Source organism: Pseudophryne corroboree, chromosome 7 (genome assembly GCF_028390025.1).
Source record: "Pseudophryne corroboree isolate aPseCor3 chromosome 7, aPseCor3.hap2, whole genome shotgun sequence".
In the NCBI taxonomy this organism is placed as follows: Eukaryota; Metazoa; Chordata; class Amphibia; order Anura; family Myobatrachidae; genus Pseudophryne; species Pseudophryne corroboree.
This window is the reverse complement of record NC_086450.1, coordinates 465,034,680-465,106,768: the sequence shown is the minus strand read 5'-3', so window position 1 is coordinate 465,106,768 and position 72,089 is coordinate 465,034,680. Positions and strand designations below refer to the sequence as shown.

The 72,089-nt window shown below is 42.4% G+C and overlaps 8 pseudogenes; 4 read left to right on the top strand and 4 right to left on the bottom strand.

The window, feature by feature from the left end:
- Nucleotides 1-16,134: 16,134 nt before the first annotated feature.
- LOC134947181 (5S ribosomal RNA) lies at nucleotides 16,135-16,252 on the bottom strand (annotated as a pseudogene).
- A 151-nt stretch (nucleotides 16,253-16,403) lies between these two features.
- Nucleotides 16,404-16,521, bottom strand: LOC134946342 (5S ribosomal RNA; annotated as a pseudogene).
- Nucleotides 16,522-49,118: 32,597 nt separating this feature from the next.
- On the bottom strand, nucleotides 49,119-49,236 carry LOC134947180 (5S ribosomal RNA; annotated as a pseudogene).
- A 151-nt stretch (nucleotides 49,237-49,387) lies between these two features.
- LOC134946341 (5S ribosomal RNA) lies at nucleotides 49,388-49,505 on the bottom strand (annotated as a pseudogene).
- A 5,522-nt stretch (nucleotides 49,506-55,027) lies between these two features.
- On the top strand, nucleotides 55,028-55,145 carry LOC134946339 (5S ribosomal RNA; annotated as a pseudogene).
- Nucleotides 55,146-55,296: 151 nt separating this feature from the next.
- LOC134947179 (5S ribosomal RNA) lies at nucleotides 55,297-55,414 on the top strand (annotated as a pseudogene).
- A 10,153-nt stretch (nucleotides 55,415-65,567) lies between these two features.
- On the top strand, nucleotides 65,568-65,685 carry LOC134946338 (5S ribosomal RNA; annotated as a pseudogene).
- A 151-nt stretch (nucleotides 65,686-65,836) lies between these two features.
- LOC134947178 (5S ribosomal RNA) lies at nucleotides 65,837-65,954 on the top strand (annotated as a pseudogene).
- Nucleotides 65,955-72,089: the final 6,135 nt, after the last annotated feature.

Below are 72,089 nucleotides of genomic sequence, written 5' to 3'. Positions count from 1 at the left end.
CACGCCTTCACCAGGCTTTGTGGCTAAGCGGTGATGCGCCCCATGCTTATGGTCCCGGGTTCGATTCCCGGAAAGAGCAAATTCCTTTTTCTATTTCTTCTTGACACTTTAATATATTTTATTTACATTCATACATTTAAGAACCTTACTTTCAATAGAATTATGCACACAGGAAAAGATCAGTTTTCATAACGAACTGTCCGAGCATCTGCCACGCAAAATCCGTAGTACACTACTTTATATGAGCACTTACTGTTTAATGTACATATACTCATGACCTCTCTAGTCCCTTCCCCCAACCAAAGCTATTGTAGTATCAGCCCTTCATTTACATACTGTGTTGTCACTTAATGGACTGTAAACTGGCCTCCCTGTCTGTCTGTGAAATGAGCGGTCTCCCAGTGGAGTGGGAGACCTATTAGCAGCACTATGTTTTAGAAGCAAAATGATGCAAATAGGACACACAAGCAGCTCTTGCTGTTTAAAATTATATACATCATGCCTATACAGTATGCGGTTTGTAATAGCAACTGTATTTGCATACAAAATGTCATGCTGCAATGTATTCCAGCCATATTGTATACTGTAACATAATTAGGTACAGTTGCAATTACACATTGAAGATAGCCATGCCACATATCATTTAAATCAACATAAAATGCTTGTGCTTCCTGGAGGACTGGGGATTATTTAGGGTGTGTGCTGCTTTAACCATGGAACTTTTGGGAGACAATAAGTGACTTTCTCTGATACTCTGGTCCTCCTATACTAAAAGACACATTTCATTTGGTCCACAAATATAAGTCACTTTTCAAGCACATTTGTAACAAATAAACACTTTTCAATACAAAAAAATGGTCAGAAATACACCTGTTTGAAAATGCGCTTCCCAAGCAGCAGGGGAATGGAAATCCAAAAAAGGGGGTGTTACCCTCACCCCTATCAAGTTATCCAAGTACCAAAGAAGATTTGGATCTCCTATCCACTGCGCTCCCCCGATATATAAATATGCAAAGAAAAGGGAATGAACCTCTACTTATCTTAGGAGGTCGGTATTTTTTTCACACGTCCCACCTTCTTCTCGTTAGATTTTATTACGAGTATTATTTGGATGATATTATTCCAATGGTCCAACAATAACCCATGTAAGAGAAAATAAAACACAATCTAGTGTAATACTGTCATGCAAATCCCTTCACTGGATATAACATAGATCCATAAATTCGAATCTATAATAAGTGTGATCCACAAATATGTAAAAAATAAAAAAAATTTAATACTAAAAAGTTCTAATCATAAAATGTGCTTCAGTCACATGAATACATGACACATGTCCGCTTTTACATCCAATAATTTGTGAGGGTGGCTTCCTACCAGATTTGGGAATTTTAAAGCGCTTATAAAAAAGCTGTGCAGATGTTTCAGCAATCCCAGGAAAATTCAGCTTCAATGGTCAGCACCCCGTCCTCTCCTCATCTGGTATGTCCGTCACAATTCCTCACCGTCATCCAATGCGTTTCGATCAAATTCGCTGATCTTTATCAAGGCATACTCTGATGGCCTCCTCTTCCAGCTCTTTATACCCTTATGAATTAGTATTCCTAATTGCTGGGAGGAGCCACTCTCACTCACAATTAACAACGTTTTTACATATATTCAATCATCAAATCCTAATCTAACATCCAAAAACTACTCCATAAGATGGTACAGTGTCCCTATATTTCATAACAAATAATATTGACCGACTAAAAATCAATAAAAACATAAAATAACGATGACCGGAAGTGTCCTGTGTAAGCAGGATCAACTTCCGTCTATATTCCTCCAAAGGTTCCACATGACAGGAAGAGAAAGTCCGATCCGTCAAGCTTGACGTCACATCCTGTCACGTGACCGTTCCGTCACGTGTTCACGGCCGTCCGCGTTAGTATAGACTGTGTTACTTCCGAAAACACGTCCGATCACGTGATTCTCCACGGCCGGAAGTTCCTCGGCGGCCATTTTTAAAACTCCAAAAGGAATTTAACAGCACATCGCCTTATTACTAGAATGATATCAGCATGAAAAGGCGGAAATATGTGTATCGCCATATTGTTTCCTGGAAAAAGAAATTTCCTTTATTTTCATAGCAAATAGTTACATATAATGAGAAATCATTCTTATTCAAAAAAAATTCCTATATTCACAATTCATGTTCCCCCAGTTAGTATAAGAAAATGGGCTAAAAAGGAATCATATAATGTTTTAACACAATCCAATTCACTCAGGTTCAAATCTAATCAAGGAACCATTTGACCTCAAAATCCTTGTTCAGGCCACCCGGGATTAGAGTTTTTAATGAATATATATATTGCATTTCAGTTTTTTCTAAAGTTGCAGCTATATTATTACATCTCCAACTCCCCTTTATTTGTTTTAATGCTCCGAATACCTTTAACTGTTTAATATCCTGACCATGAATTTTCTTGAAATGGGATGAGAGTGTATGTGTCTCAATACCATTCCTTATATTACGTAGATGTTCTGCAAATCTTGTTTTTAAATTTCTACTGGTCCTGCCAATATAAAATAAGTCACAGCTACATCCCAAGTAGTAGATCACATTTCTTGAGGTGCAAGTTATGAACTCATTAATTTTATTATTTTGACAAAATAATAAAATTAATGAGTTCATAACTTGCACCTCAAGAAATGTGATCTACTACTTGGGATGTAGCTGTGACTTATTTTATATTGGCAGAACCAGTAGAAATAAAAAAAAAAAGATTTGCAGAACATCTACGTAATATAAGGAATGGTGTTGAGACACATGCACTCTCATCCCATTTCAAGAAAATTCATGGTCAGGATATTAAACAGTTAAAGGTATTCGGAGCATTAAAACAAATAAAGTGGAGTTGGAGATGTAATAATATAGCTGCAACTTTAGCAAAAACTGAAATGCAATATATATATTCATTAAAAACTCTAATCCCGGGTGGCCTGAACAAGGATTTTGAGGTCAAATGGTTCCTTGATTAGATTTGAACCTGAGTGAATTGGATTGTGTTAAAACATCATATGATTCTTTTTTAGCCCATTTTCTTATACTAACTGGGGAACATGAATTGTGAATATAGGAATTTTTTTTGAATAAGAATGATTTCTCATTATATGTAACTATTTGCTATGAAAATAAAGGAAATTTCTTTTTCTAGGAAACAATATGGCGATACACATACTTCCGCCTTTTCATACTGATATCATTCTAGTAATAAGGCGATGTGCTGTTAAATTCCTTTTGGAGTTTTAAAAATGGCCGCCGAGGAACTTCCGGCCGTGGAGAATCACGTGATCGGACGTGTTTTCGGAAGTAACACAGTCTATACTAACGCGGACGGCCGTGAACACATGACGGAACGGTCACGTGACAGGATGTGACGTCAAGCTTGACGGATCGGACTTTCTCTTCCTGTCATGTGGAACCTTTGGAGGAATATAGACGAAAGTTGATCCTGCTTACACAGGACACTTCCGGTCATCGTTATTTTATGTTTTTATTGATTTTTAGTCGGTCAATATTATTTGTTATGAAATATAGGGACACTGTACCATCTTATGGAGTAGTTTTTGGATGTTAGATTAGGATTTGATGATTGAATATATGTAAAAACTTTGTTAATTGCGAGTGAGAGTGGCTCCTCCCAGCAATTAGGAATACTAATTCATAAGGGTATAAAGAGCTGGAAGTGGAGGCCATCAGAGTATGCCTTGATAAAGATCAGCGAATTTGATCGAAACGCGTTGGCTGATGGTGAGGAATTGTGACGGACATACCAGATGAGGAGAGGACGGGGTGCTGACCATTGAAGCTGAATTTTCCTGGGATTGCTAAAACATCTGCACAGCTTTTTTATAAGCGCTTCAAAATGCCCAAATCTGGTAGGAAGCCACCCTCACAAATTATTGGATGTAAAAGCGGACATGTGTCATGTATTCATGTGACTGAAGCACATTTTATGATTAGAACTTTTTAGTATTAAAAAAATTGTATTTTTTACATATTTGTGGATCACACTTATTATAGATTCGAATTTATGGATCTATGTTATATCCAGTGAAGGGATTTGCATGACAGTATTACACTAGATTGTGTTTTATTTTCTCTTACATGGGTTTTTGTTGGACCATTGGAATAATATCATCCAAATAATACTCGTAATAAAATCTAACGAGAAGAAGGTGGGACATGTGAAAAAAATACCGACCTCCTAAGATAAGTAGAGGTTCATTCCCTTTTCTTTGCATATTTATATATCGGGGGAGCGCAGTGGATAGGAGATCCAAATCTTCTTTGGTACTTGGATAACTTTTCAATACATTTTGATATTTAAAGAACAAACAAAAAAACTTTTGTTTGGTAAAAATGATCCACGTACTGTATATGCTCATATACATGCATAACCTATGCCGTCGCTTGCTCCATAGATGTGGGCTTCCATGAGGCCCTGGTTCGCGGTTGGCAGCCATTTTGTTAACCCCCTTGGTGCTCGAGTCTTGCATGCTATGTTGGCCATAACTCGCTTTGCCACATAGCCCCTGTGGGTTTTAAATATTATAATTGGACGCACGAACAGCAGTGCCCATATACAGTACATGCATAACCTATGCCATCGCATTTTCGGAGAAAAATGTCTATTTAGCATACAGTACTGTACAGTAAAGCAGTTCTTGCGCTATATTGTATTTCAATGGAGACCTCATGCATTCGCAATGGTGATTTTCAAAAGTGAGATCTGGTGGATACGACACAGTGAGCTTTATGGCCACCCTACAACTAAACATGCTGCCTTGCGACCAGACACACCGCGACTCTGTGATCAGAACAAACACCATAGATGGTATAGATGAGCAAAGCTCCATCTGTATGCTTAGGGATCAAATATATGTGCAGTGTATTACACCAAAGAACATGGTCAGTGTAAATGAAATAAATGTCTGATAATAAAACAAAAAAAGCAATACAATTAAAACATTCTCTGGTAGTAGAGATTCACATTATTAATCAACAGAGATGTGCGCTGACCCCCGTGTTTTGCTATTCATTCTAATTGGAAATCTGGTTTTGGTTTTGCCAAAATAAGCCTTCCTTGACTTTGGCTTTGGATGTATATTTTTTCACTGATTGCTAAAAACAGATAAAATCACATAATTTGGGCCTTTTTTCATTCCTGTAGTATTACTAACCTCAATAACATTAATTTCCAGTCATATCCACTCAAAATTGACCATCTCACAGCTCATAATATTGTTTTCATCCAGTTTAGGCTTAAATGTTGCACTGAGCTAACTGGCTTACTAAGATAAGCAACAGCAGTGGGTGGCACAAACATGTGGCAGTTCAACTTTAAACCTGGCAAATCTAGGAAAGAGTGGCACTGCAGTGGGAGACAGGATGGCAGTTCATAAAATGTACAACTCCATAGAAAGTAACCAAGAATGTTTTAATTAATCAAGAACTAGCTCAGATACCAAAGAGCAGTACAGGGAAATGGAGGTGGAGTATATAGTGAAGGCAGGTAAAAGGATAATTGATAGATTGATTATTAAAAAATATTAAAATTGAGATGTGGACTATGGACCTAATGCAGACCTGATCACTGTTGTGCAAATTAACAAGGCGGATGATTATCGATCATCTGCGCACGTGCAAGACCAAATTGCAAAATAATCCAGCGATTTTTCAGATCACTAGGCGTATGCAAGTTGATTGACAGGAAGCAGATGTTTGGGGGTGGTAACTGCCCATTTTCTGGGAGTGTCCGGAAAAACACAGACGTTCCCAAGCGTTTTTAGGGAGGGTGTGAGACGTCAGCTTCGGCCCCGAACAGCCTGTTTCTACAGTACTGTAGGAGTAGGTCCTGGGCTATGTACAGACTGCAAAAAACATTTGATGTGAGTGAGTTGCGAATGGATTTGCAGCTGACCGGTGTTCACAGAGAATTTTGCAAGGCATATGCAGACTTGCACGGGGCGGGTTTTCACTAGACATGTGCGGCGGACACTTTTCAGGTTTTGTGTTTTGGTTTTGGATCTGGATCCACGCTCGTGTTTTGGATCTGGATTGGTTTTGCCAAAACCACCCTTTCGGGTTTTGGTTTTGGATCTGGATGATTTTTGAAAAAAACATAAACACAACTAAAATCACAGATTTTAGGGGTAATTTTGATCCTACGGTATTATTAACCTCAACAGCATTCATTTCTACTAATTTCCAGTCTATTCTGAACACCTCACAAAATTGTTTTTAGGCCAAAAGGTTGCAACGAGGTAGCTGGATGACTAAGCTAAGTGACACAAGTTGGCACACAAACACCTGACCCACCTAGGAGTGGCACTGTAGTGGCAGACAGGATGACAGTATTAAAAATAGGCCTAAAAGAGCACATAATGCAAAGAAAAAAAAGAGGTGCAACGAGGTAGCTGGATGACTAAGCTAAGCGACACAAGTGGGCGGCACAAACACCTGGACCATCTAGGAGTGGCACTGCAGTGGCAGACAAGATGGCAGTTTTAAAAAATAGGCCCTAAAGAGCACATAATGCAAAGAAAAAAAAGAGGTACAATGAGGTAGCTGGATAACTAAGCTGAGCGACACAAGTGGGCGGCACAAACACCTGGCCGATCTAGGAGTGGCACTGCAGTGGCAGACAGGATAGCAGTTTTAAAAAATAGGCCCTAAAGAGCACATAATGCAAAGAAAAAAAGAGATGCAAGATGGAAATGTCTTGGGCCCTCCCACCCACCCACCCTTATGTTTAAACAGGACATGAATAGTGTAATAAACCCATCATTTCAGCGACAGGTGGTCCCCCTGGTAAAAGCTCTGCAAGTTCTCAGAATCATAGCTAGCTACAAATATACCACCTCCATATTTGATGACTTTTCACATTATGAGAAGAGGCAAGAGGACAGTGTCAAGAAGGTGATTAAAAATTAGAGAGGCACATGCAGTCAGGAACAACACACAGGCTTTCACCTTCACTCTTATATTGGTGTGGAACAGAAAGGTGTTATGCACACCAGTGCCTGCAGGAAAGTACTGGTGTCAGAACTGTTATGCACTCCAGTGTCTGCAGGAATGTACTGGTGTTTGAACTGTTATGCAAAACAAATGGACTCACAGACAAACTGGGGAATATGACATAATGTACACAGAAGGTGATAGGGTAACAAAATACACACAAAGTGAACAGAGAAGCCCAGAGGCTAAGGAACTGGGTATCTCCCTTGTATTAGAACTGCTCAGATGTAAAAAGCAAGATGTTGTGTTTTAATACGTAGAGAACCTGAAATGCTGTTGCTAAGGGCAGCAGCAAAACCCTAAAGGGTTACCAACGGGTGTGGCAGTAAACTCCTTGGTCAGAGATGGAATGATAGACACAAGGAGAGTCTCCACAATCCTATTTCTCACTTGCAGTGCACAGGTTTTAGCTTACTGCCACTAAACTGACCCCTGACACCTAGCACAGTGAGACAGGATTAGACAGGCAAGTCTTAGAATACAGCCGCAAACTTGCTAGGTTCACAGAGTAGTAACAGAACCCCAGCAAGCTAAACGACTGACTCCAGTCTTACTGCTAGGTCTGGATTGGCAGAGTGTAATACCAAATCCCCAGGCCTATTTGCAGTAAGCAACAAACAAATACAAAGCTACACAGTACTGGCTAACTTTCATGAACTGACTAACCAACAAAGATTCAGCAGCATCTGCTTACCCTGAAAAGAGGCCTTATAAAGCAGGTGCTGTCCACGCCCCACTCAGACCTCACAGACTGTGAGCACAAAAACCAGCACCGGATCCCCTGCCGTGCACAGAGCCTATAACCACTGCACAGCAAAAGACCCGAACCGGAGTATCAGCTGCGCTCAGGTTACTCCACTAGCACTTGTCTCCCGGTTGCCATGACGACGTGGCAGCACAGGGCAGGAGACCCTAACAGTACCCCCCCTCTGACGAGGGGTCAAAGAACCCCTACCACCGGGTTTATCGGGGAACTGCGAGAAGAAAGAGCGTATCAGTCTGGGGGCATGAAGATCACAACTGCGCACCCACGACCGCTCCTCCGGGCCATACCCCTTCCAGTGCACCAAAAATGACAACCGACCCCGAACCACCTTGGAGTCAAGAATCCTTTCAACAACAAACTCCCTCTGGCCACGTATCAGAAGAGGGGAAGGTCTTCCACTGGAAGAAGGATTACTAATCGCCCGTTTTAAAAGGGAACAATGAAATGTTTTATTGATACCCAAAGAACGGGGCAGATCTAACTGAAATGCCACCGGATTGATAACCCTGGTGATCTTATAAGGGCCGATGAACCGGGGCCCTAACTTATGAGATGGCTGTCTCAACTTCAAATTCTTGGTAGACAACCAGACGAAGTCTTCTAATTTGAAGCTGCAGGGTCTTTTCCGCTTATCAAAAACCATTTTGGTCACTAATGACACAGACACAGACACAAGGGCTTTCTTCACTTTCCGCCAAATACCTCTAAGGACCGAAACCACAGAGGAACCACCAGGCGTGGAGTCCAGGGGGTCAAAAGAATTGGCCTTAGGATGATGCCCAAACACACAAAGGAAGGGAGAGATCCCTGTAGCAGAGTGAGCCGCGTTGTTATAGGCAAACTCCGCCATGGACAGATGAGCAACCCAGTCAGTCTGACACTTGGAGACATAACACCTGAGGAACTGCTCCAAGGACTGGTTCACCCTTTCAGTCTGCCCATTAGACTGCGGATGGTAGCCTGACGACAAGCTGACAGAAATCTGGAGATCGGAACAAAATGCCCTCCAGAATTTGGCCACAAACTGGGATCCGCGGTCAGAGACCACATCAAGTGGCAACCCGTGGAGACGCACAACATGCAGCATAAATAATTCAGACAGGCGTCTGGCTGATGGCAGCCCAACCAGTGGAACGAAGTGCGCCATCTTCGAAAACCTGTCAACGACAACCCAGATGGCTGTCATCCCCGAGGATTTGGGCAAGTCCACCACAAAATCCATTGAAATGTGGGTCCATGGCTTAGATGGGATAGAGAGTGGATGTAATGGGCCAACAGGAACCCCTCTAGGAGTCTTATTTCGGGCACAGATGTCACATGCCCGAACCCACTGATCCACATCCTTAGCCACCGAGGGCCACCACACCGCCCTAGATAGCAACTCCCGAGTTCTGGCAATACCCGGGTGACCTGCCGACTTCTTGGCATGGAATTCCAGGAACACTCGCTGTCTTAACCTAGGAGGCACAAACAAAAGACCTACCGGAAGGTCTGGAGGAGCCTGCTCCTGTGCTCTAAGGACTAATGATAAGAGGTCCTGGGTAATGCCCACTTTAATACATGATGGGGAAACAATGGGCAACGGCTCCTCGGTGGTCTCCTGGATTGGAGCAAAACTCCGCGAGAGCGCATCAGCCTTGATGTTTTTTGACCCAGGGCGATATGTTATCAAAAAATTAAAGCGAGCAAAAAACAAAGCCCATCGTGCCTGCCTGGCATTGAGACGCTTCGCTGACTCTAAATATGCCAGATTCTTATGGTCAGTGAGAATTGAGACCACAAACTTAGCCCCCTCAAGCCAGTGTCTCCACTCCTCCAGTGCATCCTTAATAGCCAACAATTCCCGGTTACCCACGTCATAATTCATCTCGGCAGGCGAAAATTTACGGGAAAAGTAAGCACAGGGATGAAGGCGATTATCAGACACTCCCATCTGAGAAAGCACTGCCCCAATACCCATCTCAGAGGCATCCACCTCCACCACAAAAGGACGCTCTGGATCTGGGTGTCGCAGCACCTTGGCCGAAACAAATGCCCTTTTGAGACGGGCAAAAGCCGCTTTAGCCTCACAAGACCAGTGAGCAACATCCGCCCCTTTCTTAGTGAGTGCCACCAAGGGCGCCACTATAGACGAAAATCCAGCGATAAATCGTCTATAAAAATTCGCAAAGCCCAGGAAACGCTGAAGCGCCTTCAAACTAGTGGGCTGCACCCAATCCAGGACTGCCTGTACCTTGGAACCCTCCATTTGGAAACCTTCTGGGGAGATAATATATCCTAGAAATGCGATTTGCTGAACTTCAAATTCGCACTTCTCCAGCTTCGCCCCAAGCCGGTGGTCTCTGAGTTTCTGGAGGACTAAGCGTACATGCTTCCGATGTTCCTCCAGGGAATGGGAGAAGATTAGGATGTCATCTAAGTATACAACTAAGAATCTATCCAAATATTCCCTGAGCACATCATTCATGAAATCCTGGAAGACTGCCGGGGCATTACAGAGCCCAAAAGGCATCACCAAATATTCATAATGCCCTGAGTGGGTATTAAAGGCAGTCTTCCATTCATCCCCCTCTCTTATTCGGATTAGATTGTACGCACCGCGTAGGTCAATCTTAGAAAAAATGGTGGCAGTACGAAGCTGGTCAAACAAGACCGAAATGAGAGGCAGTGGGTATGAGTTTTTAATCGTGATACGGTTCAATTCCCTGAAGTCGATGCAGGGTCGCAACGAACCGTCCTTTTTACCCACGAAGAAGAACCCCGACCCAACTGGAGACTGTGAAGGTCTGATAAATCCCTTAGCAAAGTTCTCCTGAATGTACTCTGCCATAGCCTGAGTCTCAGGACGTGACAGGGAGTACAACCTGCTCTTGGGAAGCTTAGCATTTGGCAACAAATCAATGGCACAGTCATAGGGGCGATGGGGAGGTAGTACCTCTGCAACTTTTTTGGAGAACACGTCCGCAAAATCTGCATAACACCCTGGCAATCCTGGCAAACTTAGCTGCGAGAGCCTGACTGGTAGGCTCAAGCAACTCCTGAAACAATCAGTACCCCAACTAAGAATCTCCCCAGAGACCCAGTCAAATTGAGGATTGTGGGCCCTTAACCAGGGTAACCCCAACACCAATGGGGCAAAAGTACAGACAGTCACATAAAAGGACAATTTTTCAGAGTGTGTGGCTCCAATAAACAAAGAAATCTGGCTAGTGCAAGAGGTAATTATACCTTGGGATAATGGTTCCCCGTTTAACCCACAAATCTCAACTTCCGATGCCAAGGGTACTAAGGGAACAGAGTGTTTCAGGGCGAATTGGCGGTCCATAAAAACCCCGTCGGCCCCACTGTCCACAAAGGCCTCAGTCTTGACAGTTTGACCGAGGATCTTCAAGGTCACCGGAATGATAAAAGTCTTCTTGGGAAATTCTGACTTCTGGCCTGACAGGATATTTCCCATCACCCTCAGTCCCTGAAGTTTTCCGGCTTTTCTGGGCATGATACTACCACATGACCTTTTTTCCCACAGTACAAACACAACCCCTGCTGTCTCCTCCGCGTCTTCTCACGCGAGGAGAGGCGGGTAGCCCCAATCTGCATAGGCTCCTTAGAAAATTCCTCAGAGTCTGAGGTTCCCTTGGGAAGGAAGGAAATCTCAGTCTCCCTTTCAAGCCTACGCTCTCTCAGCCGTCTATCCACCCGGATGGATAACTGCATGAGCTGATCCAAGCTATCAGGCAAGGGATATTGTACCAGTTGGTCCTTTATCTGGTTAGAAAGACCTCTTCGGTACTGGTGTCTCAGGGCTGGGTCATTCCACTGGGTATCATGGGCCAACCTCCGAAACTCCGTACAGTAAACCTCAACTGGCCTTCGCCCTTGCTTAAGGATCGAAATCTGAGCCTCGGCTGAGGCCGTCTTGTCAGGGTCATCATACAACATGCCCAGTGCCGTAAAAAAAGCATCAACACTTTTAAGCGACGGACAGTCAGGCTGCAACCCATATGCCCAGACCTGTGGATCTCCTTGTAGCAAGGAAATCACTATGCCCACCCGCTGAATCTCCGACCCAGAAGACTGAGGCCTAAGCCGGAAGTATAGCTTGCAGCTCTCCTTGAAACAAAAGAACTGCGAGCGATCTCCAGAAAAACGATCCGGGAGATTTACTTTCGGCTCCTTAACCCCTGCAGGTGCTGCTGCTGCGGGAGATCCGCCAGCAGCCTGGGAGGTGTGCATTTTAATGGACAAATCATTAAATTGTCGAGTCAGGACCTGCACCTGATCGACCACCTGTTGCAACGTATTTTGAGGGGTATGCTCCATATTCCCACAAAATTTCAACAGGAGTATTAGGCTGCTGAATATGTTAAGCACACCAGTGCCTGCAGGAAAGTACTGGTGTCAGAACTGTTATGCACTCCAGTGTCTGCAGGAATGTACTGGTGTTTGAACTGTTATGCAAAACAAATGGACTCACAGACAAACTGGGGAATATGACATAACGTACACAGAAGATGATAGGGTAACAAAATACACACAAAGTGAACAGAGAAGCCCAGAGGCTAAGGAACTGGGTATCTCCCTTGTATTAGAACTGCTCAGATGTAAAAAGCAAGATGTTGTGTTTTAATACGTAGAGAACCTGAAATGCTGTTGCTAAGGGCAACAGCAAAACCCTAAAGGGTTACCAACGGGTGTGGCAGTAAACTCCTTGGTCAGAGATGGAATGATAGACACAAGGAGAGTCTCCACAATCCTATTTCTCACTTGCAGTGCACAGGTTTTAGCTTACTGCCACTAAACTGACCCCTGACACCTAGCACAGTGAGACAGGATTAGACAGGCAAGTCTTAGAATACAGCCGCAAACTTGCTAGGTTCACAGAGTAGTAACAGAACCCCAGCAAGCTAAACGACTGACTCCAGTCTTACTGCTAGGTCTGGATTGGCAGAGTGTAATACCAAATCCCCAGGCCTATTTGCAGTAAGCAACAAACAAATACAAAGCTACACAGTACTGGCTAACTTTCATGAACTGACTAACCAACAAAGATTCAGCAGCATCTGCTTACCCTGAAAAGAGGCCTTATAAAGCAGGTGCTGTCCACGCCCCACTCAGACCTCACAGACTGTGAGCACAAAAACCAGCACCGGATCCCCTGCCGTGCACAGAGCCTATAACCACTGCACAGCAAAAGACCCGAACCGGAGTATCAGCTGCGCTCAGGTTACTCCACTAGCACTTGTCTCCCGGTTGCCATGACGACGTGGCAGCACAGGGCAGGAGACCCTAACAAAAGGACTTCAACCAAGCAAATACAAATATTTAATTACTAATTACTGCATTACTGGACAAACTGAAAAACTAGGGGCTAAAGACTCCAAAATTGTACCCCCTTCTCCATTTTCAGGGATTAATATAATCTCAGATTTAATGCTGGGATGCAAATAAATTGGTTCGTACCACAGGATCAAGTTTGAATATTTTCCCCTCAACGGAGTCTGGAGACTTATTTTGTGAAAATCTCATTGGTTTCTTTTTTTCCCATTTTTTTATAGCATTTTCGTTTACATATTTTGTGGCAGATGCCTTATTTTTGTTTTTCACAGCTCCTATTTACACGCATGTGAGCATACCTGTGTGTCCTAGTAACACGCAAGTGAGCATACCTGTGTGTCTTGTTTGTTTTATTTATATTTTATTTTTAAATAAAGCAGACCCTTAGATGTTTTAGCAGCCATGTCTAAGCCCCAAAAGTAGTCCTGGATGGTGCAAGTTGAGTTTGGGTGGGTTCGGCAAAGTACTAAGCATGACTGTACATTAATTTTTTTTTTATATTGAGCCCCTGCCCTAGTGGAGCTTACCACTCCACAGTCCAAACTCATTTTATACTATAAGTAGGACTGTGGGAGGAAGCAATACTAACCTCCGTGCCCACAGCATGCCTCAGGCTGGCAAGCCAGACATCTTCCTGGCTGTAAGTCACTATGTGACTCCATACTGGGCCTTATTCAGTAACTGTTTGTGACTCACAGGAGCTCCTGGCCCATCTAGTGCTGCAGTGCAATGGAAAGCGCTGGTGCAATGTAAGATCACTGAAACTCTGTTCTTCTAACACCGCGAGGTCTTGCGATAACCATATGCAGCCCTTAGGAAAAGAAGATCTCTGTACAACAAATGCGCATCTTCTAAATAAATAATACCAAAATGTAGCACATCAATAATAAATCAAAATTAAGGTTGACTAATTGGAGCTATTCAATTGAGTGAGTCCCCAACATGAAATAATTGAGAAGAACCTCTCTCTAATGCTCTGACAGAAAACATAATTTTTACCTCTCCGGCAGTTGCGCTGGATTATGATTCAGTCTCTTCTGAGTCACACTGACTTTGGCCACAAATGTGGTCTCTCCCCACTTTATTTAAAAACACTTTGGCAATTTCCATTTCCCCCTTTGCGGCTTGTTTTCACAAATCTATTTGTAATGTTGAAGCTTGTTTCATATCTGCTCTAGGCTTTCATTTAATACTAGGATCAAGTACAGCAGCACACCTGGACTTATACAGCATAGGCAGCACCCCTGGAGAATTACACAGCACAGCAGACAGGCAACAGCACCTCTGGACTTAAATGGCAGTGGGGTAGCACCCCTGGACTGAAAGGGCAGAGGGGCAGCGCCCCATATAGGGCAGCAGACCTGGAATGATGTGGCAAAGAAAAGACATGCAAGATGGAATTGTCCTTGGGCCCTGTCACCCACCTTTATGTTGTATAAACAGGACATGCACACTTTAACAAACCAATCATTTCAGCAACAGGGTCTGCCACACGACTGTGGCTGAAATGATTGTCTTGTTTGGGCACCCACCAAAAAAGAAGCAATTAATCCCTCCTTGCACAAACTGGCTCTACAGAGGAAAGATGTTGTCCTCATCCTCAGATACCCCCCTTTCAGTGTTTTTACATCCTCTTACTCATAGATAAATAATATTCAAACAAATCAAATCATTTAGGTGTCAGTGTACTGCTTACGCTATTACCCAAAGTTTCCTTACCCCTACTTATTATGGATTGACAAAGGCAACAGATGGCTTGACACCTGTTGTCTGGATTTGTGGAGAAATAATTCCACACCGAAGAGGTGGCTTATTGGTATTTTGCCCAGGCATGTCAATGGGCTTTTTCATGCCATGGCCAACAACTGTCTCCACTGGTGCCTTATTCAAGCAAACCACATCACCATCAAAATCCTCATCGTCAACTTCCTCGGCAGCGCCAGCTACACCCTTATCCTCCTCATCCTGGTGTACTTCTACAGTGACATCCTCAATCTCAATATCATCAACTGGACTGGCGTTGCTCCTCCCAGTACTTGCAGGGGGTGTGCAAATGGTGGTTGGAGCCTCCTCTTCCCATATAGTGTTGTGTAGGTCAGGCCTATACATCGCAACCGCAGACAGTGCCAGCACCCCTGTATTTTCACAACACCCCTGTAATTTTACAGCATACAAAACAGGACCAGTGAACAGTGATTTTCACTGCACCCTAGAATTATTACATCACACAAGACAGGGCCAGTGTACATTGATTTTCACTGCACCCTAGAATTATTACAGCATACAAGACAGGGCCAGTGTACATTGATTTTCACTGCACCCCTGATATATTATAGCATACCGGGTCGGTGTAATGTCATTTGAACAGCAACACCCCAATATTTACAGAATACAGCAGTGTGCTTTTAATTTTTATACAGATAAATTCAATATGGAATCGCACTAGTCTTACCAATCTAAACAAAATATAGAAATAACATAACATGAAAGAACCAATATATATGCAGTTAACAAAAGAGATTTTAAACTGCTATTAATTGGCGGTGCTCCCAGGAATTTTGTAGTTTGGACTACATATGAAACAGGAGAGAAAAGACAAAAAACCCTTGTTTGGGAGCACTCGTTTGTAATGATTAGTATGATGTAAGTAGAGTAAGAATTGAAATGGAATAAAACTTAACCTTTAATTGTTTCTTGAGTAAAAAGAAATAAATGTGAAATAATTTTGAGACTCGTGTCTTAATTTAAAGAAGGAACTTGTTTAACCTTTTTAACAAATGAGGTACAAGTTATTAAAAGAAGGTGAAAATATCAGAAGGAGTGTGTTTGATGGATACCATAATGTTCTGATGAAATAAAGTGTATCCAGAAGAGTCACTGTACATGCCTTGGAATGAAGGTTTTCAATGAAAGTGTAAATGTGGTGGCAAGGTTGAGTAGGTAAGCAAATTCTCTTAAGAGCGAAAGAGGGGGCCCACTGCACCTGGTATTCTCAGGGGGTTTCCCTTCCTGATACTGACCAGGCCATACCTGCTTAGCTTCCGAGATCGGACAAGATCGGGCGCATTCAGGGTAGTATGGCCGTGGGCCTGTCGTAGGAAATGTGAGAGAAAAGATGAGAGAATCTGAGAGTCCACTCCTATTGTCTGTACTGTACATAAATCAAAACCATAGATGGTCTGGGAGTGTTTTTCAGACGTAGAAGCAGAGAATGTGGGATGAGATTTGTCCTTTAAAATGGGCCCACCGCACCTGGTATTCTCAGGAGGTTCTCCTTCCTGATACTGACCAGGCCATGCCTGCTTAGCTTCCGAGATTGGACAAGATCGGGCGTATTCAGGGTAGTATGGCCGTGGGCCGATATAACGAAGATATGAATGCTAAGGGAGGGTACACTGCTTTTTGTACTTCACACTCAACCAAGGCCACAGATAGTCTCAAATTGGTATTTCCAGACAGAGGTGTGTCAGGATGATTCTGTGTGTCTGTGTTTGATAGAGATGTAATGTGGTAGGTGAAGTTTGGCAGATAGTGGACTTTCATAAAGATGCTAAGAAAATGATGTGAGGTGTGTGTGAATATCTTGTTCCTTGGATTAGAGAAAGAATTATAACTGATGAATGAAGAGATTAATTAATTACAATCTGAGCTCAGGAAAAGGCTTATAAATGATACAATGATTATCAGCACAACACTTGCTGGCCCCCTGAGAAGAAAATTAAATAAGTAATCATGTGCTGACAAAGAGCTCAAGGCTGGCTCATGGACAGTGTATGTAATCTTATAATTGGAATGCGGTTGATCTACAGATGTAGCCACCTTTATCTTGAGTGGCCGCGGCGGTTGTCCCGTTCGACCATACGCAGCGTACTGTGGCGTAGCGAGGCGCGCCTAGCCACAGAGAGGCTATCTAATCGCACGGAGACAGACATTTGACGTTTGGCGTTACCTTTACGTGTAATACCTGCGATCAGCCACCAGATGTCGCTTTTTACAATCACCACTGCGCATGCGTGTGGTCTCCCGTAAAATACAATACTGACATACATAATAAGGACTACTTTACTAAGGCGTCTCATTACGCTGCATACAGCAAATACTGTACTCATTACGCTGCATTATTTAATACAGTACTGTATATACAGTACGACACCGACGCAAATACAGTAGTACAGCATACAGTATATGATCCATCTACAATACTTTATGAATACTGTATGTGAGCGTCCAAGTCCCGCAGACAAAACACAGTACTGTAAAACCAGTAGTGTACACTGTCGCAAATGGATGTGTGTTACAAGTTCACTATTGCCTCTCAAGATTAGGAATTTTCTACAGTATGTTATCGTCCTAATCCCGTAGCCATTACAGCATAATCAAAACCAACGGATTTATACATTTGTCTGCGGCGAAGTGGTGAAGTGTTTCGCTTCCTATACTCAGAGTCCAGGGTTCGATTCCTTAAGTACGAATGCATGTTACTGTAGTTTTTTTCAGACACTTTATTATTATTTTTATTCACATACTGTAAACCAGGGCATACAGTAGCTGCATGAGCGGTTCTATGCGATCGAGTCCGGTGTACCATAATGTGCAGGTTCTATGCAGGTTAAGGTACTATGCTCCGTACACAGTACACATACAATTCTGTAGCTGGGCAGACTGAATAGAAATGGCTACCACCTATGACTCCTTGCCCCACAGAGGCCCTAGGCTACGGAGCAAGTAATAGTCCAGATTGTACAGACTATGGGGCAATGCTGAAGGAGCGTCACAATCCCCTAGCTAAAATACACAGTATGCATATTATGGTACACCGGACTCGATGACATACTGTAGCACACTGGCAAAATGGCCGCCGCCCCTGAACCCTTGTGCAGGTTATGGGGCAATGCTGAAGGAGCGTCACAATCCCCTAGCCAAAATACACAGGGGAGGGATAAGCCACTGTAGGATTGCATACAGTATTACGGTACACCGGACTCAATCGCATAGCACACTGTCAAAACGACCACTACCCATGAACCCCCACCTCCTGAACCCCCACCTCGTGGCATGCAGCAGTTGGGTATGGAATGAGAAATGGCATAAGCTGTGCAGGCTACGGGGCGATGCTGAAGGAGCGTCACAATCCCCTAGCCAAAATACACAGAGATACTGTAAGCGAGGTCTATGCACATTACAGTACTGTACGTTACACCGGGCTCGGTCGCATAGCAAACTGACAAAACACAAGTTTTACAGTACATACAGTAAAGCAGGCCAAAGCTGCAGGAGAGTTTCTACTGTAAAGGTTTTATGCACCGTACGGTAATGTACACATACCTGTACAATTCTATAGCAGGGCAGACTCAATTGAAATGGCTACCGCCTGTGACTCCTACAGTAGCTCCTAGGAGGCACTCAGCTATGGAGCAAATAACAGCACAGATTTTGCAGGCTACGGGGCAATGCTGAAGGAGCGTCACAATCCCCTAGCTACAATACACAGGGGTGATAGAGATAATCGAGTGGCTGGAGGGGGGTCCCCTTGATTTAAGGGGCCCCCACTCCTCCAGGGTACTCCGGCCAGGTGTGACTAGTTGGGTATTTAATTCCATGGCCGCAGGGACCGGTATAAAAGTCTCCCCCGGCTGTGCATTATCTGTCCAGCTAGTGGAGCCCAGTGCTGATTCAAAAAATATGGGGAACCCCTACGCTTTTTTTGTCCCCCTTATTTTTTGCACCAGGACCAGGTGCAGAGCCCGGTGCTGGTTCTAAAAAGATGGGGGATCCCGTGTCCATTTTTTCCGTATTCCTTCCGGAATTCGACTGCAATTGCATATACAGTACTGTACCCCTTAATGTCACTGCTTACAGTATACAGTATTTAGACATGAGCTTGTGTACAGTATCTGTCATGAGGTGCTTTTTTCACTGACACTATAACTTTTTTCTATTGTGATATACTGTACAGAGGCGGCAAACTAGCCAAACGGGAATAATCAGCTTCTGCAGAATAAAATGAGATGCTACAGTACATGCCTATATTCTGTGAGTGACTGCGGCTCTATGAAATTAAATCAGAAAATTTAAATATGAAATGCATTACTAATGTGTGGCATTACTGTACTGTATGTGTATAAGGTGTACTACAATATTTTCTGGTGTAACATAAGGAAAGGGCACTACTGCATGGTCTAATGCAGTGGTTCTCAAACTTGGTCCTCAGGACCCCACACAGTGCATGTTTTGCAGGTAAACCAGCAAGTGCACAGATGTATTCATTACTAACTGACACATTTTAGAAGGTCCATACAGTAGGTGGAGCTAATTTTTTCACTTGTGATTCTGTGAGACCTGCAAAACCTGCACTGTGTGGGGTCCTGAGGACTGAGTTTGAGAACCTGTGGTCTAATGTAAATAAAGATGAATGTGGTGGGGTGTAATGTGAATAAGGGGCATTACTGTTAGGAGTAATGTGGTACTATGATATGATGTCATGAGAATAAGAGACACCACTGCATGATATAATGTGAATAAAGTTGCAGTACTGTGTTGTGTCATTTCATCTTCGGGTATTATTGTGTTACCATGCCCCTTCCCAGCAAGAACATACTGTACACTGTTTTGGGCTGGCACTAAATGTGCACATTGTTCTTATTTAGATTATAGGGGGTAGGAGCGCCAAAATGGGTGATGGTGCTGGGAAAGGGGTGCAGGGTTAGAGGCGGAACTACGTAGCATCTGTGCAAGAGGGCATCAGCCAAAATCTAGCCTAGGGCATCATGTTGGTCAGGTTTGGCTCTGATAATACTGTATACTGTACTCTTACTGTACTTTGCATTCAATACAGATACTGTTTGCACACAGGTTTTACATGAATCATTGGCAATGCTGCAGGAGTGTCTCATTAGGCAATCTAAAATATACCACGACTATGGGTGGGGATACAGTAGGGAAGTTCTGTCACCATAAGCTGTCTGCTGTGTATAGCATATTTCCATCTGAGATGCATTTGTGTGTTTGTAATAAGAAAAAAACATTTTACTGTACATTTAGTGGATACAGTATTTCTCCCCCATAATGACGTATCATACTGTACAGGTACCCTCATGTACTGTACCGTACCATACTGTAAAATTGAATATTTATTGGAAAAACATCAATATTAATGTAAAAATAAAGTATTACAACATCCGATTCCATGTACTGCACTGATCAAAATGTACAGTACTCTTATTCAGGACTTATAAAACTGAAAATAACTGTTCATACAGTACACATCAATAACATTACTACTGTATAATATTCTACATTAGTTTATGCAATAATCAGACAAAGGCAATTTTATCATTTTTTTTAATAATGCACCAATTTAAAATTTTAAACAGAAAATACAGAACTACATATTTGTGGCTTGACCATTTCTTTCAACTACAACAGGTAATACTTTATACAGGTGATTTATATAATTATTACAATGTTCAGGTGTGAGTACTTCTAGCCAAAATTTCTTTATCCCATCCACCAGTTGCTGTTTTGTTGTTGGCTTTGCAACACTCCTAACGTACCTCTTCAATTGAGCCCACACTAATTCGATTGGGTTCATGTCTGGTGATCTATATAAAAATAAAAAAAAAGCGTATAGAAAAAATTAATTACATTACAGTAAATAGAGAAAATTAAACATACAATATTGTACTGTTTATTAAACAAAATTTTTTTTTACAGTACTAGAGTGCTATCCAAAATTTTACTTGTACACTGTTGAAAGAATACTCACTCTGGTGGTGTGCGTTCCCAATTCATACCTTTCTCTTCCATAAATTTGGCTGAGGCGGAGTGTTTAGGATCATTGTCTTGGAATATCCTATGGTGAGTTGGGTAATATTTATTCACAAATGGCACTATACATTTCTCTACTATTGTTTCTTGGAAATATTTCTTATCCATGATTCCTACAGAAATCAAAAAATGTTGTTCATTAATAAGCAACTCCTTTTATTGTGCAGTTACACGTACTCTACAGTACAACATGTATTTTTACAGAACACAGGCACAGAATAAAGTATAGTACTGTACCTTCGAAAAATAATAGGGGACCAGCTCCTAATCGTGATATGCCTCCCCATACATGGACTTTCAATGGATGCTTTGGGCGTGGTTTTAAAGAGATATGGTTACGTTTCCTGAATGACATTCTGGAGAACCGCTCAAGGGCAACAGACGATTCATCTGTGAAAATGACATCATCAAATGTTTCACCACTCTCAATCCATCGCCGTGCCTGTTCCACTCTCTTTTCTTTATTCACATCTCTTATCATTGGAGATATCCTGTGAAGAGCCAAAAATAATGAAATCAGATACAGTTATGAAATTACAGATTTACAGATTACTGTATATACAGTAGACTGTATGTGCAGTATACTGTATTATATACCTACTGTATACATTAAACTGTACATACAGTACATTAAGTTACATACAGAGTAATATATATATACATACTGTACATACACACAAACACACACACACAGTATACAGTATGTAATCATCACAATAAGCTGGCAATGCTTCATTGCTGTCTCTGAGTGCCTATACAGTAGGTATCTCTTTTGGGATAGAATATATACAGTATATACACACACACATACTGTATATAGTATAAAGTACACACTCTGTATAATGATTTATGGCATTATTATATCACGTATCAAGGGATTATTAACAGTGCATTTACTGTATGGTTTATACTGCTTTCAGTATTTTACCTTGTTGCGCCAAAGGTCCATCCCATTTTCCGTCGCATCCTTCTGATGCTGGTGGCCGATATGTCCAGGTCATACTTGGAATGGAGAATTCGTTTTATTTGCAGAGCAGTACGCTCATCATCCTCACGAGTTAGTTCCTCCACAATATGTTGCACTCTCCTACAGTACAATACAGTATGAAAAATATGAATTCATGAACAGCACAATCACAGTTACAATTGATGAAGTTTTTATTTTATTTCAAAAAAATTGTTTATGGTATAAAGCAAGTCATTTAAACATTACAGTAGTGTACAGTACGTACCATGTGCATTTTGTAGGAAATACAAATCTGGGCGTTGTTCTCTCGAATGCATGATAGCGCACCGTTTCTAAAGTGACTATAATGCCACTTTCCTTGAGCCATGCATGGATCTCTTTGATGGTTTTATTTTCTTTTTTCATGTTGGCGATTATCTTGCTCATCGTTTTGTTGATAGTTACTGGCATGTTGTCCAACTATAATTCCTGTATGGAGAGAAAACATTTGTGAATACTGTAGTCTAAAATTTACACATCTGAAAATGCATGAGTTTTATGATAGAAGTTAATACTGTACATGTTTACTATCCAGTACCTGATGTTCAAATTTAAGTATTGTATACTGTACAGTACTGAAAATACAACTTCAGTGTTATGGACTGCAATTAGTTTCCTGTATGAAACAGATACAGTACAGTAAATAACCCTCCTTGGAAGTGCATGGGCCCTGTGAGACTTACAGTAGTGTACAGCATAAGGGTCGACTGACATGATGTACAAGCATTACATACAGTACATGTCAGTACTGTATGTAAATTCTTCAATTATTGCCTAACAACAATGCTGCTTACTGTATATTAAATACTGTAGGCCTAGAAATGTGCATCTCAATATAGTAGTTAAAAACACAGGGGCCTATGTGGATAAGCGAGTTCTATGCACACTAAAAATGGCCACCGACCGTGAACCCCCAGCACGTGGCAGCGCTCGTATATGTAGTGAGATACAGTATGGCATACATTTCACAGTTCAGGGGGCAATGCTGAAGGAGCGTCACAATCCCCTAGCTCAATTACATTGGGATAAGCGAGGTCTATGCACATTACGGTATACCGAGCTGGATCGCTTAGCAACCTGACAAAATGGCCGCCGACCGTGAACTCCCAGCACGTGGCAGCACTCGGATATGTAGTGAGATACAATATGGCATACATTTCACAGTTCAGGGGGCAATGCTGAAGGAGCGTCACAATCCCCTAGCTCAATTACATTGGGATAAGCGAGGTCTATGCACATTACGGTATACCGAGCTGGATCGCTTAGCAACCTGACAACATGGCCGCCGACCGTGAACTCCCAGCACGTGGCAGCGCTCGGATATGTAGTGAGATACAATATGGCATACATTTCACAGTTCAGGGGGCAATGCTGAAGGAGCGTCACAATCCCCTAGCTCAATTACATTGGGATAAGCGAGGTCTATGCACATTACGGTATACCGAGCTGGATCGCTTAGCAACCTGACAACATGGCCGCCGACCGTGAACTCCCAGCACGTGGCAGCGCTCGGATATGTAGTGAGATACAATATGGCATACTGTACATTTCACAGTTCAGGGGGCAATGCTGAAGGAGCGTCACAATCCCCTAGCTCAATTACATTGGGATAAGCGAGGTCTATGCACATTACGGTATACCGAGCTGGATCGCTTAGCAACCTGACAAAATGGCCGCCGACCGTGAACTCCCAGCACGTGGCAGCGCTCGGATATGGAGTGAGAGATGGTATACATTTTAAAATACACCGGGATAAGTTGTATAGGCCATGGAGCAATGCACAGGGACATTCATCATTTACGTACAGTATATAAATAATTGTAAACCGTAAATGAAAGAATTACCGGTCAAATACTGTATGACGAAACTGTGTCAATGAGCTGGAACAGTATGGCCTGTGAAGAAGTTTTCGAAGGCAGAAACGGAGAGCAAATTATCAGGAGATTTCTGAAAGGTCGGAGAAGATCCACACAGCAAGTCTGCTTACGAGGAAACAGCTTTGCAAAGTGGGTAGCGGGGCGGTGACTGAGACGCTCTTTTATTCACATTCACACAAAAGGAATTCTTACCGCTGTGATTGGTGCCAATATAGGCGCATTCATCCTTACACCAATCACAGAGCATACTGTACTTTTGAATGTGAATAAAAGAGCGTCTCAGTCACCGCCCGCTACCCACTTTGCAAATCTGTTTCCTCGTAGGCAGACTTGCTGTGTGGATCTTCTCCGACCTTTCAGAAATCTCCTGATAATTTGCTCTCCGTTTCTGCCTTCGAAAACTTCTTCACAGGCCATACTGTTCCAGCTCATTGACACAGTTTCGTCATACAGTATTTGACCGGTAATTCTTTCATTTACGGTTTACAATTATTTATATACTGTACGTAAATGATGAATGTCCCTGTGCATTGCTCCATGGCCTGTACAACTTATCCCGGTGTATTTTAAAATGTATACCATCTCTCACTCCATATCCGAGCGCTGCCACGTGCTGGGAGTTCACGGTCGGCGGCCATTTTGTCAGGTTGCTAAGCGATCCAGCTCGGTATACCGTAATGTGCATAGACCTCGCTTACCCCAATGTAATTGAGCTAGGGGATTGTGACGCTCCTTCAGCATTGCCCCCTGAACTGTGAAATGTATGCCATATTGTATCTCACTACATATCCGAGCGCTGCCACGTGCTGGGAGTTCACGGTCGGCGGCCATTTTGTCAGGTTGCTAAGCGATCCAGCTCGGTATACCGTAATGTGCATAGACCTCGCTTATCCCAATGTAATTGAGCTAGGGGATTGTGACGCTCCTTCAGCATTGCCCCCTGAACTGTGAAATGTATGCCATATTGTATCTCACTACATATCCGAGCGCTGCCACGTGCTGGGAGTTCACGGTCGGCGGCCATGTTGTCAGGTTGCTAAGCGATCCAGCTCGGTATACCGTAATGTGCATAGACCTCGCTTATCCCAATGTAATTGAGCTAGGGGATTGTGACGCTCCTTCAGCATTGCCCCCTGAACTGTGAAATGTATGCCATATTGTATCTCACTACATATCCGAGCGCTGCCACGTGCTGGGAGTTCACGGTCGGCGGCCATTTTGTCAGGTTGCTAAGCGATCCAGCTCGGTATACCGTAATGTGCATAGACCTCGCTTATCCCAATGTAATTGAGCTAGGGGATTGTGACGCTCCTTCAGCATTGCCCCCTGAACTGTGAAATGTATGCCATATTGTATCTCACTACATATCCGAGCGCTGCCACGTGCTGGGAGTTCACGGTCGGCGGCCATGTTGTCAGGTTGCTAAGCGATCCAGCTCGGTATACCGTAATGTGCATAGACCTCGCTTATCCCAATGTAATTGAGCTAGGGGATTGTGACGCTCCTTCAGCATTGCCCCCTGAACTGTGAAATGTATGCCATACTGTATCTCACTACATATACGAGCGCTGCCACGTGCTGGGGGTTCACGGTCGGTGGCCATTTTTAGTGTGCATAGAACTCGCTTATCCACATAGGCCCCTGTGTTTTTAACTACTATATTGAGATGCACATTTCTAGGCCTACAGTATTTAATATACAGTAAGCAGCATTGTTGTTAGGCAATAATTGAAGAATTTACATACAGTACTGACATGTACTGTATGTAATGCTTGTACATCATGTCAGTCGACCCTTATGCTGTACACTACTGTAAGTCTCACAGGGCCCATGCACTTCCAAGGAGGGTTATTTACTGTACTGTATCTGTTTCATACAGGAAACTAATTGCAGTCCATAACACTAATATTAAGCCCACTCCATTATCCACTCCTCCCCTGTGTATTAAACACCCCCTACCACCCTGGAAGTCATGTACCAGGGCCCCTTCATTCAGCACAATGCCCCCTTCTACAGTTTAGTGTTCTCCTTCCTGCCCCATCTGTGCAGTAAAGGAATAATTAGCAGAAATTATTTCTCCAGGTCCTACTGTACATACTGAGCGAAAGATAGAACCCCCCCTATCCCCCGCGGAGCATCAAAGCTGCCGCTGATAGCTCCCCCCACCCCTTCCGCTGGTGAGTGGGTAGGGGCCCCAGTGCATTGCTGTGTCCAGGGGCCCACACTGCTGTTAAGATGGCTCTAGTAATTGAGCTAGGGGATTGTGACGCTCCTTCAGCATTGCCCCTGGACTGTACCATACTGTATCTCACTCCATATCCAAGCGCTGCCACGTGCTGGGAGTTCACGGTCGGTGGCCATTTTGTCAGGTTGCTAAGCGATCCAGCTCGGTATAACGTAATGTACATAGACCTTGCTTATCCCGGTGTACTACAGGTATGTGCAGTAGTACTGAATGATTGCTATCACTTGTGGTGAAACACCTATCTTATCAAATACAGTAACTACTGTACAGTATAGTTGTTCGCACAGGTGATGGTAATCATACTGTATATTTAAACTGAAGTCCGTAACAGAGCATTCTGTCCCTCCTGCAGAGGTTCTTGTTGGGAGGCACAGGGAAAAAAGGCAAATACTGTACAGTATTTGCACTTTACTGTTGTGCACTTTATTTGAAAATGTACAGTTGTTTGCTATTTTTAGCATGCTGTGCTTTACATGTTTTCTTATTGTGGTTTTTATATTTTTAGACAAAAGACAAAGAATGCAGACTACCAGATTTTACGGGAGTGCCAAAACCCACCCATCAGTGGCACAGAAACTTGCTGCATTAGTCCCACAAAAGAAGAAGAAAACTGCCAAGGCGGCTCAGAAAGAAAATGTGGTGAAACCACGAAAAAATGCCAAGGCAAAGAATAATACGTTGGAGATGATATGTGGTGTGGCAAATGATGTAATTGTTCCATCTCCTGCAGATCACAGTGTTCAGCCAATGAATCTGGAAATACCGGTGCTAGAGGACGTGACAAACACGCTGCATCAGGAAGCTTCTTTTTTGGACCATGTAGCCACCCCTGGACAAGAAGACATGACACATTCACCACGAAGAAGGTTGCATTTCACAGATGTGAACACCAAAGTGCAGGACTGCCAGTGTACCTGTCCTGTTTTACTAAAGGAGCTACTCAGTAAGGTGACCAATATGGAGTCAGAAGTTGGTGGACAGGTCAATCAGCTGCAGACCGATGTGGCTGGCCTTAAAGAAGGCATAAAGGAACAGATGGTAGAAGCCATGAAGAAAGTCATTGAACAAACGAGGGAAGAATGGCAAGTTGGAGTTTGCCGCACCATCATTGCAACACACCACCAAGCGGTTCAAGTCAGCGGCCTGGACGACCGAGGCCTGGAGGACCGCAGAGGAGGCCTGGAGGACCGCAGAGGAGGCCTGGAGGACCGCAGAGGAGGCCTGGAGGACCGCAGCGGACTGGACGAAGTCAGCGGCATGGACGACCACAGAGGAGGCCTGGAGGACCGCAGAGGAGGCCTGGACGACCGCAGAGGAGGCCTGGACGACCGCAGAGGAGGCCTGGACGACCGCAGAGGAGGCCTGGACGACCGCAGAGGAGGCCTGGACGACCGCAGAGGAGGCCTGGGCGACCGCAGAGGAGGCCTGGGGGACCGCAGCAGCGGACTGGACGAAGTCAGCGACTTGGACGACCGCAGAGGAGGCCTGGAGGACCGCAGAAGAGACCTGGAGGACCGCAGAGGAGGCCTGGACGACCGCAGAGGAGGCCTGGACGACCGCAGAGGTGGCCTGGACGACCGCAGAGGAGGCCTGGACGACCGTAGAGGAGGCCTGGGGGACCGCAGCAGCGGACTGGACGAAGTCAGCGACTTGGACGACCGCAGAGGAGGCCTGGAGGACCGCAGAGGAGGCCTGGAGGACCGCAGAGGAGGCCTGGAGGACCGCAGAGGAGGCCTGGAGGACTGCAGAGGAGGCCTGGACGACCGCAGAGGAGGCCTGGAGGACCGCAGAGGAGGCCTGGAGGACCGCAGAGGAGGCCTGGAGGACCGCAGAGGAGGCCTGGACGACCGCAGAGGAGGCCTGGACGACCGCAGAGGAGGCCTGGACGACCGCAGAGGAGGCCTGGGGGACCGTAGAGGAGGCCTGGGGGACCGCAGCAGCGGACTGGACGAAGTCAGCGACTTGGACGACCGCAGAGGAGGCCTGGAGGACCGCAGAGGCCTGGACCACAGCAGCGGACTGGGCGAAGTCAGCGACTTGGGCGACCGCAGAGGAGGCCTGGACGACTGCAGAGGAGGCCTGGACGACCGCAGAGGAGGCCTGGACGACCGCAGAGGAGGCCTGGACGACCGTAGAGGAGGCCTGGGGGACCGCAGCAGCGGACTGGACGAAGTCAGCGACTTGGACGACCGCAGAGGAGGCCTGGAGGACCGCAGAAGAGACCTGGAGGACCGCAGAGGCCTGGACCACAGCAGCGGACTGGACGAAGTCAGCGACTTGGGCGACCGCAGAGGAGGCCTGGACGACCACAGAGGCCTGGAGGACCGCAGAGGAAACCTGGAGGACCGCAGAGGAGGCCTGGAGGACCGCAGAGGAGGCCTGGAGGACCGCAGAAGAGACCTGGAGGACCGCAGAGGAGGCCTGGAGTACCGCAGAGGAGGCCTGGAGGACCGCAGAGGAGGCCTGGAGGACCGCAGAGGAGGCCTGGAGGACCGCAGAAGAGACCTGGAGGACCGCAGAGGAGGCCTGGAGGACCGCAGAGGAGGCCTGGAGGACCGCAGAGGAGGCCTGGAGGACCGCAGAGGAGGCCTGGAGGACCGCAGAGGCCTGGACCACAGCAGCGGACTGGACGAAGTCAGCGACTTGGACGACCGCAGAGGAGGCCTGGAGGACCGCAGAAGAGACCTGGAGGACCGCAGAAGAGACCTGGAGGACCGCAGAGGAGGCCTGGAGGACCGCAGAGGAGGCCTGGAGGACCGCAGAGGAGGCCTGGAGGACCGCAGTGGAGGCCTGGACGACCGCAGAGGGCTGGACGACCGCAGAGGCCTGGATTCAAGTGTGCTGTTGCCAGGAACACCAATGATGACCAGCACACCTGCTCACAGGCCACTTCGCAATACATTCGGAGGCTCTCTGAACAATATTGCCCTGGCTGTCATCTCAACTTCCCTGGACGACCATCTGTACAGAGCTTCAAATGGACATATTCAGAAATATGCATATTCTCTGTTCCAGCACCATGTACGGTACGACAAATACTTGACGTGGGCCAATCGTGTGAACTTTGATGGTTCCAAGGGCAAACTTCCGCTGCCCAAAAATCTGGTACATGACATCATGGCTAGGTGTGAACGCCGCGTGAGGATTGGTGATCCAGAAAAGAGGAAGATAAGGGATACCATAAACTCTGTGCTGAGAACGAAGAGGAAAATGACTTGGAAGCTCGACTATGATGAAACCAGATCATTACCTACCTCCTAGCTTCAGCACATCAGCTTCACACAGCTGAAGCTAAAAAATTGTGTCAATGTACCTGTATGACCTGTACATTTTCTGGGGCTGCATGCACTGTGCTGAATCCACTTGGAGCAGCTCGGTTACTCAAAGGGGAGTGCATGAACTTGGCTCACCACATTCCTGGTAATGTAAGGGCCTGTTACAAGTTGCCCCTTTTATTCCTGTTGATTTTTTGGGCGCTGCTGTATCTATCCAGTAGCAGCCGAGTCCATTGTGCTGTGTCCATCTGGGGCCTTGGGCTGCGTTTCCATCCAGGGGCTGCTGTTGTCAGTCCTCTATTCTGGTGTCCGTATGCGACAGTGTTAAAAAGCAAAAGACAAAAACGAAAAATAATTCAAAAAAGCAAAACCTAAAAATAAAGTACAAAAACCATTACCCCGCACCACCACCACAAAAAAATAAATTATAAAAATGTTAAAGTTGATATTGTTACTGTATTTGTGCTGTTACCTTTTGATTAAAGTACCGTACAGTATGTGTGATGTTGGCTTTATTACAATACAGTACAGTATGTGTGATGTTACATGTTCCAAATGATTTTGTCCGTAAATAAAGTGTTTCTTAAAATAAACATGACGTGGTTTCCAATGTTTGTATTCCCAACTTCCTGTACTGTATAAATTAGTACTACTGTATGATGGGAATTCAATTAAGAGTGGTATACTGTATGTAAAACAACTTGGTTAGGCATCTTGCATTTCATATTTTAATAAAAACCACAGGAAACTTCTATTTTTAAAAGTTTATTGAAGAAAAAAAAGGTGTTTTTTTTTAAATAAAGTTTGAAAGTTAATTAAAACAAAAAAGTAGTTTGTTCTTCGTTACATTCTTTTCTTGTGTATATAGATATCTGTGGGGAAAAAAAAAAAAAAGTATTAAAGTAAAGACACTCATGTTCATTTGTTTTCCAAGAAAATTTGTGGAACCACACAGCCCAGCAATAAGTCATGCTGGGCTGTGTGGTTCCACAAAAGGCATGCGGTACAAAGTGAAATAGTGGTGTCAGTGGTCAGCACTTTGACACGCTAACATTTGTGGAACCACACAGCAATGGCTGACACACACAAAATGCCTGACACACACAAAATGCCTGACACACACAAAATGCCTGACACACACAAAATGCCTGACACACACAAAATGCCTGACACACACATGCTGGAGTGAAAACACATGTTTGCCAAACAGTCGACAGCACATGTCGGCCAGATGGCCGACCAAACTTGCTCCAAATCACCCCAAACTGGCCAGAAAGCACCCCAGCACACTCAGGAGGTACTGTACACCACAGCTAAATTAGGAGAGAATTTCATTACAAACAGCCAGATCTTGCAGATTATCTGCCAGATAATTGTATGGTGTACAGTATGCCTATCTTATACAGTAGAAAAAGATACTATACAATGGAGTACAAGAACAAAAATTTTTATTAAATAAAATTAAATTAATCTTAATAAAAAATTAAAAAAGTGGTCCACTAAGAGGTGGACCACCACCCGCAGGAGCTGGATGGCACGCTGCAACTGTTCTGTGGGAAAAAAAGGACAGTATTACAAAACAAATACTGAATACTTTACAGTGTAGTAATGGCAATACAGTACTTTACTCTATATTAGACAATATTGTTATTTACAATGTACAGTACTGTATTGTCAGTACAGTAAATCAAACACTACTGTATGCTGTCGAGGTAATTTAAACATTGCTTTAGTTTACCTCTTGTATAAGTGGGCTGCTGCCTGCCCGCTTCTGGGCCAGCCCACCTATCTTGCCCCTGTCTGGGGCCCCCATAAATAATTGGCACTATATTGGAGAAAAAAAAACATTTAGTCACATTCAAATAGTAAACAATTATTACTGTATACTGTAGGTACAGTATTATACTGTATTGCTGGTATTCAAAATATAAAGTACTGTACAAGAGTTTAGCTTCAATAGGTCATAAACAAATTGTCAAAGGAATAAAACACCACAGTACAAATACTGTAGACATTTACTGTATGTATTAGCAGTCATGACATTTCATGACCGCTTCAGAAAAAAGAGGGTTACAGTACTGTAGGTGGTGTTGTAGGGAGTACTATCCATAATAGTGGACTGTACTCAGAGCCAGCCATAAATAATATGATTCCCTAGTCAAGTTTTTGGATCCTGCCCCCTTGCACAGATGCTATTTCCGCCTCTGAGCCTGTACCCCTTTCCCAGCACCATCACCCCTCAACCATAGCAGTCCTCATTTTGGTGCTCCTCCAACTTACTGTACTGTATGTTTAAAATAGCAACAGTGTGCACATTCGGTGTGCATCCCAAAACGGTGCATGTTCTTGCTGGGAAGGGGCATGGCCACACAGTAATTCCCCAATCTGAAATGACGCCACACAGTACTGCAACTTTATTCACAACATATCATGCAATAGTGTCTCTTTTTCTCGTTACATCATATGATAGTACCACATTACTCCTCAAAGTATTCCCACTTATTCACATTGCATCACATCATATTGCTCTTTGTTCACATTAGACCACACAGTAGTGCCCTTGCTACAGTATATGTTACACAACAAAGTACTGTATACACATAATGCTGCACATTAGTAATGCATTTTGTATGCACAGAATATACTGTAGGCATGCTGCATATCATATTAATCAGCAGAAGCTGCTTGTGCCCCTGGGCATTTGGCAAGTATGCCTATGCCTAGGGCAGGCTCAGACTGGAGATCAGTACGTAATCCCGCTGGACGGGATCCCGGCAGTCAAAATACAGACGCCGGAATCCCGACCACACAATCCCGACAGGGGCGGCGAGCGGAAAGCAGCCCCTTGCATGCTTGCTTCGCTCGCCACGCGGTGGGCACGGTGCCTCGCTACGCTCTACACACTATTATATCAGTAGTCAGGAAACGCAGCATGCATTTGTGGAGTGAAGAGGGTGAAAAAGGAGAGAAAGTACAGTTTGTACTGTAAGGTTATGTCAGAGGGTGTGAAGATGATCAGCTCAGTGTTATACATGTTACAGTAAGTTAGAATACAGTACAGTGCATTATGTATTTCTATTTTATTACCAGGTGTCTCCTCCACTGGTTGGCGACGGACTGTAAAAAGATAAAATACAGTACAGTTAGTCATATCAGTTTGACTTAAAATAATGTTGGAGAAAAAAAAATACTGTAATTACAGTACCAACTATTGCTACTGTACAGTATATTTACCAAAAATGTATTCTGGCTCGTCGTCTGTGGGTAAAAGAGAAGAATATTATAAGATACAGTATACAGTAAAAAGTATAGTAATAGTACACTAGTGTCCAGGCCCAGTGTCAGGTGGGTAAAAAAAGGTATGCTTGTGACAGGCATGGTGATTCCAAGGGACCCCACCGAGACCATCAGAAAATTTGTGAGTGACCCGTATGCCGGTGATTATGACTAGAATAAGGTAGCAACTCTTTTTTCTTTTGAATTATGTATACTGTACAGTACTGTATGTGCATATTGTACAGTACACTTAAAATATTTAGCAGTTACTGTAGTGGTAATTTTTGGGATGACAGTATTAGCATACTGTAAGCATCCAACTGAGGCCCCCAAACAGATGCCGCCACTAGGTACAGTACGTGCCTCTCGTGCCTAATGGGAAATTCATCACTGACAGTATCTAGAGAGATGAATGGAGAGACAGTGACAAGGGGTGAGAGAGAGAGAGAAATTGAGTAAGATGGGTGTTTTTTTTAGAACAGGATGTTGTCCATACAGTAGCAACCAATCAAATATTACCTAAAGGACTGTATTATCGTCTGTAAGTGTAACTAGATACTGTAAATGTTAATGTGGGATGTGATCGGTTGCTACTGTATGGGCAATATCACCAGTTCAAACAAAAACAATTTTCATCCGATTTCTACGCATTTGCCAGAAAAATCTGATGGCATCAGATCAATGTCAGTAATAATTCTTACCACTAAATGCAGCAGCATCATCATCATCCTCCTCCTCCTCCGTGGCCTGTTCCAGTGTAGGGCCTGTGAAAAAAAACATTAATGTGAAAAAAAAAAAGGTTCATTCCAGGAAATACACATACCCTCCAACATGACCCGCCCCACTAGGTACAAAATGCTCTGGTTCTGGACTTCCCTCTTAATTTATTATTGCCATCACCTGTGAAGAAACAGCTTTCTTATCATATAACTAGTTCAACACAGGTGATGGAAATCATAAATTAAGAGGGAAGTCTAGAAACAGAGCAGTGCGGCGGGTCATGTTGGAGGGTCTGCATACAGAAACATAGAATTTGATGACAAATACTGTAAGAACCACTTTGCCCATCTAATCTGCCTCTTTTTTTTAACCTTTTTTTTACATCAAACCTTATAACAATTTTCCCCAAACATCACATGATGCAAAGATAAATAAATAAAAAAAGAGGTGCAAGATGGAATTGTGATTGGGCCCTCCCAACCACCCTTATGTTATATAAACAGGGTCTGCCACACGACTGTGGCTGAAATGACTGGTTGGTTTGGGCCCCCACCAAAAAAAGAAGCAATCAATCTCTCCTTGCTCAAACTGGCTCTACAGAGGCACGATGTACCGGACTGGACTTACTTAATGGGTGCAGTGAGGTGATGGACATAGAGTCCTGGTCCTCCTCCTCCGCCACCGCCTGTGACAGTGTAGGGGCTGTGAAAGCAAAAAATCCATGAAATATACTTTTGTATTCTGTGTTGAATACAGTAAAGCAAAAATTCAGTCAGGAATTGGAGGAGGAGAGTAGATTTCGCACACAGAGACGAGAATGTCGAGGCCAGAATCAGGGGGTAGTGGAGGAGGGTTAGGATACCGTACCTCACCCTGTTGGGATTGCTGCAATCAGGATGCCACTGTCGGTCACCTGACCGCTAGAATCCTGACTGCTGGTCACGCAAACCCAACCCATTGGTTTAACACAATGTACAGTACAGTACAATACTGCAGTTTACTTACCAAGTTGGGGAGAGGGTTTTTCATCCTCATCCTCACTGTCAATAATTACTGAGTTGAAAATAAAAAAATATTATAAACAAAATACAGTAGAGTACAGTTACTACAAAATTGCACAGTAGTACAGTGCTACAGGAGGCAGAGATATATTCATAATACAGTAGGAGCAGAATGACTGTCCAGCGGTAGGGGACATACAGTACTGTATTTAAAAGACCTGCTGTCTGGATCCCGACATTCAGAATGCAGAGTGTGGATTCAGAGTATGATTGGAGGGTTAGGCTAGTGGAGGGTGGGTCGGATGCACAATTTTGGGCACCATAATACAAAATGGATATCGTGGAACTACAAAAGGTTTAGAGGCGGGCGACCAAAGTGATGAAGTGGATTGAGAAGATGGAATACAAGGAAAGGCAGGCTAGGCATGTTTACATTGGAAAAGAGGAGATTAAGAGGGGACATGATTAACCTTTACAAATATACTGTATACAGTAAGGGGACAATACACAGGAACGGTTTTTGATAAGATGGACACAGAGGACACGTGCACAGTAACTCTTGTTGAAGTAGAGGCGATTTCGCACAGAGGCGAAAAGGGGTCTTCACAGTGAGGGAAATACTGTACAGTACATGTTTGGAATTCCCTGCCTGAAAAGTAATAAAAGTGGACTTGGTCAATACTTTTAAGAATGGGCTTGAGAAAATCCTACTGTACTTACTATAATCTGGCTCCTCTTCCTCCCCCGAATCAATGTGAATGAGCTCCTCCTCTGTATCAATTACGAGGCGGTCTGTGTGTAAAAGATGACAAGTATTGTAAAATACAAAAATTACAGTAATACTGTAGGAAACTAGTGTGTCTGTAACAAAAAGTAATTATTACCACTTCCGGAGCTCTCGGATGGTGTCGGCGGTGGTGGTGGTGGTGTTGGTACTGTGGGAAAAAAAATAACAGTACTGTAAGTGAAGCTGTCAATTGGAAACATGTACTGTACAGTATCCAGGACACATGTACAGTAGTGTAACGATGACAGTCACACCAGAATTCTCGTTACACAATACCTGGCAGCGCAGCAGGTGGTGGTGGTGGTGGTGGTGTTGTTGGTACTGTGGGAAAAAAAATAACAGTACTGTAAGTGAAGCTGTCAATTTGAAACATGTACTGTACAGTATCCAGGACACATGTACAGTAGTGTAACAACGATGACAGTAGCACCAGAATTCTCGTTACACAATACCTGGCAGCGCAGCAGGTGGTGGTGGTGGTGGTGGTGGTGTTGTTGGTACTGTGGGAAAAAAAATAACAGTACTGTAAGTGAAGCTGTCAATTTGAAACATGTACTGTACAGTATCCAGGACACATGTACAGTAGTGTAACAACGATGACAGTAGCACCAGAATTCTCGTTACACAATACCTGGCAGCGCAGCAAGTGGTGGTGGTGGTGGTGGTGGTGGTGGTGGTACTGTGGGAAAAAAAATAACAGTACTGTAAGTGAAGCTGTCAATTTGAAACATGTACTGTACAGTATCCAGGACACATGTACAGTAGTGTAACAACGATGACAGTAGCACCAGAATTCTCGTTACACAATACCTGGCAGCGCAGCAGGTGGTGGTGGTGGTGGTGGTGGTGGTGTTGGTACTGTGGGAAAAAAAATAACAGTACTGTAAGTGAAGCTGTCAATTGGAAACATGTACTGTACAGTATCCAGGACACATGTACAGTAGTGGAACGATGACAGTCACACCAGAATTCTCGTTACACAATACCTGGCAGCGCAGCAGGTGGTGGTGGTGGTGGTGGTGTTGTTGGTACTGTGGGAAAAAAAATAACAGTACTGTAAGTGAAGCTGTCAATTTGAAACATGTACTGTACAGTATCCAGGACACATGTACAGTAGTGTAACAACGATGACAGTAGCACCAGAATTCTCGTTACACAATACCTGGCAGCGCAGCAGGTGGTGGTGGTGGTGGTGGTGTTGTTGGTACTGTGGGAAAAAAAATAACAGTACTGTAAGTGAAGCTGTCAATTTGAAACATGTACTGTACAGTATCCAGGACACATGTACAGTAGTGTAACAACGATGACAGTAGCACCAGAATTCTCGTTACACAATACCTGGCAGCGCAGCAGGTGGTGGTGGTGGTGGTGGTGGTACTGTGGGAAAAAAAATAACAGTACTGTAAGTGAAGCTGTCAATTTGAAACATGTACTATACAGTATCCAGGACACATGTACAGTAGTGTAACAACGATGACAGTAGCACCAGAATTCTCGTTACACAATACCTGGCAGCGCAGCAGGTGGTGGTGGTGGTGGTACTGTGGGAAAAAAAATAACAGTACTGTAAGTGAAGCTGTCAATTTGAAACATGTACTGTACAGTATCCAGGACACATGTACAGTAGTGTAACAACGATGACAGTAGCACCAGAATTCTCGTTACACAATACCTGGCAGCGCAGCAGGTGGTGGTGGTGGTGGTGGTGGTACTGTGGGAAAAAAAATAACAGTACTGTAAGTGAAGCTGTCAATTTGAAACATGTACTGTACAGTATCCAGGACCAAAAAGGGGTCCGGCCAATAAACAATCTGCATCAGAGAAGCAAGATACAGTATGCTTAAAGTATACAGTACTATATACTAGATCGCCAACAAACGTAAATTAACAAACAACTATCACTGGAATTTACCATCCTCATCCCGTAGCGAAGCACGGGTATTCAGCTATCTACAATGTTATTTATACTTTGTGTTTAATATTTACATTTAGTTTTGTAAACAGACATTCTTAACATTAACGGATTGCAGCGAGTTATCTGTGATGGTCAGGACAGGGGGTTGGGACTATAGAAATCACTATGTACTGTACACTACTGTATTTGACAATACTTACCAGCTTGGCGGCGCCTGTCCCGCCTCCTGTGACGTCGTGCTACCAGCCCTGTAAAAATATATATACAGTATAATGGCAGCATACTGTACAGCCAATGAAATTCAACATTGACAGCATCTTTATGACATCACAATAAATGGAATTGTTCATTCTAGTACCCTGCACCTAATCACTCAGGAGGGCATAGTGTACTGTACTGTCTTCAAAACTTAAGGGGCACATTTCTAAATGTGACATACAGTACACTTACAGTATCGCTACAGTACAGTAGGTCCAGGGTATTAGACAGAACACTACCTTTATAGACATTGTAACACACATAAGCATTGCCCTTATAAACATTATGACACACATCAGCATGCAGCCCTCCCACCCTTAACCATCTCAGTACTGTTCATTACATTACAAATTGATTTCATGACAGATGATGCAGTACTCACCTGAATTCATCTTATTCACGTCATGTCACAGTAGTGCAGTTTATTCACGTCACAGTACTGTCCTTGATTCACGTTGTGTCACACAGTAGAGCACCGTATTCACGTCACAGTACTGTCCTTGATTCACGTTGTGTCACACAGTAGAGCACCGTATTCACGTCACAGTACTGTCCTTGATTCACGTTGTGTCACACAGTAGAGCACCGTATTCACGTCACAGTACTGTCCTTGATTCACGTTGTGTCACACAGTAGAGCACCTTATTCACGTTACTGTACTGTACGTCACAGTAGTGCAGTAGTATATCCACATTACGTCACAAAGTAGAGATCTGCCAGTCATGAACCTTATGCAAGAGTAATGCACGTCAGAACACATTAGGCCACTGTAACATCCCTTAGAATAATTTCTGCCAAAGTAACATCCCTTAGAACACTGTACTATCTGAAACACAAATTTCGGCACACTGCACGACACACTGCAATTAAACCACACAATGCACTGCACGACTGCATAGTGTATGCACTGCGTGATATGACAAACTGCACATTTCCCTGCAAAATATGATACAATGTACACTACACAAAAAACTGCAATTACCACATGTGTATACAGTACACTGCACGACAGTGCTGGCCCTAGCCAGGTACAGATACAGCCGCAGTCACGCAAAATATAGGCATGCCGCATATCATTTTAATCAGCAGAAGCTGCTGGTGCCCCTAAGCATAGCAAATGCCCTAGGCATTTGCCTACTGTAGTTTGCCTATGCCTAAGGCCGGCTCTGCTGCACGATGTGATTCACTATGTATTACACTCACTGCACAATACCATATACTGAATGTACACTGCATGACACGCTGCAATTACGCAGCACGATACACTGTGATACATTGCATATACTGTACACTGCATGATACTGTACACTGCACAATCGTAGACCACCTGGATTGTAAAGAACTACTGTATATACACAAGTTTAAAAAAATAACAATTGTTTTTGTAAAACGCATGTCGATCTTTTTCCATGTCAACTTAACGACCATGTCAACCTACAGTAACTGGTGTCAACCAATTTCAAAAGCCGCACCATCTAGGTCGACGCAAAAAAACAAATTGACCTTTTGACCCGGGTTAATGTTTGGTCCTTGTTTAACCATTTGTTTACCACAAATACTGTACAGTGCTGTATAGACCGGATACCTGCTGCTACAGCAGCCCCTGCTATAATGTACTGTACCTGTAACTACAGTAACTTAAAGTACAGTAATCTACAGTAATGTACTGTACTTACAATCCCTTATGGCCTGCAGGCGTCGTGGGGTCCTCCTCACGAGGTCGCTCCATCTCCTCTGGAGAGACCTCACCGTTCTCCTCCGGTTGTAGGTCTGGAGGATAGCCCTACTTGCCCTCCTATATGCTCTCACTTTCTCCTCGTTGCTGGCGAGAGTTCTGTCCCGCCAGCGAACGAGGAGACGCAGCTCACCCAGAGCATAGGGACGGTCACGTACAGCAGCCATGCTTATGCTCAATGAGCGATCCAGACGTCGTGCGTCTCAGACGTCGTGCGTCTCAGACGTCGTGCGTCTCAGACGTCGTGCGTTCCAGGCATTCAACGTACAGTACTGTAGTTACTGTACTTTGTGACAGTTTCCCTTAGTTTTAAATATGCCCTTTCTTTGACCACAGTATTTTCCACTGTCTTGCCCTACGCCCTTCCCTCCTGGGAGCCTTCACAGGTCTTATGCTATACACAAATACCGAAGATGCACAGTCCGTCAGAATACACTCATTTCATTCACGCTGTTTGGGTGCATTTAGCGTAAAGAATCGCTCCTGCAGATGTACTTTGATTTATGTGAAACCTGTGTGCATCCTTCCATTGACTGTCTTACAATGTAAATAAAATAATACAGTGCATTATTACAGAAAAAAAAAAAAAAAAGAAAGAAAGCACATCATGTCTCGAACCCTGGACCCCCAGTGAGGGAGGTGGGAGCCTTCACCCCTAGCCCACGATGCCTCATGAGAGATTTCTAATTTCATGTGTGAAAGTACTGCAAACAGCGCCCGGCCCTCGCCCCATTGCTGTTGGTTTATGCCTTAGAGGACTCGGACGCTCGCATTTGTAAAGCACGGTGTTTTCCTCCGCCTCCTGCTAGCCTGTTGCCCTTCCCCCATGGGAGCCTGCACAGATCATGCAGTAGACAGGGAGGGAATGCAGGTCATGTGCAATACACAAACGCCCACTGTAGTACTATTTTGCTCACTTACAGTACCGTACTGTAGGTTGCATTTAGCGTAAAGAATCGCTCCTGCAGATGTACTTTGATTTATGTGAAACCTGTGTGCATCCTTCCATTGGATGTACTGTATTGGAGAGAAAAAAAAAATGTTAAAGTGAATGTCACGGGAACACATTAAAAATAAGGTTGGCACTTCCTTCCCATTGGTGTTGGTTTACAGTATGCCGTAGTGTACTCGGACGCTCATGTAATTGCATTTCAAAGGCACAGTATTTTCCATCGTCTCCCCCCTACCCCCATCGCCCTTCCCCCCTGGGGGCCTGCACAGGGAGGAAATTCAGGTCCTGTGCAATGCACAAACGCTGAAGATCTACAGTACTGTTTTGCTTAGTTGGTAGCGTCAGAATACACTCATTTCATTCACGCTGTTTGGGTGCATTTAGCGTAAAGAATCGCTCCTGCAGATGTACTTTGATTTATGTGAAACCTGTGTGCATCCTTCCATTGACTGTCTTACAATGTAAATAAAATAATACAGTGCATTATTACAGAAAAAAAAAAAAAAAAGAAAGAAAGCACATCATGTCTCGAACCCTGGACCCCCAGTGAGGGAGGTGGGAGCCTTCACCCCTAGCCCACGATGCCTCATGAGAGATTTCTAATTTCATGTGTGAAAGTACTGCAAACAGCGCCCGGCCCTCGCCCCATTGCTGTTGGTTTATGCCTTAGAGGACTCGGACGCTCGCATTTGTAAAGCACGGTGTTTTCCTCCGCCTCCTGCTAGCCTGTTGCCCTTCCCCCATGGGAGCCTGCACAGATCATGCAGTAGACAGGGAGGGAATGCAGGTCATGTGCAATACACAAACGCCCACTGTAGTACTATTTTGCTCACTTACAGTACCGTACTGTAGGTTGCATTTAGCGTAAAGAATCGCTCCTGCAGATGTACTTTGATTTATGTGAAACCTGTGTGCATCCTTCCATTGGATGTACTGTATTGGAGAGAAAAAAAAAAATGTTAAAGTGAATGTCACGGGAACACATTAAAAATAAGGTTGGCACTTCCTTCCCATTGGTGTTGGTTTACAGTATGCCGTAGTGTACTCGGACGCTCATGTAATTGCATTTCAAAGGCACAGTATTTTCCATCGTCTCCCCCCTACCCCCATCGCCCTTCCCCCCTGGGGGCCTGCACAGGGAGGAAATTCAGGTCCTGTGCAATGCACAAACGCTGAAGATCTACAGTACTGTTTTGCTTAGTTGGTAGCGTCAGAATACACTCATTTCATTCACGCTGTTTGGGTGCATTTAGCGTAAAGAATCGCTCCTGCAGATGTACTTTGATTTATGTGAAACCTGTGTGCATCCTTCCATTGACTGTCTTACAATGTAAATAAAATAATACAGTGCATTATTACAGAAAAAAAAAAAAAAAAAGAAAGAAAGCACATCATGTCTCGAACCCTGGACCCCCAGTGAGGGAGGTGGGAGCCTTCACCCCTAGCCCACGATGCCTCATGAGAGATTTCTAATTTCATGTGTGAAAGTACTGCAAACAGCGCCCGGCCCTCGCCCCATTGCTGTTGGTTTATGCCTTAGAGGACTCGGACGCTCGCATTTGTAAAGCACGGTGTTTTCCTCCGCCTCCTGCTAGCCTGTTGCCCTTCCCCCATGGGAGCCTGCACAGATCATGCAGTAGACAGGGAGGGAATGCAGGTCATGTGCAATACACAAACGCCCACTGTAGTACTATTTTGCTCACTTACAGTACCGTACTGTAGGTTGCATTTAGCGTAAAGAATCGCTCCTGCAGATGTACTTTGATTTATGTGAAACCTGTGTGCATCCTTCCATTGGATGTACTGTATTGGAGAGAAAAAAAAAATGTTAAAGTGAATGTCACGGGAACACATTAAAAATAAGGTTGGCACTTCCTTCCCATTGGTGTTGGTTTACAGTATGCCGTAGTGTACTCGGACGCTCATGTAATTGCATTTCAAAGGCACAGTATTTTCCATCGTCTCCCCCCTACCCCCATCGCCCTTCCCCCCTGGGGGCCTGCACAGGGAGGAAATTCAGGTCCTGTGCAATGCACAAACGCTGAAGATCTACAGTACTGTTTTGCTTAGTTGGTAGCGTCAGAATACACTCATTTCATTCACGCTGTTTGGGTGCATTTAGCGTAAAGAATCGCTCCTGCAGATGTACTTTGATTTATGTGAAACCTGTGTGCATCCTTCCATTGACTGTCTTACAATGTAAATAAAATAATACAGTGCATTATTACAGAAAAAAAAAAAAAAAAGAAAGAAAGCACATCATGTCTCGAACCCTGGACCCCCAGTGAGGGAGGTGGGAGCCTTCACCCCTAGCCCACGATGCCTCATGAGAGATTTCTAATTTCATGTGTGAAAGTACTGCAAACAGCGCCCGGCCCTCGCCCCATTGCTGTTGGTTTATGCCTTAGAGGACTCGGACGCTCGCATTTGTAAAGCACAGTGTTTTCCTCCGCCTTCTGCTAGTCCTCCATTCCCATTATGCATTAGCGAACTCAGACGCTCATATATTTTAAAAGCACGGTGTTTATACATTGTACTGTACATTCTTCCTTTTACACAATTACTGTAGTTGCGTCTCCATACACATACAGTACTGTACTCCATACTTTTTCCACCGCCTCCCGTTACGCCTACAGTATTGCCAGAGCTGTAGATCAATCCGCCGCTATACTGTACGATCGAAAGTACTGGATTAGTGGAGCATTAGCCACACAGTGGTGGAGATGTGTAATGCATGATGAGTATCTAGATCGTCTCAACGCGCCTGCCTGTGATTAAACTCAGCTATCGCCTTAGCGTGGCTAAACGCCCGTCTCGGCGGAGAAACAGTCAAGATAAAGGTGGCTACATCTGTATACCAATTCTTTATAGAACCGAGCTAAGAAATAGCTCAACAAATAGTTAATTGACAATTAGCACAATAATAATTGCTGGTCCCCTGAAGAAAAAGCAGGTGAGGGATCATATGTTGGTAAGAGCTCACGGCTGGCTCATAAATGGTACTATCAACCTTATATTATGAGTGGGAAAGATTAATGTCAAATCTCAAATATTCAAAGATAAATGCCAACAGATAGAGAATGCTACCATAAATACACTTGTGTGTTGAAAATAGAAAATGCTACCATAAATACACTTGTGTGTTGAGATCACGGTTAAATACCTGAATCAAAAAACCTTAAAGGCATAGGCGGGTATTTAAGACAAAATTGTGCAGATTTTTGTCTGCAAGTAAGGTATAATTACTGCAATGCAACACAGAGGGGAGTGTAGTGGTATACTGAGATCTAGTATCAGCTGCCACTACCACTGTGTATACGGAGAAACCCTTTTATACAATTAGTGATGTATATAAGCACAGATTTAAATCCTGGTGATCTAATAGAGATAACCCCAGCACTGAGATCAAATATAATAATAAATGGTTAAATACTCAAGTATACAGTCAGTGTTAGGCACCGGATTAAATATAATTGTGCTCGATTGGTTCCCGCAGCACACTTAAAGCCCTGGTGGTCTAGTGTCAGTTACCACGGCCGCAAGGTATGCGGCGAACGTTTGTCCAGGTCTCCTCTGTTCACAGTCCCGCTACAGTGACGAACGCGGACGCCCGCTTCCGGAATGGGCGTGGCCGCGATGACGTCACTAAGGACGTTCTCGACGTACGTTTCACCTGATTGGGCTTGGTCACGAGAGCCTCTGTCTGCTGCTCTCTTGTGGCCAGTACTTGAATGCTGGGATGACCAATGAAATTGTCAAGTTAGTTTGACTGACTGATGGTTGAACCTATCAGATCTCAAATGCGATGACCAGTGGAATCCATTTTGGAAGAGGGAAAGGGGAAGGGAAGAAAGGGGGAAGGAAGGAAAATGAAGGAATGTGAGTGTAATAATTACAAATGTGGGTGAAAGTAAGAGGAAGGTGAATAAAAAGAGAGATAAGAGGTAGATAGGAAAATAAATGTAAATATGAAAATGGTGCATAAATAATAGTGGGATTGAAAATGATAAATAAAAATAAAAAATATATAATATATAATATATAATATAATATATAATATATAAAAATAATAATAAAAATAAATAAAAATAAATATAAATATAAATAATAATAAGAATAAAATAAGTTTTGAAAATAAAAATAAATATAAAAATGAAAATAAAAATAAATATTATAAAAATAAAAATAAATATAAAAATAAAAATAAGTAATAAAATGATAATAAATATAAATAAATAAAAATAAGTATAAAGATGGAAATGAAAATAAAAATAATAATAATAATAATAATAATAAAAATGAAAATAAAAATAAATATAAAATAAAATAAAAATAAATAAATATGAATATAAATATGAAAATAAAAATAAATAAGTATGAAAATAAAAATTAGAGAAATATAAATGAAAATAAATGTAAATAACTAAATAAATAAAAATGAATGGTGAAAATAAATAAAGGCACAATTGGTTGATATGGAAAAGGGGGTAAGAGTGAGGGTGTGCTGCATGGAAATGAAGGGGAATGGTTCTAATGTTGGGTGCGTGGTGAAAAGCTGAGGATGAAATGATACTATGATTGTGGTTGTGTGGATAGAAAAGTGTGTGAGTGTTGTGTTGTGTGTGATTGGGAGAAGGGTATTGAGTGTGGGGGGAAAAATTGAGCAGAATAGATAGGGTCAAAAGGGCCATGGAGGAATTGTGGCGAGTGAAGAGGAAGAGTGTGGTTAGGGACTGGGGGAAAGTGAAAAGGGACAAACGGACACATTAAACATTATGCACTGTGAAGGAATGAGGTGAAAGGAGGGGGGACAAAAACAACAACAAAGGGGGGGAAAGAAAGGGGTGGATGGGAAAAAGAGAGAAAGAAGAAGGGAAAGGAGAAAGAGGGAAAAGAGGTGGGTGGGTGGGCGGTTGGAAATGTGATGAGGAGTTGTGAAAAGGAGAAGAGAGGAGAAAGAGGAAAAGAAAGAATGAGTGACAGAAAGAGAAGGAATAAGGGGAAGGGGGGGGGGGTTTGGAAAGAGAGGAAGGAAAGGGTGAGGGTTAGAGTGAGGGTGTGAAGGAAGATAGGGATGGGGGATGGACAGGGATGTGGGTGGAAAAGGAGCAGGATGGATGGGTATTGGAATTATGTAGGCAGGAAGATGCTATAATTGATGTATTCATTTAAACCTTTGGGCATCAGAGTGTCCAGCTTGAAGATCCATTCGGATTCCTTTTTCTGGAGTGCCTTGCAATAGTCTCCGCCTCTTAATCCCATTTTTACATGTTCCAGACCTGAGAAATGTAGATCTTCTATTCGACTGTCATGGAAACGTAAGAAATGTCTTGCAACTGTAGTAAGCTTCTTAAATTGGGCTAAGTCTGATTTAGCATTTCTCACCGTACTAATATGTTCGAGTGCCCTGACTTTAAACATACGAGATGTCATGCCCACGTACCTTAAGTTACAGGTACATGAGATGCAATAGATCACATTCTCTGTCCTACAGTTGAAGAAATCTTGCACTGTGATTTGCTGATTGAATTTGTCCATGATTGAAGTAAGGTTGGAGATGTGTGGGCACAATTTACATTTACCACAAGGATAACTGCCTTTGAGAGGTCTTGGTTTTGAGGGCTGCGAGAAGTAACTTCTTACCAGTTTATCTTTTAAATTTGGTGCCCTCCTCCAGCTCATGTTGATGTTCTGGCCAATATTGTCTGAAATGTCTTCATCCATTTTCAGGATGTGCCAGTGGGTTTGTAGGATTTTACGTGCATCTTTCCAATTTTTACAGAAGTCGCCGATGAAGCGTAGGGTATTTTTGTCTTCCTTAGTTTTTGTAGTGGGGAAGACCAAGGAGTCCCGTTCTACTTTCTGCACTTCAGATTTGGCCCTTTTGATAAGTCTGTTGCTGTATCCTCGTTCTTTCAACCTCGCAGCCAAGTCAATGCTTTTAGTTTGGAAGGTGGAGTCTTCAGTGCAATTCCTTTGAAGTCTAAGGAATTCTCCTTTAGGAATGTTTTTGATGGTTGATGGGAAGTGGCTGCTAGTTGAATGAAGTAAGCTGTTGGTTAAAGTTTCTTTCCTGAAGATTTCAGTGGCTATTGTGTTAGTCTCATCTCGATATATCCTGAGATCAAGGAATGGAATGGAGGATTTACTGCTGGTATATGTGAATTTCATATTTATCTGATTGGTATTGAGAGAAAGGATATACTGATCCAATTTGTCTTGGGTACCATCCCAGATCATAAAAAAATCGTCGATGTAACAAATCCAGATAATAATGTGGTTAGTGAATTCCTCTTGATCATCGTTGAATACCATTTCTCGTTCCCACCAACCTAGAAAGAGGTTCGCATATGTGGGGGCACATGCCGCCCCCATAGCGGTGCCTCTGGTCTGTACATAGAAACGATTGTTGAAAAGAAAATAGTTGTGATTCAACACAAAATGGAGTAATTCCAAAAGGAAATCCTGAAAATCACCAGTGTCACCCATGGACAGAAAATATTTAACTGCATTAATGCCCAAGTCGTGTTTGATGGATGTATATAGAGATTCAACATCTAATCCAACCATTATGTGGGAGTCTTCCAATCGTATACCTTGGATTTTCTTCAGGACATCAGTCGTATCCTTGACATATGAAGGAAGGGTGAGGACATGTTGTCGCAGATGGACATCAAGGAAGCAGCTGGCTTTTTCTAGAAGACCCCCATTACCTGATATAATGGGTCGTCCAGGTGGATTATCCACATTTTTGTGGACTTTTGGTAACAAATAGAGTGTCGGCGTCCTTGGGTGTGGGGTGTTCAGATAGTCCCATTCGGTTTTAGTGATGGTACCTTGTTGGAGATATTTGTTGATGATCCGAGAATATAAGTTTGAAAAGTTCTGTGTGGGGTCAAATAAGGTCGTCTTGTAACAGGAGGTATCGTTCAATTGTCTATTGGCCTCTTTGAGATATAGTGTAGTGGGCCATATCACGATATTTCCTCCTTTGTCTGACATTTTGATCTGTATGTCGTCCCATTTTTGCATCTCTTTTATGGCTGCTTTTTGTTGTCTGGATAGGTTACCAATAGATCTGAAAGTTTTCTGACGCCGGTAGAGTAGGTCAAAGTCACGTGACACCAGATCCAAAAACACCTTTATCTCAGGACTCTGGTTGTCCTGAGGATAAAAGGTTGACTTGTTTTTACAAATTGGGTGGGTGGAAGTGGAAGGTTGTTCATCCGATAGTTCTTCTAAAATGGCTAGAGCATCTTGTTCCTGCTGTGACCAGTCAACTGTGTCACTATTTGACGGGAGAATGGACTTATCTTTTTTGGAGAAGTGTTTTTTAAGTAAAAGCTTGCGGCCAAAATGTCGAAGACTTATTTCCCACTTAAACCGATCGAAATGATTAGTCGGTGAAAACGAGAGACCTTTCTCAAGGACACTGGTTTGGTCCTGAGTGAGAGCATGTGTAGACAAATTGATTATCCTTAATTTGGTGAGGCCTTCATTGGTTACTTCTGTTTCCTGGAGGGGTATCGTCTTTGCTGCGGTGACCGCCATCTTTGTCTTGATGTTCTTCCTTCCCCCCCGCCTGGTTTTTGTTTTGCGGGGTATCCACGGGTCTTGCCCCTGCCTACCTCTAAAAAAGAGGTGGATGTAGAGGTGGAGTGGTGACTGGAATCCCTCCTACGATCGAAGGGATCTCTTGAATCAGAGTTGGAATCTGGGTGATCTTCTGTATCTGATGGTTCGACTTCAGAGGATGATGGTGTATACTCCCGTCTGGTCGCTTCCCTTCTACGAGTTTGTTGGGTCCATTTAAAGATGTGCCCAGAGGTAAAGTCACGTTTGTCCCTTGCGAACTTGGATTTCTTCCTTTCAATGATGTTATCCTCATATACCTCAAGATCTTTTTTCATTTTACAGAAGAAGTCTTGAAAGGAAGGATTGCCTTCCCATTGTTCCAATTTTTGACCCAAGGTATCGATTTCTTTAGTACATTCTTCCATAATTAGGTGATTGTGTTTTATTAGAATGCCCATTAAGTCCTGGGAGCATTTTAAGAGACATTGTTCCCAATCTTTACGTAGATTATCTGTGGAAAGTGTGAATGAGGGAAAAAGTTTATGCCGTAGACCTCTTGGAGATATTTTTTGTCTACAGTAGTGTTCTAAACTTGTTAAATCCCAATCAACTCTGATGCGCCTTTGGAGAGTTCTCTTCAAAAGAGATAGGTCATCTTCCCAATTGGTATCTGTAATGGGATCAGGGATCTTGATAGGAAAGATGGTATCTAGGTCTTCTATAGATCTTTTATTCTTCAGTTCAGTTTTTAAACTGAAAGTGCTCATATTCGTACTGGTCGTTGGAGCTGAGAGAGAGGGGGCGTCTGCAATTCTTGAAACAAAAACTTAAAGGGAAAGGTTCAAAAATGAGAAATAGAGCAATCGGTTTTAGTAGAGGCTTGAAAATCTGCCTAGGATGACTGTGCTGGGTCCGAGAGCTGAGGAAAAGACCTCAGTACCAAAATTGTATACAGATAAATTCAATATGGAATCGCACTAGTCTTACCAATCTAAACAAAATATAGAAATAACATAACATGAAAGAACCAATATATATGCAGTTAACAAAAGAGATTATAAACTGCTATTAATTGGCGGTGCTCCCAGGAATTTTGTAGTTTGGACTACATATGAAACAGGAGAGAAAAGACAAAAAACCCTTGTTTGGGAGCACTCGTTTGTAATGATTAGTATGATGTAAGTAGAGTAAGAATTGAAATGGAATAAAACTTAACCTTTAATTGTTTCTTGAGTAAAAAGAAATAAATGTGAAATAATTTTGAGACTCGTGTCTTAATTTAAAGAAGGAACTTGTTTAACCTTTTTAACAAATGAGGTACAAGTTATTAAAAGAAGGTGAAAATATCAGAAGGAGTGTGTTTGATGGATACCATAATGTTCTGATGAAATAAAGTGTATCCAGAAGAGTCACTGTACATGCCTTGGAATGAAGGTTTTCAATGAAAGTGTAAATGTGGTGGCAAGGTTGAGTTGGTAAGCAAATTCTCTTGAGAGCGAAAGAGGGGGCCCACTGCACCTGGTATTCTCAGGGGGTTTCCCTTCCTGATACTGACCAGGCCATACCTGCTTAGCTTCCGAGATCGGACAAGATCGGGCGCATTCAGGGTAGTATGGCCGTGGGCCTGTCGTAGGAAATGTGAGAGAAAAGATGAGAGAATCTGAGAGTCCACTCCTATTGTCTGTACTGTACATAAATCAAAACCATAGATGGTCTGGGAGTGTTTTTCAGACGTAGAAGCAGAGAATGTGGGATGAGATTTGTCCTTTAAAATGGGCCCACCGCACCTGGTATTCTCAGGAGGTTCTCCTTCCTGATACTGACCAGGCCATGCCTGCTTAGCTTCCGAGATTGGACAAGATCGGGCGTATTCAGGGTAGTATGGCCGTGGGCCGATATAACGAAGATATGAATGCTAAGGGAGGATACACTGCTTTTTGTACTTCACACTCAACCAAGGCCACAGATAGTCTCAAATTGGTATTTCCAGACAGAGGTGTGTCAGGATGATTCTGAGTGTCTGTGTTTGATAGAGATGTAATGTGGTAGGTTAAGTTTGGCAGATAGTGGACTTTCATAAAGATGCTAAGAAAATGATGTGAGGTGTGTGTGAATATCTTGTTCCTTGGATTAGAGAAAGAATTATAACTGATGAATGAAGAGATTAATTAATTACAATCTGAGCTCAGGAAAAGGCTTATAAATGATACAATGATTATCAGCACAACACTTGCTGGCCCCCTGAGAAGAAAATTAAATAAGTAATCATGTGCTGACAAAGAGCTCAAGGCTGGCTCATGGACAGTGTATGTAATCTTATAATTGGAATGCGGTTGATCTATACCAATTCTTTATAGAACCGAGCTAAGAAATAGCTCAAAAAATAGTTAATTGACAATTAGCACAATAATAATTGCTGGTCCCCTGAAGAAAAAGCAGGTGAGGGATCATATGTTGGTAAGAGCTCACGGCTGGCTCATAAATGGTACTATCAACCTTATATTATGAGTGGGAAAGATTAATGTCAAATCTCAAATATTCAAAGATAAATGCCAACAGATAGAGAATGCTACCATAAATACACTTGTGTGTTGAAAATAGAAAATGCTACCATAAATACACTTGTGTGTTGAGATCACGGTTAAATAACTGAATCAAAAAACCTTAAAGGCATAGGTGGGTATTTAAGACAAAATTGTGTAGATTTTTGTCTGCAAGTAAGGTATAATTACTGCAATGCAACACAGAGGGGAGTGTAGTGGTATACTGAGATCTAGTATCAGCTGCCACTACCACTGTGTATACGGAGAAACCCTTTTATACAATTAGTGATGTATATAAGCACAGATTTAAATCCTGGTGATCTAATAGAGATAACCCCAGCACTGAGATCAAATATAATAATAAATGGTTATATACTCAAGTATACAGTCAGTGTTAGGCACCGGATTAAATATAATTGTGCTCGATTGGTTCCCGCAGCACACTTAAAGCCTTGGTGGTCTAGTGTCAGTTACCATGGCCGCAAGGTATGCGGCGAACGTTTGTCCAGGTCTCCTCTGTTCACAGTCCCGCTACAGTGACGAACGCGGCCGCCTGCTTCCGGAATGGGCGTGGCCACGATGACGTCACTAAGGACGTTCTCGACGTACGTTTCACCTGATTGGGCTTGGTCACGAGAGCCTCTGTCTGCTGCTCTCTTGTGGCCAGTACTTGAATGCTGAGATGACCAATGAAATTGTCAAGTTAGTTTGACTGACTGATGGTTGAACCTATCAGATCTCAAATGCGATGACCAGTGGAATCCATTTTGGAAGAGGGAAAGGGGAAGGGAAGAAAGGGGGAAGGAAGGAAAATGAAGGAATGTGAGTGTAATAATTACAAATGTGGGTGAAAGTAAGAGGAAGGTGAATAAAAAGAGAGATAAGAGGTAGATAGGAAAATAAATGTAAATATGAAAATGGTGCATAAATAAATTTTCAACAATCGTTTCTATGTACAGACCAGAGGCACCGCTATGGGGGCGGCAAGTGCCCCCACATATGCGAACCTCTTTCTAGGTTGGTGGGAACGAGAAATGGTATTCAACGATGATCAAGAGGAATTCACTAACCACATTATCATCTGGATTCGTTACATCGACGATATTTTTATGATCTGGGATGGTACCCAAGACAAATTGGATCAGTATATCCTTTCTCTCAATACCAATCAGATAAATATGAAATTCACATATACCAGCAGTAAATCCTCCATTCCATTCCTTGATCTCAGGATATATCGAGATGAGACTAACACAATAGCCACTGAAATCTTCAGGAAAGAAACTTTAACCAACAGCTTACTTCATTCAACTAGCAGCCACTTCCCATCAACCATCAAAAACATTCCTAAAGGAGAATTCCTTAGACTTCAAAGGAATTGCACTGAAGACTCCACCTTCCAAACTAAAAGCATTGACTTGGCTGCGAGGTTGAAAGAACGAGGATACAGCAACAGACTTATCAAAAGGGCCAAATCTGAAGTGCAGAAAGTAGAACGGTACTCCTTGGTCTTCCCCACTACAAAAACTAAGGAAGACAAAAATACCCTACGCTTCATCGGCGACTTCTGTAAAAATTGGAAAGATGCACGTAAAATCCTACAAACCCACTGGCACATCCTGAAAATGGATGAAGACATTTCAGACAATATTGGCCAGAACATCAACATGAGCTGGAGGAGGGCACCAAATTTAAAAGATAAACTGGTAAGAAGTTACTTCTCGCAGCCCTCAAAACCAAGACCTCTCAAAGGCAGTTATCCTTGTGGTAAATGTAAATTGTGCCCACACATCTCCAACCTTACTTCAATCATGGACAAATTCAATCAGCAAATCACAGTGCAAGATTTCTTCAACTGTAGGACAGAGAATGTGATCTATTGCATCTCATGTACCTGTAACTTAAGGTACGTGGGCATGACATCTCGTATGTTTAAAGTCAGGGCACTCGAACATATTAGTACGGTGAGAAATGCTAAATCAGACTTAGCCCAATTTAAGAAGCTTACTACAGTTGCAAGACATTTCTTACGTTTCCATGACAGTCGAATAGAAGATCTACATTTCTCAGGTCTGGAACATGTAAAAATGGGATTAAGAGGCGGAGACTATTGCAAGGCACTCCAGAAAAAGGAATCCGAATGGATCTTCAAGCTGGACACTCTGATGCCCAAAGGTTTAAATGAATACATCAATTATAGCATCTTCCTGCCTACATAATTCCAATACCCATCCATCCTGCTCCTTTTCCACCCACATCCCTGTCCATCCCCCATCCCTATCTTCCTTCACACCCTCACTCTAACCCTCACCCTTTCCTTCCTCTCTTTCCAAACCCCCCCCTTCCCCTTATTCCTTCTCTTTCTGTCACTCATTCTTTCTTTTCCTCTTTCTCCTCTCTTCTCCTTTTCACAACTCCTCATCACATTTCCAACCGCCCACCCACCCACCTCTTTTCCCTCTTTCTCCTTTCCCTTCTTCTTTCTCTCTTTTTCCCATCCACCCCTTTCTTTCCCCCCCCTTTGTTGTTGTTTTTTCCCCCCCTCCTTTCACCTCATTCCTTCACAGTGCATAATGTTTAATGTGTCCGTTTGTCCCTTTTCACTTTCCCCCAGTCCCTAACCTCACTCTTCCTCTTCACTCGCCACAATTCCTCCAAGGCCCTTTTGACCCTATCTATTCTGCTCAATTTTCCCCCCAACACTCAATACCCTTCTCCCAATCACACACAACACAACACTCACACACTTTTCTATCCACACAACCACAATCATAGTATCATTTCATCCTCAGCTTTTCACCACGCACCCAACATTAGCACCATTCCCCTTCATTTCCATGCAGCACACCCTCACTCTTACCCCCTTTTCCATATCAACCAATTGTGCCTTTATTTATTTTCACCATTCATTTTTATTTATTTAGTTATTTACATTTATTTTCATTTATATTTCTCTAATTTTTATTTTCATACTTATTTATTTTTATTTTCATATTTATATTCATATTTATTTATTTTTATTTTATTTTATATTTATTTTTATTATTATTATTATTATTATTATTATTATTTTTATTTTTATTTTTATTTTCATTTCCATCTTTATACTTATTTTTATTTATTTATATTTATTATCATTTTATTACTTATTTTTATTTTTATATTTATATTTATTTTTATTTTTATAATATTTATTTTTATTTTCAAAACTTATTTTATTCTTATTATTATTTATATTTATATTTATTTTTATTTATTTTTATTATTATTTTTATATATTATATATTATATTATATATTATATATTATATATTCATGCACCATTTTCATTTTTACATTTATTTTCCTATCTACCTCTCATTCCTCTTACTTTCACCCACATTTGTAATTATTACACTCACATTCCTTCATTTTCCTTCCTTCCCCCTTTCTTCCCTTCCCCTTTCCCTCTTCCAAAATGGATTCCACTGGTCATCGCATTTGAGATCTGATAGGTTCAACGATCAGTCAGTCAAACTAACTTGACAATTTCATTGGTCATCTCAGCATTCAAGTACTGGCCACAAGAGAGCAGCAGACAGAGGCTCTCGTGACCAAGCCCAATCAGGTGAAACGTACGTCGAGAACGTCCTTAGTGACGTCATCGCGGCCACGCCCATTCCGGAAGCGGGCGGCCGCGTTCGTCACTGTAGCGGGACTGTGAACAGAGTAGACCTGGACAAACGTTCGCCGCATACCTTGCGGCCGTGGTAACTGACACTAGACAACCAGGGCTTTAAGTGTGCTGCGGGAACCAATCGAGCACAATTATATTTAATCCGGTGCCTAACACTGACTGTATACTTGAGTATATAACCATTTATTATTATATTTGATCTCAGTGCTGGGGTTATCTCTATTAGATCACCAGGATTTAAATCTGTGCTTATATACATCACTAATTGTATAAAAGGGTTTCTCCGTATACACAGTGGTAGTGGCAGCTGAAACTAGATCTCAGTATACCACTACACTCCCCTCTGTGTTGCATTGCAGTAATTATACCTTACTTGCAGACAAAAATCTGCACAATTTTGTCTTAAATACCCGCCTATGCCTTTAAGGTTTTTTGATTCAGGTATTTAACCGTGATCTCAACACACAAGTGTATTTATGGTAGCATTTTCTATTTTCAACACACAAGTGTATTTATGGTAGCATTCTCTATCTGTTGGCATTTATCTTTGAATATTTGAGATTTGACATTAATCTTTCCCACTCATAATATAAGGTTGATAGTACCATTTATGAGCCAGCCGTGAGCTCTTACCAACATATGATCCCTCACCTGCTTTTTCTTCAGGGGACCAGCAATTATTATTGTGCTAATTGTCAATTAACTATTTTTTGAGCTATTTCTTAGCTCGGTTCTATAAAGAATTGGTATAGATCAACCGCATTCCAATTATAAGATTACATACACTGTCCATGAGCCAGCCTTGAGCTCTTTGTCAGCACATGATTACTTATTTAATTTTCTTCTCAGGGGGCCAGCAAGTGTTGTGCTGATTATCATTGTATCATTTATAAGCCTTTTCCTGAGCTCAGATTGTAATTAATTAATCTCTTTATTCATCAGTTATAATTATTTCTCTAATCCAAGGAACAAGATATTCACACACACCTCACATCATTTTCTTAGCATCTTTATGAAAGTCCACTATCTGCCAAACTTCACCTACCACATTACATCTCTATCAAACACAGACACTCAGAATCATCCTGACACACCTCTGTCTGGAAATACCAATTTGAGACTATCTGTGGCCTTGGTTGAGTGTGAAGTACAAAAAGCAGTGTACCCTCCCTTAGCATTCATATCTTCGTTATATCGGCCCACGGCCATACTACCCTGAATACGCCCGATCTTGTCCAATCTCGGAAGCTAAGCAGGCATGGCCTGGTCAGTATCAGGAAGGAGAACCTCCTGAGAATACCAGGTGCGGTGGGCCCATTTTAAAGGACAAATCTCATCCCACATTCTCTGCTTCTACGTCTGAAAAACACTCCCAGACCATCTATGGTTTTGATTTATGTACAGTACAGACAATAGGAGTGGACTCTCAGATTCTCTCATCTTTTCTCTCACATTTCCTACGACAGGCCCACGGCCATACTACCCTGAATGCGCCCGATCTTGTCCGATCTCGGAAGCTAAGCAGGTATGGCCTGGTCAGTATCAGGAAGGGAAACCCCCTGAGAATACCAGGTGCAGTGGGCCCCCTCTTTCGCTCTCAAGAGAATTTGCTTACCAACTCAACCTTGCCACCACATTTACACTTTCATTGAAAACCTTCATTCCAAGGCATGTACAGTGACTCTTCTGGATACACTTTATTTCATCAGAACATTATGGTATCCATCAAACACACTCCTTCTGATATTTTCACCTTCTTTTAATAACTTGTACCTCATTTGTTAAAAAGGTTAAACAAGTTCCTTCTTTAAATTAAGACACGAGTCTCAAAATTATTTCACATTTATTTCTTTTTACTCAAGAAACAATTAAAGGTTAAGTTTTATTCCATTTCAATTCTTACTCTACTTACATCATACTAATCATTACAAACGAGTGCTCCCAAACAAGGGTTTTTTGTCTTTTCTCTCCTGTTTCATATGTAGTCCAAACTACAAAATTCCTGGGAGCACCGCCAATTAATAGCAGTTTAAAATCTCTTTTGTTAACTGCATATATATTGGTTCTTTCATGTATTGTTATTTCTATATTTTGTTTAGATTGGTAAGACTAGTGCGATTCCATATTGAATTTATCTGTATACAATTTTGGTACTGAGGTCTTTTCCTCAGCTCTCGGACCCAGCACAGTCATCCTAGGCAGATTTTCAAGCCTCTACTAAAACCGATTGCTCTATTTCTCATTTTTGAACCTTTCCCTTTAAGTTTTTGTTTCAAGAATTGCAGACGCCCCCTCTCTCTCAGCTCCAACGACCAGTACGAATATGAGCACTTTCAGTTTAAAAACTGAACTGAAGAATAAAAGATCTATAGAAGACCTAGATACCATCTTTCCTATCAAGATCCCTGATCCCATTACAGATACCAATTGGGAAGATGACCTATCTCTTTTGAAGAGAACTCTCCAAAGGCGCATCAGAGTTGATTGGGATTTAACAAGTTTAGAACACTACTGTAGACAAAAAATATCTCCAAGAGGTCTACGGCCTAAACTTTTTCCCTCATTCACACTTTCCACAGATAATCTACGTAAAGATTGGGAACAATGTCTCTTAAAATGCTCCCAGGACTTAATGGGCATTCTAATAAAACACAATCACCTAATTATGGAAGAATGTACTAAAGAAATCGATACCTTGGGTCAAAAATTGGAACAATGGGAAGGCAATCCTTCCTTTCAAGACTTCTTCTGTAAAATGAAAAAAGATCTTGAGGTATAAGAGGATAACATCATTGAAAGGAAGAAATCCAAGTTCGCAAGGGACAAACGTGACTTTACCTCTGGGCACATCTTTAAATGGACCCAACAAACTCGTAGAAGGGAAGCGACCAGACGGGAGTATACACCATCATCCTCTGAAGTCGAACCATCAGATAAAGAAGATCACCCAGATTCCAACTCTGATTCAAGAGATCCCTTCGATCGTAGGAGGGATTCCAGTCACCACTCCACCTCTACATCCACCTCTTTTTTAGAGGCAGGCAGGGGCAAGACCCGTGGATACCCTGCAAAACAAAAACCAGGCGGGGGGGAAGGAAGAACATCAAGACAAAGATGGCGGTCACCGCAGCAAAGACGATACCCCTCCAGGAAACAGAAGTAACCAATGAAGGCCTCACCAAATTAAGGATAATCAATTTGTCTACACATGCTCTCACTCAGGACCAAACCAGTGTCCTTGAGAAAGGTCTCTCGTTTTCACCGACTAATCATTTCGATCGGTTTAAGTGGGAAATAAGTCTTCGACATTTTGGCCGCAAGCTTTTACTTAAAAAACACTTCTCCAAAAAAGATAAGTCCATTCTCCCGTCAAATAGTGACACAGTTGACTGGTCACAGCAGGAACAAGATGCTCTAGCCATTTTAGAAGAACTATCGGATGAACAACCTTCCACTTCCACCCACCCAATTTGTAAAAACAAGTCAACCTTTTATCCTCAGGACAACCAGAGTCCTGAGATAAAGGTGTTTTTGGATCTGGTGTCACGTGACTTTGACCTACTCTACCGGCGTCAGAAAACTTTCAGATCTATTGGTAACCTATCCAGACAACAAAAAGCAGCCATAAAAGAGATGCAAAAATGGGACGACATACAGATCAAAATGTCAGACAAAGGAGGAAATATCGTGATATGGCCCACTACACTATATCTCAAAGAGGCCAATAGACAATTGAACGATACCTCCTGTTACAAGACGACCTTATTTGACCCCACACAGAACTTTTCAAACTTATATTCTCGGATCATCAACAAATATCTCCAACAAGGTACCATCACTAAAACCGAATGGGACTATCTGAACACCCCACACCCAAGGACGCCGACACTCTATTTGTTACCAAAAGTCCACAAAAATGTGGATAATCCACCTGGACGACCCATTATATCAGGTAATGGGGGTCTTCTAGAAAAAGCCAGCTGCTTCCTTGATGTCCATCTGCGACAACATGTCCTCACCCTTCCTTCATATGTCAAGGATACGACTGATGTCCTGAAGAAAATCCAAGGTATACGATTGGAAGACTCCCACATAATGGTTGGATTAGATGTTGAATCTCTATATACATCCATCAAACACGACTTGGGCATTAATGCAGTTAAATATTTTCTGTCCATGGGTGACACTGGTGATTTTCAGGATTTCCTTTTGGAAATACTCCATTTTGTGTTGAATCACAACTATTTTCTTTTCAACAATCGTTTCTATGTACAGACCAGAGGCACCGCTATGGGGGCGGCATGTGCCCCCACATATGCGAACCTCTTTCTAGGTTGGTGGGAATGAGAAATGGTATTCAACGATGATCAAGAGGAATTCACTAACCACATTATCATCTGGATTCGTTACATCGACGATATTTTTATGATCTGGGATGGTACCCAAGACAAATTGGATCAGTATATCCTTTCTCTCAATACCAATCAGATAAATATGAAATTCACATATACCAGCAGTAAATTAGAGATGAGCGCCTGAAATTTTTCGGGTTTTGTGTTTTGGTTTTGGGTTCGGTTCCGCGGCCGTGTTTTGGGTTCTACCGTGTTTTGGCAAAACCTCACCGAATTTTTTTTGTCGGATTCGGGTGTGTTTTGGATTCGGGTGTTTTTTTTAAAAAACACTAAAAAACAGCTTAAATCATAGAATTTGGGGGTCATTTTGATCCCATATTATTATTAACCTCAAAAACCATAATTTCCACTCATTTTCAGTCTATTCTGAATACCTCACACCTCACAATATTATTTTTAGTCCTAAAATTTGCACCAAGGTCGCTGGATGACTAAGCTAAGCGACACTAGTGGCCGACACAAACACCTGGCCCATCTAGGAGTGGCACTGCAGTGTCACGCAGGATGTCCCTTCCAAAAAACCCTCCCCAATCAGCACATGACGCAAAGAAAAAAAGAGGCGCAATGAGGTAGCTGTGTGAGTAAGATTAGCGACCCTAGTGGCCGACACAAACACCGGGCCCATCTAGGAGTGGCACTGCAGTGTCACGCAGGATGTCCCTTCCAAAAAACCCTCCCCAAACAGCACATGACGCAAAGAAAAAAAGAGGCTTTTTACTGATATTTGGTGTTTTGGATTTGACATGCTCTGTACTATGACATTGGGCATCGGCCTTGGCAGACGACGTTGCTGGCATTTCATCGTCTCGGCCATGACTAGTGGCAGCAGCTTCAGCACGAGGTGGAAGTGGATCTTGATCTTTCCCTAATTTTGGAACCTCAACATTTTTGTTCTCCATATTTTAATAGGCACAACTAAAAGGCACCTCAGGTAAACAATGGAGATGGATGGATTGGATACTAGTATACAATTATGGACGGGCTGCCGAGTGCCGACACAGAGGTAGCCACAGCCGTGAACTACCGCACTGTACTGTGTCTGCTGCTAATATATAGACTGGTTGATAAAGAGATAGTATACTCGTAACTAGTATGTATGTATAAAGAAAGAAAAAAAAACACGGTTAGGTGGTATATACAATTATGGACGGGCTGCCGAGTGCCGACACAGAGGTAGCCACAGCCGTGAACTACCGCACTGTACTGTGTCTGCTGCTAATATATAGACTGGTTGATAAAGAGATAGTATACTCGTAACTAGTATGTATGTATAAAGAAAGAAAAAAAAACCACGGTTAGGTGGTATATACAATTATGGACGGGCTGCCGAGTGCCGACACAGAGGTAGCCACAGCCGTGAACTACCGCACTGTACTGTGTCTGCTGCTAATATATAGACTGGTTGATAAAGAGATAGTATACTCGTAACTAGTATGTATGTATAAAGAAAGAAAAAAAAACCACGGTTAGGTGGTATATACAATTATGGACGGGCTGCCGAGTGCCGACACAGAGGTAGCCACAGCCGTGAACTACCGCACTGTACTGTGTCTGCTGCTAATATAGACTGGTTGATAAAGAGATAGTATACTCGTAACTAGTATGTATGTATAAAGAAAGAAAAAAAAACCACGGTTAGGTGGTATATACAATTATGGACGGGCTGCCGAGTGCCGACACAGAGGTAGCCACAGCCGTGAACTACCGCACTGTACTGTGTCTGCTGCTAATATATAGACTGGTTGATAAAGAGATAGTATACTCGTAACTAGTATGTATGTATAAAGAAAGAAAAAAAAACCACGGTTAGGTGGTATATACAATTATGGACGGGCTGCCGAGTGCCGACACAGAGGTAGCCACAGCCGTGAACTACCGCACTGTACTGTGTCTGCTGCTAATATATAGACTGGTTGATAAAGAGATAGTATACTCGTAACTAGTATGTATGTATAAAGAAAGAAAAAAAAACCACGGTTAGGTGGTATATACAATTATGGACGGGCTGCCGAGTGCCGACACAGAGGTAGCCACAGCCGTGAACTACCGCACTGTACTGTGTCTGCTGCTAATATAGACTGGTTGATAAAGAGATAGTATACTCGTAACTAGTATGTATGTATAAAGAAAGAAAAAAAAACCACGGTTAGGTGGTATATACAATTATGGACGGGCTGCCGAGTGCCGACACAGAGGTAGCCACAGCCGTGAACTACCGCACTGTACTGTGTCTGCTGCTAATATATAGACTGGTTGATAAAGAGATAGTATACTCGTAACTAGTATGTATGTATAAAGAAAGAAAAAAAAACCACGGTTAGGTGGTATATACAATTATGGACGGGCTGCCGAGTGCCGACACAGAGGTAGCCACAGCCGTGAACTACCGCACTGTACTGTGTCTGCTGCTAATATATAGACTGGTTGATAAAGAGATAGTATACTCGTAACTAGTATGTATGTATAAAGAAAGAAAAAAAAACCACGGTTAGGTGGTATATACAATTATGGACGGGCTGCCGAGTGCCGACACAGAGGTAGCCACAGCCGTGAACTACCGCACTGTACTGTGTCTGCTGCTAATATAGACTGGTTGATAAAGAGATAGTATACTACTAATATTATATACTGGTGGTCAGGTCACTGGTCACTAGTCACACTGGCAGTGGCACTCCTGCAGCAAAAGTGTGCACTGTTTTAATATAATATTATGTACTCCTGGCTCCTGCTATAACCTATAACTGGCACTGCAGTAGTGCTCCCCAGTCTCCCCCACAATTATAAGCTGTGTGAGCTGAGCAGTCAGACAGATATATAATATATATAGATGATGCAGCACACTGGCCTGAGCCTGAGCAGTGCACACAGATATGGTATGTGACTGACTGAGTCACTGTGTGTATCGCTTTTTTCAGGCAGAGAACGGATATATTAAATAAACTGCACTGTGTGTCTGGTGGTCACTCACTATATAATATATTATGTACTCCTGGCTCCTGCTATAACCTATAACTTGCACTGCAGTAGTGCTCCCCAGTCTCCCCCACAATTATAAGCTGTGTGAGCTGAGCAGTCAGACAGATATATATAATATTATATATAGATAATAGATGATGCAGCACACTGGCCTGAGCCTGAGCAGTGCACACAGATATGGTATGTGACTGAGTCACTGTGTGCTGTGTATCGCTTTTTTCAGGCAGAGAACGGATTATAAATAAAAGTGGTGGTCACTGGTCACTATCAGCAAAACTCTGCACTGTACACTACTGAGTACTCCTAATGCTCCCCAAAATTAGTAAATCAAGTGTCTCTCTAATCTATTCTAATTCTAAACGGAGAGGACGCCAGCCACGTCCTCTCCCTATCAATCTCAATGCACGTGTGAAAATGGCGGCGACGCGCGGCTCCTTATATAGAATCCGAGTCTCGCGATAGAATCCGAGCCTCGCGAGAATCCGACAGCGTCATGATGACGTTCGGGCGCGCTCGGGTTAACCGAGCAAGGCGGGAAGATCCGAGTCGCTCGGACCCGTGAAAAAAAACATGAAGTTCGGGCGGGTTCGGATTCAGAGAAACCGAACCCGCTCATCTCTACAGTAAATCCTCCATTCCATTCCTTGATCTCAGGATATATCGAGATGAGACTAACACAATAGCCACTGAAATCTTCAGGAAAGAAACTTCAACCAACAGCTTACTTCATTCAACTAGCAGCCACTTCCCATCAACCATCAAAAACATTCCTAAAGGAGAATTCCTTAGACTTCAAAGGAATTGCACTGAAGACTCCACCTTCCAAACTAAAAGCATTGACTTGGCTGCGAGGTTGAAAGAACGAGGATACAGCAACAGACTTATCAAAAGGGCCAAATCTGAAGTGCAGAAAGTAGAACGGGACTCCTTGGTCTTCTCCACTACAAAAACTAAGGAAGACAATAATACCCTACGCTTCATCGGCGACTTCTGTAAAAATTGGAAAGATGCACGTAAAATCCTACAAACCCACTGGCACATCCTGAAAATGGATGAAGACATTTCAGACAATATTGGCCAGAACATCAACATGAGCTGGAGGAGGGCACCAAATTTAAAAGATAAACTGGTAAGAAGTTACTTCTCGCAGCCCTCAAAACCAAGACCTCTCAAAGGCAGTTATCCTTAAATATGTAAATTGTGCCCACACATCTCCAACCTTACTTCAATCATGGACAAATTCAATCAGCAAATCACAGTGCAAGATTTCTTCAACTGTAGGACAGAGAATGTGATCTATTGCATCTCATGTACCTGTAACTTAAGGTACGTGGGCATGACATCTCGTATGTTTAAAGTCAGGGCACTCGAACATCTTAGTACGGTGAGAAATGCTAAATCAGACTTAGCCCAATTAAAGAAGCTTACTACAGTTGCAAGACATTTCTTACGTTTCCATGACAGTCGAATAGAAGATCTACATTTCTCAGGTCTGGAACATGTAAAAATGGGATTAAGAGGCGGAGACTATAGCAAGGCACTCCAGAAAAAGGAATCCGAATGGATCTTCAAGCTGGACACTCTGATGCCCAAAGGTTTAAATGAATACATCAATTATAGCATCTTCCTGCCTACATAATTCCAATACCCATCCATCCTGCTCCTTTTCCTCCCACATCCCTGTCCATCCCCCATCCCTATCTTCCTTCACACCCTCACTCTAACCCTCACCCTTTCCTTCCTCTCTTTCCAACCCCCCCCCCCCCTTCCCCTTTTTCCTTCTCTTTCTGTCACTCATTCTTTCTTTTCCTCTTTCTCCTCTCTTCTCCTTTTCACAACTCCTCATCACATTTCCAACCGCCCACCCACCCACCTCTTTTCCCTCTTTCTCCTTTCCCTTCTTCTTTCTCTCTTTTTCCCATCCACCCCTTTCTTTCCCCCCCTTTGTTGTTGTTTTTTTCCCCCCTCCTTTCACCTCATTCCTTCACAGTGCATAATGTTTAATGTGTCCGTTTGTCCCTTTTTACTTTCCCCCAGTCCCTAACCTCACTCTTCCTCTTCACTCGCCACAATTCCTCCATGGCCCATCTATTCTGCTCAATTTTTCCCCCCACACTAAATACCCTTCTCCCAATCACACACAACACAACACTCACACACTTTTCTATCCACACAACCACAATCATAGTATCATTTCATCCTCAGCTTTTCACCACGCACCCAACATTAGCACCATTCCCCTTCATTTCCATGCAGCACACCCTCACTCTTACCCCCTTTTCCATATCAACCAATTGTGCCTTTATTTATTTTCACCATTCATTTTTATTTATTTAGTTATTTACATTTATTTTCATTTATATTTCTCTAATTTTTATTTTCATACTTATTTATTTTTATTTTCATATTTATATTCATATTTATTTATTTTTATTTTATTTTATATTTATTTTTATTTTCATTTTTATTATTATTATTATTATTATTATTATTTTCATTTCCATCTTTATACTTATTTTTATTTATATTTATTATCATTTTATTACTTATTTTTATTTTTATATTTATTTTTATTTTTATAATATTTATTTTTATTTTCATTTTTATATTTATTTTTATTTTTATTTTCAATACTTATTTTATTCTTATTATTATTTATATTTATATTTATTTTTATTTATTTTTATTATTTTTATATATTATATATTATATTATATATTATATATTATATATTTTTTATTTTTATTTATCATTTTCAATCCCACTATTATTTATGCACCATTTTCATATTTACATTTATTTTCCTATCTACCTCTTATCTCTCTTTTTATTCACCTTCCTCTTACTTTCACCCACATTTGTAATTATTACACTCACATTCCTTCATTTTCCTTCCTTCCCCCTTTCTTCCCTTCCCCTTTCCCTCTTCCAAAATGGATTCCACTGGTCATCGCATTTGAGATCTGATAGGTTCAACCATCAGTCAGTCAAACTAACTTGACAATTTCATTGGTCATCTCAGCATTCAAGTACTGGCCACAAGAGAGCAGCAGACAGAGGCTCTCGTGACCAAGCCCAATCAGGTGAAACGTACGTCGAGAACGTCCTTAGTGACGTCATCGCGGCCACGCCCATTCCGGAAGCGGGCGGCCGCGTTCGTCACTGTAGCGGGACTGTGAACAGAGGAGACCTGGACAAACGTTCGCCGCATACCTTGCGGCCGTGGTAACTGACACTAGACCACCAGGGCTTTAAGTGTGCTGCGGGAACCAATCGAGCACAATTATATTTAATCCGGTGCCTAACACTGACTGTATACTTGAGTATATAACCATTTATTATTATATTTGATCTCAGTGCTGGGGTTATCTCTATTAGATCACCAGGATTTAAATCTGTGCTTATATACATCACTAATTGTATAAAAGGGTTTCTCCATATACACAGTGGTAGTGGCAGCTGATACTAGATCTCAGTATACCACTACACTCCCCTCTGTGTTGCATTGCAGTAATTATACCTTACTTGCAGACAAAAATCTGCACAATTTTGTCTTAAATACCCGCCTATGCCTTTAAGGTTTTTTGATTCAGGTATTTAACCGTGATCTCAACACACAAGTGTATTTATGGTAGCATTTTCTATTTTCAACACACAAGTGTATTTATGGTAGCATTCTCTATCTGTTGGCATTTATCTTTGAATATTTGAGATTTGACATTAATCTTTCCCACTCATAATATAAGGTTGATAGTACCATTTATGAGCCAGACGTGAGCTCTTACCAACATATGATCCCTCACCTGCTTTTTCTTCAGGGGACCAGCAATTATTATTGTGCTAATTGTCAATTAACTATTTTTTGAGCTATTTCTTAGCTCGGTTCTATAAAGAATTGGTATAGATCAACCGCATTCCAATTATAAGATTACATACACTGTCCATGAGCCAGCCTTGAGCTCTTTGTCAGCACATGATTACTTATTTAATTTTCTTCTCAGGGGGCCAGCAAGTGTTGTGCTGATTATCATTGTATCATTTATAAGCCTTTTCCTGAGCTCAGATTGTAATTAATTAATCTCTTTATTCATCAATTATAATTCTTTCTCTAATCCAAGGAACAAGATATTCACACACACCTCACATCATTTTCTTAGCATCTTTATGAAAGTCCACTATCTGCCAAACTTCACCTACCACATTACATCTCTATCAAACACAGACACTCAGAATCATCCTGACACACCTCTGTCTGGAAATACCAATTTGAGACTATCTGTGGCCTTGGTTGAGTGTGAAGTACAAAAAGCAGTGTACCCTCCCTTAGCATTCATATCTTCATTATATCGGCCCACGGCCATACTACCCTGAATACGCCCGATCTTGTCCAATCTCGGAAGCTAAGCAGGCATGGCCTGGTCAGTATCAGGAAGGAGAACCTCCTGAGAATACCAGGTGCGGTGGGCCCATTTTAAAGGACAAATCTCATCCCACATTCTCTGCTTCTACGTCTGAAAAACACTCCCAGACCATCTATGGTTTTGATTTATGTACAGTACAGACAATAGGAGTGGACTCTCAGATTCTCTCATCTTTTCTCTCACATTTCCTACGACAGGCCCACGGCCATACTACCCTGAATGCGCCCGATCTTGTCCGATCTCGGAAGCTAAGCAGGTATGGCCTGGTCAGTATCAGGAAGGGAAACCCCCTGAGAATACCAGGTGCAGTGGGCCCCCTCTTTCGCTCTCAAGAGAATTTGCTTACCAACTCAACCTTGCCACCACATTTACACTTTCATTGAAAACCTTCATTCCAAGGCATGTACAGTGACTCTTCTGGATACACTTTATTTCATCAGAACATTATGGTATCCATCAAACACACTCCTTCTGATATTTTCACCTTCTTTTAATAACTTGTACCTCATTTGTTAAAAAGGTTAAACAAGTTCCTTCTTTAAATTAAGACACGAGTCTCAAAATTATTTCACGTTTATTTCTTTTTACTCAAGAAACAATTAAAGGTTAAGTTTTATTCCATTTCAATTCTTACTCTACTTACATCATACTAATCATTACAAACGAGTGCTCCCAAACAAGGGTTTTTTGTCTTTTCTCTCCTGTTTCATATGCTTTTAATTTTTAACAACAGCACCCCTGAATTTTTACAACATACGGGGCCAGTGTAATGTTATTTGAACAGCAACACCCCTATAAATTATAGCATACAGCAGTGTGCTTTTAATTTTTAACAACTGCACCCCTGAATTTTTATAGCATATAGGGCCAGTGTAATATTATTTGAACAGCAACACCCCTATATTTTGCAGCATACAGCGGTGTGCTTTTAATTTTTAACAACTGCACCCCGGAATTTTTTATAGCATACAGGGCCAGTGTTATGTTGTTTGAACAGCAACACCCCTATATTTTACAGCATACAGCAGTGTGCTTTTAATTTTTAACAACTGCACCCCTGAATTTTTTATAGCATACAGGGCCAGTGTTATGTTGTTTGAACAGCAACACCCCTATATTTTACAGCATACAGCAGTGTGCTTTTAATTTTTAACAACTGCACCCTGAATTTTTTATAGCATACAGGGCCAGTGTAATGTTATTTAAACAGCAACACCCCTATATTTTACAGCAAACAGCAGTGTGCTTTTAATTTTTAACAACTGCACCCCTGAATTTTTACAACATACTGGGCCAGTGTAATGTTATTTGAACAGCAACACCCCTATATTTTACAGCATACAGCAGTGTGCTTTCAATTTCTTTCAACTGCACCACTGAATTTTTATAGCATACAGGGCCAGTGTAATATTATTTGAACAGCAACACTCCTATATTTTAAAGCATAAAGCAGTGTGCTTTTAATTTTTAACAACTGCACCCCTGTATTTTTACAACATATAGGGCCAGCAGCAACCCTATATTTTCCAGCATATAGGAGGACAGTGCCCCTGCACCTTGTACAACACAGTGACAGCCAGGACAGCAACACCCATGTACAGCTGCAGCACATGAAACACCAGTGACAGCCAGGACAGCACCCCTAACACAGCACAGGTACACCACAGTGACTGCAGTAGAAACCCTACAGAGCATGCATTAACCCCACACGACGCCACCACCCACAGAGAGAGACAGAGGTCTGTCTCCCTCACTCTCCAAGTCTGGAGTGAAAATGGCGGCAATGCGCAGCTGTTTATATGGGATCCAAAACCCGCAAGAATCCGACAGCGGGATGATAACGTTTTGCCTCGTTCTGGTTTTCGAGTCTGGCGGGAAGTCCCGAGCCGGGTTTGGAACCGGGCTTGGAGCGTGAAATTCAGGTGGTTTGGTTCTCTGGGAACCAAACCAACTCATCTCTAGTTTTCACTCTGTCTGGGCGGTGACCATCTGATCACAAACCTCTGCAAATTTGCAGAGGAGCGACCTGGTCTGAATTAGGCCATATATCAACCTGCTGTAGCAGCAAGTCAGAAAATAAAAGGCCATTAAAGAATACAAGAATGATCCAATGATTAATTAATGAATTAGTCTTATCCTGAAGTCAAGCCCACTACTCCTTCCTGTTGCATCTGTTTTTGCAGTGGGTTAGATATCAGGATAAGACTTGACTGTCTCCGCTTCATGCGAATACTGTCCACCCAATTGAGTAGACTGTGTGTACTGGTATGACTTATCCCTATAGAGTACTACATATATTAATTGTTGGTAGGCATATGGGGCTTTAGAAATGGAGTTTGCGAGCATTAACCTGGCATATGGGGCAGGAAGAATAATATTCAGAAACATCTTTATACACCCCGGCCCAAAAGAACTGCTGCAAAATCTTCTTAGTGGTCTTTAATCCTCTAAGTATCCTGCTGTGATGTGACCATGAGATAGGTCCAACACAGTTCTCCTATATGGCTGAAGAATCATGAGCTGTTCTACCACACCCTTACCAATATTTGTCACTTGGTACAACAGCTCATTGTGGAGGGCTATGTGTGGGTACGTAAGCCTGTTACAGGGATCTACTGGTTTCCCATTAATAACTTTCACAGTTTCCCTGGCTCTTATTAAGGTTGGGTCACTTAACTGTACTGATGCAAACAGATCCTTTCTCATTTCAAAAAGAGGTATACTGTCAGCACTGTCTACAGCTTCTCCTTCCCCTGGAGGAGGTACATAAGTCTGTTCCTCTTGGTATACTACTCAGGAGCGGATCTAGGCATGGGCAAGCAGTGCGGGCGTCTGGGGCGCTGCGGCCCATGGGCGTGGCTGCAGTCACCCGCAGGTGCCCTCCACTCACCCGCACCCACCATCTGCATCCCACTCCCTGCTCCCCAGCTGCAGCAGGTGCTGTAGGCTGTGTGTGTGCCCGCTGCAGCAAGCGCCATTGATAGATGCTAGAGGTCATAATTGACCTCTAGTGTCTGTGCGGCGCTACTATGGGAGAGACGTCATGATGTCTCACCCATAGAGAGGAGCCGGCGGCCACAGATGGAGCAGCAGCGGCAGCAGTGGTCCGGAAGCAGGAGCGGGGCTACTACAGGGGACACAGCTAAAGGAGGCACAGCTACATGGGGAACAGCTAAAGGAGGCACAGCTAAAGGGGTCACAGCTACATGGGACACAGCTACTGGGGCACCGCTACAGGGGGACAGTCAAATGGGGCACAGCTACATGGGGCACAGCTAAAGGGGGCACAGCTACAGGGGGCACAAGTACTGGGGGCAAATCTACTGGGGACGCATCTACAGGGGGCAAATCTACTGAGGGCACAACTACTGGGGGCATAACTGTGGCCATGACTCTTCCCTATGAAGCCATGCCCCTATTTTTTGCCATGCTCCTCTGGTGCGCACTAACTCTGTATACCTGTGTGTGTGTGTGTGTGTGTGTGTGTGGGGGGCGCTAAAGGAAACTTTCGCACTGGGCATCACAAAGTCTAGAACCGCCCCTGATACTACTTCCTCAGCAATACTAGCAAAAGGACATGGCTATGTGGGTTTTGAGGTTTCACCTGTGGCCATCATAACACCAGGATGGTCTACTGGCTCTATGACATTCACTCCTGTGACCACACTGAATTCCCATAATTTCCAAAAATGTGGAAAGTCTCATCCTATTATAATATCAATTACAAAGGACGTGACCACTCCCACATTAACTATAGCTGAACCATAAGGGGTATCAATATTCACTTCAGCAGTATTATAATGGCAGGTATTACCATGTATGAAAGTTACCACAACAGTTATTCACTGGAACTTTAAAGCATTTACCAGCGCATCTTCAACAAGGGTAATTAAAAACTTCCCAAGTCTAACAATGCCTCTACTTGGTTAACTTCCACAAAAATGTCACACATTTGTTGTTCAGGCTCAGCCGAATGTGGAACAGTACAGGCTATCCTTGCAAAGTTAGACATTCTGCAACATTTAACAATAGCATCACATTTCATGAGTTCTTGAACTAATGGGCAATTAGCAAAAACATGTCCTGGCATACCATACTGAGGAAGATAGATGTATTGAGCTTAAGCAGTATTAGCCATTTTGTTAAGTAGCAGCCATGATGTAGTGAAGAAGTATGCTTTGCTAATAAATCATAATAATGCTGACATTTCACAGTTAGTACATTCTGTGCGAAGCAAGGTCATAGCTATAAGTCTTGAAAACATGTTATTAGACAGTTTCTGTGTGTTTAGACTTCTTGTAAAGGACACGTAGGAGGGTGTCAGCTAAGAGAGGAGTTGTGAGAAGAGATGCATTATTGTTTTACTTTGTGACGTATATCAGTTTTTCATGAAAGTAACTTTCTGCTATATAATGTCATGCTAAATAAAGTAGCGGCAGTCTCATTTTGTGGACATAACTGCATGTGTTGTCTGCTTCCTTGGATTCCCAATTGATTGGTAAACAAATGGTATCATACAGACGATTGAAGGGATTGATAGAAGGAGGTTTATATCCGACAGTTACATGGGGGCTCTTGTTCTAGAATTGATGAGTTTTTCGATATCAGATGACGACGCGACTGCTGGATGTGTGCAGCTACTGACATAACCGGGTAAGTTATCTGAAGATTGATCATTACATATCAACCTGATTACTCTGTCACTACTTGTATACAGTACTCTGGTCTGTTCATCTGATTAGGTAAGCAATACTCGATTATTTGGACACAATTGACTGTTTGAAAAGCATTCATTATTTTTCTGTGTGCACTGTGTTTCACTGTTGCAAGGGAAAAATGTGGTTTTATTTTATAGTTCTAAGTTTCAGTTTCACTTTTGCAAGGAAAAAATGTGGTTTTATTTTTAAATGATGTGTCAGACCTGCAAATGCTCATTACTTCTGTGGTATAATCCTACTATTGAGTCTCAATATTGTGAATTTAAAGGTATAATGCAAAATATTGATTTTAGTTTTTAGGGAACCTTAATACAGGTTTTGCAACAGTTGTGGGATGTCATGTTGATAAGGTTGTGATAGAAAAATTTATTGGTGATACATTTCCGTATTGACTTGATAAATTACCTGTTAATTATATACCCCTTGGTTCCACAGTTATAGTTAGTGAAAGAAATTCTACTGATTGTAAACAACATTTAACCAGTACAGTTAAGACACTGAACACTCACATTCTCAGCCTTTTAAATCCAGAATCTGCAGCCGTGATTTAACATACAAGGTTTGGTAATAGCGGTGTCAGTTTTTTCATAGTAAAACATACTAAGTCTTTTTGTCACTTGAAATGTATTCCTGGTTTAACATTATTAGAAGTAGACGTTAAAGCCATTATTGACAAAGGTAACTTATTCATATATAAAAAACCTATGACTCAGTTATTTAGAAGTCTTTGTAAACTAGATAAAGTCAAGTCAGTAATGACAGAATTTTGGTTTGTTGTGTCAGAGGATTAAGATCAGAGTGGTTTGCTTTATTTGGTCCCGCATTGTTGATGAATACAGAAAACACTTAAATAATATAAGTGTGATGTTTAAAAGAAGATATATCCTTTAAACTGAGGTATTTTCCTAAGAAAACAGTTAATGCTAGTGTGATGTTTGCAAGACTAAGTCTTTTAAACTGAGAGTTCCCTAAAAAACACTTATTACTATAAGTGTGATGCTTTAAAGAGTAATTCTTTTAAGCTGAGGTATATACTGACTTTTGTTAATGATACTGCACAGTGCAAGTAAAGGTGCAGCCTCAAAGGATTTTGCAAAGTGAACTAATCAATCACATGTGAAGGGACAGCACAGTAAATTGTCAGTACTAGGAGAGGAAAAATAGGCACTTATTTCTGCAATTTGTGTAAGGGGCAAACTTCCCAGAGGAAGGGAAGTGTTGACAAATGAGGGAGATTTGAACAACAAACACTGGATTGATAAACGAGGTTGTACTGACACTGTTAAGAATTTGGCAAACTGTTTCAGGGGCATATTGTTTAATACATCACCTGTATGAATAAGTAGTTAAAAGCGTACACACATGTCGACAGAAGACGTATGCTCAGAGTGTTTGTGTGTGGCATTTATAGAAAAGAAAGGGCAGGGCCCTTTCATATTGAGAGCTATTTCATTTTGAGCTGAACCAGGAGTGTGGAGAAACACTACGCACTCAGTCGAAAGTGTTTATATATTGATGGGGTGTCACTTTATTCCAGAACCAAGTGATATCGGCAAAGAGTGGTTGGGTTTCCTTGCTAGTTCAGGAAATCGAGCACATAGCTGGATATCCCACGATCCTTTAGATCCTGGATATTGATGCTTGTAAAAGTACCTAAGTGTTAAGTGTTAATGATACATAAGTTTAATTTACTTGAGTGTTAAAATACTTAATGGTTTGGTTGTACCCAACC